General features: G+C 41.0%; 3 protein-coding genes across 10 annotated transcripts; 2 read left to right on the forward strand and 1 right to left on the reverse strand.

Annotated features, from left to right (window-relative positions):
• Nucleotides 1-10,714: 10,714 nt before the first annotated feature.
• Nucleotides 10,715-24,398, forward strand: SCRG1 (stimulator of chondrogenesis 1). Of its 7 annotated transcripts, none has more exons than XM_089525465.1 (5): nucleotides 10,715-10,926; nucleotides 13,005-13,175; nucleotides 15,869-15,958; nucleotides 19,714-19,978; nucleotides 21,624-24,398. In XM_089525465.1, exons 4-5 carry the CDS (start codon nucleotides 19,743-19,745, stop codon nucleotides 21,676-21,678), a joined length of 291 nt encoding a protein of 96 aa, XP_089381591.1. In that variant the 5' UTR covers nucleotides 10,715-10,926; nucleotides 13,005-13,175; nucleotides 15,869-15,958; nucleotides 19,714-19,742; the 3' UTR covers nucleotides 21,679-24,398. The 7 variants fall into 7 exon arrangements, with proteins under 7 accessions (XP_089381591.1, XP_089381590.1, XP_089381592.1 ...); XM_089525464.1 differs by having other exon boundaries at nucleotides 19,717-19,978; XM_089525466.1 differs by having other exon boundaries at nucleotides 15,873-15,958; nucleotides 19,717-19,978.
• A 3,166-nt stretch (nucleotides 24,399-27,564) lies between these two features.
• On the reverse strand, nucleotides 27,565-37,682 carry LOC149312834 (histone deacetylase complex subunit SAP30-like). Of its 2 annotated transcripts, none has more exons than XM_089525462.1 (4): nucleotides 36,433-37,670; nucleotides 32,139-32,261; nucleotides 30,317-30,415; nucleotides 27,565-27,857 (listed from the first exon to the last, which is right to left on the reverse strand). In XM_089525462.1, exons 1-4 carry the CDS (start codon nucleotides 36,967-36,969, stop codon nucleotides 27,735-27,737), a joined length of 882 nt encoding a protein of 293 aa, XP_089381588.1. In that variant the 5' UTR covers nucleotides 36,970-37,670; the 3' UTR covers nucleotides 27,565-27,734. The 2 variants fall into 2 exon arrangements, with proteins under 2 accessions (XP_089381588.1, XP_089381589.1); XM_089525463.1 differs by having other exon boundaries at nucleotides 27,837-27,907; nucleotides 36,433-37,682.
• A 13,958-nt stretch (nucleotides 37,683-51,640) lies between these two features.
• HMGB2 (high mobility group box 2) lies at nucleotides 51,641-56,834 on the forward strand. Its single transcript, XM_089525472.1, has 5 exons — nucleotides 51,641-51,778; nucleotides 52,174-52,329; nucleotides 55,414-55,556; nucleotides 55,708-55,882; nucleotides 56,309-56,834. The coding sequence occupies exons 2-5, from the start codon at nucleotides 52,180-52,182 to the stop codon at nucleotides 56,471-56,473; spliced, it is 633 nt and encodes a 210-aa protein (XP_089381598.1). The 5' UTR covers nucleotides 51,641-51,778; nucleotides 52,174-52,179; the 3' UTR covers nucleotides 56,474-56,834.
• The last annotated feature ends 4,163 nt before the right edge of the window (nucleotides 56,835-60,997 follow it).

Below are 60,997 nucleotides of genomic sequence, written 5' to 3' on the forward strand. Positions count from 1 at the left end.
GATAGAATTCTGGGATTTTTAGTTTTGTAAAAAAATTTAACCTTCTTTTTCAGAGAGCTCTGGTGCCACAACGAAATATAAATCCCAGGATTCCATAGCATTGAGCGATGACAGTTAAAGTAGTGTCAAACTACATTATTTCTGCAGCACTGATTAGACTGGAGGAAATAACTGAAAGAGTATTTTGGTGAACAAATTGATCCAGCCACAATCACCATTTCAGCTCTGTAATTGGCCTGATAACATTTAGCCATAATACTTTGAGAATATATAATAGATTATATATCTGGATTAGGCACTTCCTTTTTGTCTGACATACAATGATGGCAAAGGAGAAATTCAATAGAAAAATATGCAATCTTTTTGTTTTCTTTAATTTTTTTCTTTCTGATTCATATATCTGAAAAATATACTTGGAACATACCTCGTATTCTAAATAATGCACTTAAAGGAAGAGTGAATAACTGCCAGCCCATGGGACAGATGGGGCCCCTGATGTGGTGCCAAATTTTGGTCAAGGCATAAGAAAATGATCTGAATATTTGTTTCTCAGGTATATTATGATTTTGGTGATTATGAATACATACCAAATGTGCACTGTATGTCATCATGTATTGTATAACTTTCTAACTAATATTATTGCATGCTGTTCCTTTGATTCTGTGACAAATGTTCCATCACCATGAAATACAGATTTAGTATTATAGTGTGAAATGTTTTTCACCATTTAATAAAGACTTTTTTTTCCTTTTTGTTTCTATGAGGCTGGAATTATATTTATGATTTCATCATACCACGTCAAATGCAGTATGGCTGTTGCTTCCTTAAATTCTTCTGTTTTTCTTATTAGTATTTCCAATCAAGAATTTGAGTAAGTAGCTCCAGAAATATAGTATTTTGCACTAGAGTGATTAAATTAAGCAGGGGCAGGCCTGGTTAGTATTTGGGTGAGAGACTACCATGGAATGCCAAGTGCTATGGCTATATTTCAGATGAAGGAACTTGTTTAAGAAAACCCTATGGGGTTGCTTTAAGTCTGCAGATGACTTCAAGTTACATACATACAATGTGGCCTTGTTCTATTTCTCTTCCCAGCCCCTGGACTCCCAAGAACAATGCCACATAGTGCACTTAGCCCTACCTTTTGAACACAAATTGTCCAAGAGCATGCTTAAATACTTATATGTATACAGGCATTTGAATTGTTCCACTGATTCATAATGATAACTAGATCATTAAGTGCTTTTCTGGATTGGGGCCTATCAGTCAGTTTCTCAAAATGCTCAGCCTGAAATCTGTTTCCACCAAGGACAGTGAAAATTTTACCATGGACTTCTGCAGCAGTACAACCAGGCCAATGTTACTCTGTGTGTGCGTGTGTGTTTCACATTTCCCCTCTGGGGTTACACTGAATGTTTAATGTTGCAATCCATTTCCATTAGTTACTTTTGCTGCTGCCATACTAAGGCTGAAAACCTTAATTTAGACTGTTAGTCTGATGCCTTTGGGATGATGTCATCTGTTTTACTATTCCCAGTGAAATGTAATTCACATATTGGTAGCCAATTCTGCAATCAAATTTATGCCAGTGGAACTGAAAGTGACCTGGGCATAGAATCATAGAATCGTAAAGATGGAAGAGACCACAAGAGCCATCCAGTCTAACCCCCTGCCATGCTGGAACTCTCCATCAAAGCATCCCCGACAGATGGTCATCCAGCTTCTGTTTAAAGACCTCCAAGGAAGGAGACTCCACTACACTCCGAGGGAGTTTGTTCCACTGTCGAACCGCCCTTACTGTCAGGAAGTTCCTCCTAATGTTGAGGTGGAATCTCTTTTCCTGAAGCTTGCATCCATTGTCAGATCTACCATTCAATCCAATACTAGCCATGGTGGTGCTGTGAGATTCATGATGTATAATGGTATAGAGGAATGGATAAGAGAAGCTTCTACAACATAGCACTATAATAATGTATAACTCCCCCCATTCCTTCCTCTTCTTTGAAGTTTATTTCAGTGGTCAATTATGCACTTGCAATGAATTCTGTGTCTGCTGAAACTTTTATCACTCGTTAGCTTGGCTTCCTCCCTACCCCCTTTCTGAGCCATACACTTGGAATAATCTCCCAAATATCTGTAGATCTGTTCCTTTAATTACTGGCTGGCATCCTGTTTGTGACTTACACAGGCACAAATCTAATTTATACCAGCGTAAATGATTTTTGGGGTTGGTTATTGCAGATATTGGAATTCTCTACTGACTTTGTGCATCAGCCAAACTGCCCCAGAAGATCACTTTTTATTTCTGCCTCTCCCCCTCCAATATGCCCAATGGAGAGCAGGCGGTGGTGGTGAAGAAGCCCCCAGCTATGTTCCTATAGCTCAGTGGTTCCCAAACTTTCATCTTCCCAGTGATTTGGACTTCACCTCCCAGAATCCCTGATTGTCAACTAAACTGGCTAGGATTTCTGGGAGTTAAAGTCCAAAACACCTGGATGCCCAAAGTTTGGGAAACACTTCCCTGAACACCCAGCAGTGATATCATCCCCCAGGACCTGCAGAGGACCCCCAGGAGGTCTAAGAGGACACCTATCCAGTTATAAGAACATAACTGGACACTCTATTTGTTAGAGTATAGCAGAGTATTTGACGAATCTTTGAAGCGTGTTCACAGCAGAAGGATGTCTTCCAGAAATGATGGAATGCAGGTCACCGGGAACTGTCCAGCTTTCACTGCCAGGCTTCCTACTGATTAACGACCAGACAAGCCAAGCTCCCGAAAGTGCTTATCTTTATTTACAAAGTACAAACCAAATAACCAACACGACTTTTACTATACAGAACTCACAATCCACTCCTCTCTCAAAAACCCACAACAATTACCGGAAGTCCCTGAGTTTATATAGACACAATGCCATGTGGTCCTACAAACTCAGCCTCTTCCTATCCCACACAGAAAACTGTCCCCTTGTCTAAACAGACACATGTTCATTTTCAGGCTTCCTGCACGCAGGCAGTAGAATGACTTTGTTGCTATGATCAGCAGCTGTAGCTCATCAGCTTCTTCCTCGGGGTGCTGATCGCTCATGGTCACCACGCATCTGAACATTTCATGTTAGTTGGCTTTTAACCCTTAACACTATCGCCACCATGTGCTCTCCAATGGCCAGAAAAAGCCATACTGGGGTACAGGTGCAGCAGCTAAAAGGTGGAGTTTTGTCAAGAAGAGGAGATCTGGCATAGAACTGCCTGGCTGAACTATACATTGAGTCCCTGATCCAGAATCTTGGCCACAGTTGCTAAATCTCTGTTAAAAGCTTTTCCCCCATACAGATCCTGGAATGTAAATTTAATTTTATGCTAACAGTTTAGATTGTCTGTATCTGAAGTACTTGTCTCTTTTGTTTGAATTAGTCCCTTTTTCCCTTATATTCATAGATTCTCTTTTTTAAATAAGTGTTTGGGAATAATGTCTTTTTATTATTATATTTGCCCGTAGCAGTATGTCTATTGATGGGGCTTTCCCCCCATACATTTGAGAGGTGAAGTAGAAAGATATGCATGATGTATTTTACATAGTTGGCACAAATGTTTCTGAAAAATAAAATAAAATAACAAGCCATTTGCTGCCTTTTTGTGGCCCTCCAAATCTGCTGACTGAGGTTGCCACCCTATTCTGTCTTGCACTACATGAATGGAGTTACTCTTAGCATCAATGAGAGTGAGAAAATCTAACTGGTGTGTGTGTGTGTGTAGTGTGTGCCTTCAAGTCATTTCCAACTTAAGGCGACCTTAAGGTGAACCTATTCTGGGATTTTCTTGGCAAGATTTGTTCAGAGGAGGTTTACCATTGCCTTCCCCTGAGGCTGAGAGCATGTAACTTGCCCAGTGTCATCCAGTGGGTTTCATGGCTGAATGGGAATTGAAACCTGGTCTCCAACACTCAAACCAGGGGCAAAAGACTCAGGTGTTTATCAAACGGGAGGAATTTCTCTTAAGTTCGAATGAAAAGAAAGTGGGGCCAGAACGCATTCACTTAAAGTCGCTAGTTTAGTGAAATTACGTGAATGTGCATTGCGTTTGAACTGGCTTCCCATTGCCCGAAAATAGCATGCCATTGCCTGAATTTGCGTGTGGCAGTCTATCACGCAATAACGTTAAACCCCATGATTGCGTTCAGATTGCCATTGGATTATACTTCCAATTTCCCTTGTCTGATAAACTCCTCAGTGTTCATCAGGTAGCAAATCCCTAAATGTATAATGACACCACCAAAGACCATTTGCTAGTGTGTGAGAATGCATCTTTCTCTGAAGATGCCAGCCACAGATGCTGGTGAAACATCAGGAACAAACTCTTCTAGAACATGGCCACATAGCCCGAAAAACCCACAAAAAACTAGTGTCTATATACATTACCCAAACGTTTGAATCCAGTAGTTCTGATCCACAGCATGATACTTATACTCTAGGAAGTTGGGGATATCTTAGGAAAGGAAATCCATGTAGCAAAAAAGTCTATACGTTAACTTTATGAAGCCTTTGTATTGTGTACTTGAATGGGGGGGGGGGGGGCAGAAAGAATAAAACATCTATGAACACAGAAAGTAATTGGCATTTCTTCAATAATTTTATCTCTTACCATCTTTCGTCATACCTTAGAGCTTGAAAAGGGGAGCTGTTTTTTAAAATAAATGTCCATAATGCCCCCACTTGGATGGCTAATACATTTCATCCCACACCTCCCCATTTTGTTTGGCTCAACAATCAAACACAAAACGCAAGTGGCATAGGATTTACTGGGCATGTTTTATTGGGCTGTTAATACACACCACAAGTGTCTTGAAGAACAAAGCTTTCCTTAACGGCTTACTTGCATGTTTACTGCTAATGCCTTCAAGTAACATTTAGTAACAGTTACATTGCTGAGAATATAAAAAGAATATTCAATGAATAAAAAGAGATGTCTTGCCTTTCACTGTGATTAATTTAATGACAAAATAGAAAAGCACTGGTATTTCTAGGCAGGAAATTCTAGAAATCATTTGGAACATATGTATTTACTGTTGTTTCCCCTTGAGCACTGTCTGAACAATATACTGAGAATTAGTTTTCAAAGCCAATGTGGTATAGTGGTTTGAGTGCTGGACTATTACCCTAAAAACCAGGGTTTGATTCTCAGTTTAGCCATTAAACTCATTGAGTGACCTTGGGCAAGTCACACTCTCTCCACCTTGGGGACAAGCAATGGCAATGTTGCCATGATAGGGTTCCTTTAGGGTTGTCATAGGCCAGAAACAACTTTGAAGGCACACAACAGCAACAGTTCATATATCTATTTCAGACTATGGCAAAATGTACTCAGCAATTGTACCAGTTGCCGTAATCTCCATATGGGGTGGGATATGGAGCCTTTACCTACAGCACACATGACACATGGGAATCCCCCCCCCCCCCAGGCCCTGCACTATTTCTGTGGCTTGTAGAAGGCTCCCTGTCATCCCATGGCCATGCTGCCAGGCACTGCTGCTGCCAGGGCTTTTACAACTAGAAGACTTGTGAATCACAACACTGTCCCAAAGGGCAAGATGTGTCCTAGTGCAGGTAACCTCTGTTGCCATTTCTCACCCCTTGCTCCGGTCTTTGTGGTGCACTGACCTTGTGCAAACACAACACACATGTAAACACATGAGGCCCAGCACCATCTGAGAATGGGTTGAAATGAATTAATATTAAGAAAGTGTTGTTGTCATAGCCTTTAAACCACAGTTGATATGACTTCGTTTGTGGGTGATTGATTCTTTACTAGGGTCTCTAGGGTTAGCATGGGGGGGGGGGCACTCTAACTACTATAGCTTCATTTGCACCCTTCCACGGGTAGGCTTTGAAAATGTTTCCAGGTGGGGCATGGGTAGTCTACAAGTCCCAGAATGCTCCAACTCAGTATGGATACTGAGCATTTTGGCTAGAGAATTTGGGGCAAAAAGTAAACAATCCAAGCTGTTCTCCACAGTGTCCACCAAACATGCACCATATTTTGATTTGCAAAATAACCAACCATTCTGAATACTGTTAGGTAACTACTGTCTCTGGTCTCTTACAACTACCGGTATACGATTCTATGATTCTAAATCCAACTGAGTCACCTGTGGAAGTAGGGCTTATCATGTATTGTTCTTTTAATTTTGTGAGCCACTCTGGGTCCCAGTTCTGGGAAAAGAGTGGGATACAAATAAATATAATAATAGCAACAACAACAACAACAACCTGCAATGTTGTGCAGTGCACCTTCTTATATAACAAAAAAGGGCCACACACTGGTAGAGAGAAATGTTTGTTCTCCAAATGGAAACAACAATGGGCACAAATCATGATGAGGGGCTGTATTGCAGTGGGTTTCAATGGCACTGAAGTCAGTGGATTTTCCAAGTGAATACTTTTAGTTTGGGGCCAGGAACAATGATGGTGGTATTTAGAGAGTTCATTTGTGACCTCTGCTGGTTGTGATGGTGAATGACAACACAGATCTAGCAAGACTCTATTATAGATTGAGCCCTTATTTTAGGGCCTTTTCATACCACACCGTTATAGCACTAATTATAATTCCACTTTAGCTGCCATGGCAGCATCCTATGAACTCCTAGGATTCATGGTTTAAGAAGAAGTACGTAGAATTCTAAGCCAGAGAGATCTAGTACCTCACCAAACCACAAACCCCTGATTCCATGGAATAGAGCCATGTTATTTAAAGTGGAATCATAGCGCTATAACTGTGTAGTTTAAAAACATCCTAAGTAATTAAAACTCAACGATGGTTTAAAGGCTGTGATAACATCATTTTCGTGATATTAAGTCATCTGTACCCATTCTCAGATGACACTGGGTCTCACTGGCTCAGTGAAAACACGTTTGCATGTGTGTTGTGTATGTACAAAGAAAGCACACACTTTATCAAGCTCAGAGACTAGTCAAAGTAACAGAGATAGCCTGCAAAAGATTTTTAGGGATGAGGGTGGAACAAGATTTTCAAAGTAACATAACAAGCCAGAGCAAAATTACAAAGATAGTATAAACAGTAGTTTTCTAGTTACCTTTAAACATTTTAAAGGACGTTTTAGAAGCACTTTGAGAGGAATTTCCCCCATATTTTCTGACATTCTATCATATTCCATGGTGCTTGGGGCTGAATGAACAGCAGATATGTTGTCAGAGATCAGTGGAATATCTTAACAAAAAATATGATTGTACAAGTTGTACATGATAGCATGTTAACGATCATGCTTTAGGACAGCCTTTCTCAACTTTGCATTTTTCAGATGTCTTAATAAATCTAAACAACTGCATCCAACAACGGGAGTGTGAGGTTTGCACACGTCTTGGAAGTACCATCCCAATTTTTCCAAACAGCACTATTGAAGGAACCAAAAACCAAAGTGGCACTTGTAGACAGAAATGTCAACTAATGTTACATTCTGTCTGCTAATCCTATTGGGTGACATCTTGTTAGTGATTTATACCATAGTAACTCACTTTTATGGTCACTGCATAACTCAGAATTCTGTTGCAAACACACAACAACCAAAAGACCTATCCTCCGAACCCCCTCTTTGAATACCATACAGGCCCTGCTTCTACAATATGACCATAGTGTGGGGATCAGCAGTAATGTGTCCAACTGTTTTCTTGTAGCAAGGTTGTCATCTGCACAGACATCCCAGGGACCCCTGGAAGTCCTGACCAGTGATTGTTGCAATGTGTCCAGCCAAAAATGATTCCCCCTACTCTCAAACCCCCCACCCCCCCACCCACCCCACCCCCCAAAATGGCCCTGTTTGGGGGACTGAATGGCTAACAAGTTGAATTTTAGGCATGGTAGCATGCGAAGATGTTGCTGTGGCTACGTAAATACATTAGAAAGGTTTGTCTTCCAGTGCAGAATCTTAACATGAACACTACCATTAATACAATGGCAATGTAACTTCTTAAAAAGAAACCTACCTAAAGGTAATTTAAATGGTCTCTATTCCTTCATGATCTTTAATTTTTAATGAAATACATTAAGCTTTCTCTGTAGTGTTCCAAAGTCACACTTGCTGCAGTTTCAGCGGGATCCCAGGTAATTTTGTCCCAGTGATACAAAACAGGATTTGCCACCCTCTCTCTACTTTCTGTGGGTCTTACACATTTTCACTTACCTAAAGCATTCAGCTTTTTATAATCAATGGTCCTATGTTTTGGAGAGTGTTCTCAGCTCCAGTGATTCCTGTTGAAAGCCCCTGAAGAAGGCTCTTCTTATTGAGAGTGATATGTGTTTGGCTTTTTTAAAGACTCAAAGAAACAGTTGGTCATCTCAGAAGATGTGGGGCTTGTCTCCTTACTGTTTTCTGCTTTTAATATGCTTTTCAGTACTCTCTTTGCCACTTTAAAACTTGGGAATGTATCGGATTTTCCTGTCTGGAAACTTGACAGAAAAGAATGGGCTTCTGTTGTTGTTGTTTCCTACTAAGAGTAAACAAAAAGCTGATAAGAAATATATAGGGGTGTAGGAATATTTTCAAGTGCATAACTTTAAAATTGTGTGCTGTTATGAAATAATATCAGCCAAGACTGTGAAATAATCAGTGGTGAAACGATATTTTATTTACAAAATTCTAACCTATCTCAAGGGCTTTACACTAGCCCAAGAGGAGAAACCAGTGACCTTCCAGATGCTGGATTACAACTTCCATCATCCCTGATCACTGGCCATGCTTCAAAGGTTGTTAGGAGATGCAGTTCAAAAAATCAAAGGGGCCACAGGTTCTTACCCTTCCTTACAAATAGAAAAGTCAGATACAAATACCTTCAGGCAGGTATTTTTCTGCCTGAAGGGGACCCCGAATCCACCACTACTCTAGCTGGGTGCCTAGGGCCAACATTTTAAAAACTCTTGCAGTAGTACTCGGACATCAGTTTATGGCCTGAAGTACTCCCCTGACACATTCAAAGTACTGTGTGAAGCAGGATGCTTCAGCCTTCTTCATGGCAAGCCAGTGCTGGTTAGTAACGGTTTCTAAATCTAACTGGTAATGCTCTCTTGGCAGCGTCCTTCAATAAAATAAAAATTTTAAAATGTGCTAATAAATCCCAGTAGCAAATGACATTTTTCTGTTTCTGTTGGCAGAAATGTTTTGTCTAATCTAGCTGTTTTCAATTTTACACAGCAATAATTAGTCATCATGGAGCTTGAGTGCAAAAAGAAAACAAAAGTCTATGTTCTCTTGTACCACCAGGTGGAGCCCAACAACCTTGAATTCATGATTTTCTAACTGCGCCACAATGAGACTAACACATAGCCAAAGATAAGCACAGACCAGGACTAGCCTTAGGCATTGTGCGGCTCCAAATGAGTTTAACAGTACTCCAGGGTGTTTTACAGTGTTGCAGACAATGCTGGGCATTATTCTTCAGTCACATCTGTTTGTTATGTATGCCCCACCTTTCCAGTCTAATGCTCAGGCCAACTAACACATTTAACTTTCTGAAGTGATTCCCCAATTTCTTCTGTGAGATTACAAGGACTTTGGCATTGTACATTGCATAAATGATGCTTCAGTGCCCATTCTAAGAAATAATACCTCACCCCCTTTTATATACAACTACAGCGTCTGCCGATACATACAGAAATTTTAATATTTTAACGTATATATGTTTTCAGAGGGATGCAGTGGCTCCAATGGTTAAGACACTGACTCTGTTGATTGCAAAATTAGAAGGTTGGCAGTTCGAGGCCCAGGTGCTGCATGGCAGAGTGAGCTCCCATCACTAGTCCCAGCTTCTGCCAATCTAGCAGTTGAAAGCATACAAATGCAAGTAGATAAATAGGGACCACTTTGGTAGGAAGGTAAACAGTGTTCTGTGCAGACATGCTGACCACATGACCCACAGAGTAGTCTTTGACAACACTGGCTCTTCGGTTTAGTAATGGGGATGATCACCACCCCCTATGGTCAGACATGACTTGACAACCTTGTCAAAGGGGAATACCTTTACCTTTACCAATGTTTTAAACAGAAGTATGCATGGCGTTGTGTTTAACAGTTTCTGTTTTAGACAATGTGTGTGAAAGTGTGAAGCTCATCACTTTGTCTTCTTTATGATCATCTCTTGTGTCTAATGAATGTGTGCTATGTAGTTTGGCACTTCTACCATTGTGCATTTTTCAAACAGCAGGCCAACATATTTTTAATTGTTGTTTAATTTTGTAACAATAAATTTGTATCAATAAGTAGAACTAAATCAATCAAGAATTTTAAATTCAAGTAGAGTCTACATGGTTGTCAAGATAGTTTATCATCATTTCAGTGGAAGATGTATCATACATTGCTTTCCATAGACTTCTACGCAATTGTGCTGGGACTTTCACATGGTGAGTCTTACTGAATCATTTTCTAGCAGGATCATATAGTAGGTAAGAAAAAAACCCTGTTCGCTGACAATGCCTTCACCATGGTGTGATCAGCTCTTTAGTCAAAGTAATTTTGCAGTCTGAATTGTACCTCAACAGACATGATGAGGTCTGAGTTAAGACTTCTAGTTTTCCACTATCATGTGCTGTGCGGTTGCCATTTAAATATGGGAGATGACGAAATGAAACTCTTTCAGTCCGAGAGCCAATTTTAATTCCAGAAAAGTTCTCAGGTTGCATTCCTGTGGTGGGCAAGGCAAAAGGCTGGCATGAGATATGTTTAAAAGTGTCGCTGTCAGTAACTAAGCTTTAGGAGACGTGTTTCAAGTTTCAGAAGAAAAAGCTGTACAAAAGCTGGGAATCCAGCAAATGAAAGTATCACCAGGAAGGAGGTGTGGCCATCTAAAGAAGCCCAGAGAGATGGACAGAGATTCCAGGAGGTTTGGCGCAGGGCCTGAAGTTCACCAACCCTGCCTTATGGTAAAGTTATATTCTCACTTCAAATATATTTTCTATTTGTAGCTTTATTGCTAAAGGCCTTCCATACCCTGAGCAAGGCATCTTAACCAGTTATCTGTAATCAAGTCCATCCCCGTTTCCACCCACATTTTTTGAAAAAGTATGAACCAACATAGACAAATTGCTAACTGCCAAGACAGGAACATTAGGATCCGACCCTCAGGAAATTCAAAATTTGTTGTACAATTACTGCTTGACCTCCTGAAGAACATGCCAGAACTTCCAGTCAATCCCACTGGCAAAATTATCACCATCTTGGGAAAATTGTGGCCATTATGCCAATATGAAAAATGGCTATAGTCTAAATTCCATAGCTCCTTTGCCATGATATGGTATCTTTTATACTTTTTTCATATTAGTCATGACATATAAAAAAGAATGCAGACAAATCTTCTGAAATAGCAAAACCACATATCATAGACTGCTTCAAGACTTTAATGTTATCAAATTTGAAACAGATGGTGATCTGGTGTATTGAAATGTATAAGTCAAGGCTTTCTTTCATATTTTTCCCAAACTTTACTTGCCATTTCTTACTAATTTTATAGCTTGCAGAAGTATATTTATGAGAAAACAACCTTTTGCTTCAACCAGAAAACCCCAAAACTCATATAAGATTATGAAATTTCTTTTTTATAACAGTGCCTGGATGGAGGTATGTCATCATCTCATTTCTTTTAGTTGAAAATTTTAGCCCCCGATAGTTCTTTCTGAAAGTTATTGTTATTACATATCATCTAGAAATTTATATTAGAAATGTTGTTGAGTCGATTTCCTCATTGTTTATCTTCTCCTCTATATTGTGCACTATAACCATGGTCCCCATTTTAATCTGTTTTAGTATGTATTTTATATGTTGTATTCAGTATGTATTTTACCCTGTATACTATTTTATTAGATCTTTTCTTATTTAATGTTATGCGTGTTTTATTTGATTTTTAGGTGTTTAACTTCCTAGTTAATTTTTATGAGTTCAAGGAGTGACTCAGTTTTGTCTTTGTATGTATCTTGATCTATTGTATGGCGGGATACAAACCGCCGCTTTGCGGCGCTTCCCCGCCACCGCCGTTTGCTCCGCGCGGGAGCTGCAGCAGTCAAACCGCGCGGCTCCCGCGCAGAGCAAAAAAGAAGCTCCATTTCGGAGCTTCTTTTTGCGGCGCCTCTATGACGTCACGAGGCGCCTGGCGTGGACTCGCGATGTCATAGGCGCCGCGACATGTCTGGACGCTATGCATCCAGTACGTAAAGATGGCGGCGCCCATGTAGAAGGGGCACCGCCATCTTGTACGTATAGGATACGTACTAGGGTTAGGGGGGTGCGGAAGCACCGCCCCTTCCTAACCCTAGTACGTATCCTATACATACTATATGGCGGTTTGTATCCCGCCTCTGTTACTGTTGATATGGTCAGTTGACTAATCAATAAAACTCACTGTTGTTACAGGGATGTAGCCAGGATTTTAGGAAGGGGGGGTCCAGACTAAGTGCCACCATTATAATGGGGTTTGGGCACGGCGGCAGAGCAGCACGCACCATTCATTTTTCTAATGGAAGGGGGGGGTCTGGACCCCAAGAACGCCCCCCCCCCCCCTTGGCTACATCCCTGGTTGTTATAACCATGGCCAGAAAAAAAGCTGCACAATGTACAGTGGTATAGTGGTGAATTTTGAAGTGGTACTAAATACCCTAAAGGCACAAGCTAAGCAGGGCCAATCCTGATTAGTACTTGGATGGGAGAGCAGCAGGACTGACCATTCACAACATTTTTCATCCCCACCAGGAACTGGGAAATCCAATGGGTCTTAATTGCTCATTCAATTCCAAACCACCCCATTATACTTTTGCATTATGCTGTCTCACAACAGTATATTGTTGTTAGGAAAATGTCCTCTGCTTCTGTGAGGCTTGTGGTTATGTTCAAGAGGGAACTCTGAAGGGGGTGGCATTGTCCCTCCTAGTCAAAAGCCTTTTAACCCCATGAACCCTGGTTTCATTACATTGCTGATTGTCTATAACAGCATTCTCATTTGCACTCACAGGCACCTTCACGGCTTGATTTCCAAGAGATGGTGTGAAATCATGAAATCTCCACACCTGTGATGATGAATGGTGGTAAAAGAGTGAAAGCACTTCAACTTTCAAACCATTTCTGTAGCTGCCAGGATAATATCACATCACTGCTGGACCGGAAAGAAAATTCTGAAAATATGGTGCCTTGCAGCAATCATTTTCACAATTATAAAATGAATGGCCATTTCTTGTTTGGATGAATGCCATGTCTAGGCCTAAAAGGCTTTTGGGGTGCTATTGAATATTCTGGGGATGAAACAAGAAAGTTACCTAGGAGAATGACTTGCTCCATTACAGCCCTGTCTGTCCACTGCAATCCTCCTAGGGCTGTTGCTACACGGCAGAATTAATGCAGTTTGACATCACTTTAACTGCTATGCCCATGGCATTCTGGGATTTCTCTATGCCAGAGATGGCTAAATATTTCACAAAACTACAAATCCCAGAATTCCAAAGCACTGAGCCATGGCAGTTAAAGCGGCATCAAACTACATTAATTTTGCAGTACAGATGCAGCCTAAGTGACACTTTCAGTGGGACAACACAGGGCTGGGCTTACCATTAGGTAAGATGGGAGATTTTGGATGCCATGTAAAAATAGCATATTGTTAGTTATTTATTACATTTGTATTTTTACTGAAAGGAAAAAGATATTCATGAAATCTCTCTACCTCAGGCACCAAAATGATTTATCTAGCTTGAAGTGCTACATGACTTTGAGGAAACCGATGTCCATTAGCCAAAATGACTGGGTCTCTCTCTTGCACATGATCCCTGGTTCACCTGCTGTCCCCCTCCAACTCCCATCTCAGAATTGTAGCTTTGCAGCACCTGCCCAGTGAAATTTGATGAGATCCCTATAAATACTGGGCAAACACCTGCAAGTATGGGTTGAGACAGTTCAATAAAACTCATTTTTTTCCTCACAGGATTTGCCCGACAGATAACGCCATCTCTTACCCTGTTCCTGCTCCAGTAGTGATTTATTTGTATTTTATATTGTAATTTTTATGTTCCCTGTCACTTTTATTTTTACAAAATAAAATACCTAAAATAAATTAAGTATTAATATCAAATACAAAATATATTAATACCTAATATTTAATACTTAATATTAAATATGAAAATGAAATAAATATGTAAAAATAAATATGCATTTTTATAAAATGGGATATAAATTGGTGCAAATAAAAATAAAGATTATCTTTAACCCTCCCCTCAGGTTATTTGGAGATCTGTTCATTTTTGACACTCCTACATGATGCAGAGGTTCTTATCTTAATGCAGTACAGTATAATGCAAGGCACTGCCCTCAGATCAAAGCTTGGAAAAGTTACTGATTGTGTTACAGCTATCAGAATCCCTAAGCAAGCACCGCTAATATCTGTGCTTGGTAGTGTTTTCACTTGACAGGAAGCAAGGCTTAGGCACTTGCACAATAATGCAATATGCACTCAAGAGCCTGTAACATTTACTTTTGTGAATTACAACTCCCAGAATTACCCAACCATCAAAGCCAGGGGGATTTGAGGAGCTATAGTTTTAAAAAGTTTTTTTTCCAAGTTATATATTTAACAAAGTTATGTATTCAAGTTTTGTATTTAACAAAAATATTAATGAACCTAGCATGTGTTTCTCATACTGTGTGAAGGCCAGGCCGATTGAATACTATAGAACCTCTTCATGGTAATTTTAAAGAAGATTTCTCAAGCACTGCCATAAATTTTTGAATACTGCAGCTAGATGGCATGCAACACAATGCAACAGATAATCAAACTAGTTGTACAAGAGGGTTTATGAGATAGCAAACATGATCCCTTCCAGTATAGCAATGGAGGACACTTTGGATTGTTTCCCCATTGATTCCTCATTAAAAAGTTGTCCATGGGTGCTAGTTCAAAGTGGTGATATAATGGCAGTCTTCTCTTTCCTGGCCAGACAGCCAATAGTTAGAGTTAATGGGAGTTGTAGTACAATCCCTGGAACATGATAGGCTGCCAACAACTATTATTTATTTTATTTTTAATTGGATTTATATCCCCCCTTTCTCCCAAAATGTGATTCAAGTTGGCTAGTAATCAGGACTGGGAAAAGACCCTGTGTCATTCACAGGGACATTGCTGCGTTGTTGGGCCAAAATTCTTAGTCCAGAGGCCAATTCTGAGGGATATTTGGGTTTGCAGTCCAACAACATCTAAGAACATTCTAGTTCCTAGAATCCCAAGGCCAATGTTGAGGGATATTTGGGTCTGCAGCAACCTCTGGAGGAAATTCTTGCTCCTGGTGCACATTTTCTGGGTAGAAATTTGCTGCACAAGCTTGATCTATCTGTTCAAGAGTACTACTAGTGTTCTGTAGTTACCACCCATATATACACAGCTTCATTTATTTTTAATTATTTATTGGATTTGTATAACACCTATCTCCCAAAATGGGATTCAAGGCTGCTGTCACGTTGTACATAGTTTTCCTCTTGATTTTGCATGAAATTATGTAAAGTGCTCATTTTCTGCTGAGAAAGGAATTCTTCATTTCACTCTCCTTAGCTCAGGATGTTAACCTACAAGGTATTTTCTTGCAGTACCTCTCCTTAGCCCCTGGCTAGACAGAGGAGACAGTCTACCACTGAGAGTTAAGAGAAACAAAAGAGCATTTCTCCACATCCTCTTAGCCCTCCCTTCCCACATCTCCCTTTTGCCCAAATCTCTGCTTGCTTGAGCATTAGAAGAGACACAACTACCAAGGAAGTGAAAAAAAAGAAGCAAGAAAATAAGGTAAGTGTCTTATCTGCCCTTTCCCAGCAAGCTATTCTAATTAAATATTTCTCTCTCAGCTAGTAATGAGAGCAAAACCCGGAGCCAGGTGCTAAATAGAGGTAGCAGAAAACACTCAGACCAGCTGATAGTATCTTGTGCTTCATAAGGTAAGGGATAAGATGAGGAAAAATAATTTGTTTAACAGCCTTGATAAACCAGTGAAGAAAAAAAAATGTTTTCCTTCATATTAAAAAAAAATGAAATAGAATTTAAGTATCATCTGCAATGCCACAAAGCTGCACTGAAAATTAAAGACCAAAGGATGAGTATGAAGAAAAGGAATTAAATGTATATGTGTGTGAAAGTGTCAGAAAATTATAGGTTTTAAACGGGGTTTAATTTTTCTTTTAAATTCTAGCTCCTGTAAAGAATTGCAGTATTGATGGCCTTCACAAAGAGTCAATTCATACAGTCCCGTCCTTAGTGGATTAGCCTCTGTCCTTGCCATTACACATAATGTACTAGCTTGTCTTGGCAAAATGAAAGGGGAGGCTGATACGTTTCATTTTCAGATATTTGAGTTCCATGAATTTATTTACTGTTGAATATATTCATCAGAACAGTGTTAAAGATATAAAAATACATATAAAGAGATATGTTACAGTGTACATCCCAATGGGACTGCACTGCCTGCCTTGTTTAATCATAGGGCATAGTGTCCATACCTTTTACCATTTCTCTCTCCAGCTTGTTCACATCCTTCCTGAATTGTGGTGCCCAGAACTGGACACAATATTTCAGGTGAAGTCTGACTAAAGCAGAATAGTGTGGTACTATTACAGCCCTCAGTCTAAACACTATACTCCTATTGATGTTGATTAGAATTGCATTGGCTTTCTTAGCTGCTGCATCATGCTATTGGTTCATGTTCAACTTGTGTTCTATTAAGACTTTCAGATCCCTTTCTCATGTATAGTTGTCAAGTCAGGTGTCACCCATCCTATATCTGTGCATTTTGGTTTTACTGCCCAAGGTAGTATCCTATATTTCTCCCTGCTGAAATCATTTTGTTAAATTTTGGCCCAGCTTTTTAATCTGTTACAGTGCGCCCACGTCATACCCGGGCATGCAGCTTTCAGCATACACAGGGAGAAAGGGGTGGCGTGTCCCATAGGGTCTAATGAGGCGTGCACCAGTGGCCCGCGCATGCCACCACTTGCACAAGCCCAATTCATTTAAATGGGGCTCGAGCATAGGCAGTATTTGCTTTACGTAGGGGAGTCCGGAACGGATCCCTCACGTAAAGCAAGGGTGCACTGTATTTTGAATTCTGATCCTGTCTGCTGGGGTGTTAGTAACCCCTCCCAATTTAGTGCCATCTGCAATTTTGATATGCATACCCTCTATTCCATTATCCAAGTCACTGATAAATACATATGTTGAATAGTACTGGGCCCAGGACAAAACCCTTTGACACCCTGCTGGTCATTTCTCTCTAGGTTGAGGAGGAGCCATTGTTGAGCACCCTTTGGATTCAGTTGGTCAAACAATTACAAATCACATTGTTTAACTCACATTTTACTAGCTTGTTTGTAAGAATATCATGGAGAACCTTATCAAAGGCCTTACTGAAATCAAGATATGCTACATCCACAGCTTCCCATCATCTACCAAACTTGTGACTCTATCAAAAAAAGAGATCAGAGTAGTCTCCTGTGACTTGTTTTTGAGAAACCTATGCTAATTTTTAGTGATCATGTCATTCCTTTCTAAGGGCTTACAGACTATCTGTCTAATGTATCTTTCCTAGTATCATTGTCAGGCTGACCAGCTGATAATTATTTGGGTCCTCTTTTTTTTCCCCTTTTTGAAAATTTGCCATCTTCCAATCTGCTGGACCTCTCCTGTTCTCCAGGAATTCTCAATGATTATTGACAGTGGTTCTGAAATTACTTCTGCCTGTTCTTTTAATGCCATTGGATGTAATTAATCTGACCCCAAAGGCTTGAATTCATTTAGAATAGCCATTTATTCCTGTACTACGTCTACACCTATTCTGTGTTGCAATTTCCCCAGGTTGAGCACACTTCTCCTTTTCAGAGACTGAGGCAAAGAAGGCATTGAGTAGCTCTACCTTTTCTCTGTTCCCTGTTAGCATTTTGCCATCTTCTCAACACAGTGGCCCTACTATTTCCTAGCTCTTCCTTTTGCTACGGACATCGCCAAAAACAAACAAACAAAAAACAACAACACCCCTTTTTATTGTTTTTAACTACTCTAGCAAGTTTGAGCTCATTTTGTGTTTAGCTTTTCTGACTTTCTCCCTACACAAGCTGGCTATTTGTTTGAATTCTTCTTTGATGATTCCCTCCTTTTTTCCATTTCTTGTACATGTTACTTTTAAATCTTAGCTCAGTTGAAAATGTTTTAGACATCTATCCTGGTTTATCCTCAATTTTTCCTCCTCATATGGTAGGAAATTACACACCTACCATGTGATATACCAGATAATGGGCAATGAGTAGAAGAAGGTCCACTTAATGAACAGCTAGTACAGTGTTCTCACAGATTACAGGTTACAAAACAGGCATAGGATGTTGATCAGTTTGCACCAATGGAAGAGGTGGTGCAATAGCTGCCAACACTTGGGGGATGACTCTGTCACAAAGATTCCTAGCATAGCCTCACAAGGCAATGGGCAGGTGCAGCCTACCATTGTTCAGTCACTTCAGGGAGCAGATTTTGACTGAAAAGAAAGGGTAACAAATTGTTCTTCATTTTGCCAGTATTGTATTTGTACTGCAAATTTGTACTGCAACAGAGAGGTGTTTGTAGGATTTTCTGCCTGCTTTGTACCAAAATAACTTGGCTACTTTCAAGATTGCCATTTGTTATTCTGGCTCAGGCAGAAAGACACCTTAGATTGTCCATTGTCAGGAGTGTTACTGGGGATGTCTGGAAAGGTGGACCACACCAGGTGACAGCTCAGAGGTGTTTTCCATCTCAACCTAGGTACCCCCATGCCCATCCCTGCCACCTTCCAGGGCACCTCTGCAGAAGGGGTGAGGATGCCACCATTGCAGAGCATTGCCTTGCCTTCCCACAGGTCTGCGTGGGTGGGTGGGTGGGCCCAGCAGCAGGAGGGAAGGTCACGAAGGGCATTCCACTGCCTCATCCAGTCGCCCATGTTTTCAGCATCTGGCGAAGTGGGTAAGCAGGGGGGCAATCCTCCGCCACCCCATACAAGGTGACACCAACTCTAGTGACATCACTCTTCATTGTCCTATAAGTCCTTGAGAAAAAACTATGACTGTTAAACCAGTTTTGATCCAGGTTCACATCACTGACACAAATGGGTGAAAAAATGACAGTCACCTGAGAAGGAAGGAACTGAGGGGAAAGGGGCAGACTCATGAGTACTGGATTTCATGCAATCTATGTTTTCTCCCCTCCCCTCCTCTGAATGGCTTACAGAGCCCTGCTACTATAACCATTGAGCTTTTTAAAAACTGCTTTGTCTTTTTAACAGGTGTGAAAATTTGTAGCAGATCTAGTCTCTGGAAAGTTCTCAAATAGTGATTCACAGCTGAACAAGCAACACATTTTTCAATTAGATCTTCTTTTCATTCCAGTTGGAGAACATTGTTTTTCTGTTTACAGTTTGTTGCAACTGTTTCTCCAGTTTAACACATTTACTTAATTCAACTAGACCTTTACTGATTTTAATCTACAGAAACCTAAATTTATGAGACCTTTACAAAAATTATGGAATTACTATTTCTTGCGTTTGAAATACATACTTTCCATGGAGTAAAGTACAGCAAATAAATGTTGAGCAAAAGCAGGGGTAAAGAAATAAATTCAAGAAGTATCCAGATGGATTTCATGCAGTCACTTAACTAACTAGTTTCTCTTTCCACAGCAGCACAAAATCTTGGAAAGATTAAAAATATGAAGATGCTCTCTCCTCTTCTCTTTCTGAGCCTGGTACTTGGAACCAACATGACACCTTCAGTCCGGCTTTCCTGTTACAGGAAAATATTAAAAGATCACAACTGTCATAACATCCCAACAGGAGTAGCCAGTCTCCGGCCAATTGATGGCCATCTTCAAGATCACTTTTGGGAAGGGAAAGGCTGTGAGATGATCTGTTACTGCAATTTTAATGAATTACTCTGCTGCCCAAAGTAAGGAGCTTTTTTGGTTCTGTTTTCATTGCCTTGGCAGAGGGAGGTGTTTTCAGACAGATGGCTGCTACCCCATCAAAGGGGATTTCATCTGATGCAGAGGGAGAACAGGGGAAGGTTGCAAATGGAAGACAACAATGTCCATATCCCAGCTAAAATCCCATGAATGAGACTGGGTTGCACAATAAAAACACTGTCTGGAAGCACCTTCAGTCACAGTTCAGCACATGCTAATGCATAACAATCCACTGTACGCAAAAGCAGAAGTGATATTGCTGTCTTTTATTATCTAAACACTTCAAATGAAAAAAAAAAGCAGGGGGGAACTGAACTCATTTGTTAAATTTCAGTACCAAAGCATGACTGGCTAGAATGTACAACGAAGGCTAGTCTAAGGACTGTTTTTACTCTACAAATTCTATCATGTCTGGCCAATATAATCAGTGGTGCAGGATTATGGGAGTTGTAGGCCAAATACATATGGTGGGCCACAGTTAAACACTCCTGGCCTGAAAACAAATAAGATAGCAATCTCGTTGCTGCTTAGTGTCAGTTGTATTAGCATCTGGTTGGGTTCCACCATAAGCATTTTTAAAAATATCAAGTTTTATTTCAGATTTGCTTCCTAGTTTGGACCATTCTTTTTCAAATTACCTAATCAATATTCAAGTATTAAAGTACCAGGCCAAGTATGTAGTTTTAACTTACTCCTTGGTAGAAAACATGAACTATAGAATATACTGTATACAGTGCTGTGACCATTGATACAAAATTGTTTGTTCTGAAGACAACTTTAGTTGTTACGTGCAGCAATAGTGAGCACAGTACATCAAAAATGGAGAAAAGAAGATCTGAAGCCAATTTGAAAGAGATAGGTAAAAGTGGTAATGTGAACAAACCTGGTTCCACGAAAGCAACTTGTATGGATCAAGAGCAATGGGACACTCAGAAGAAACACAATATTGTCTTCTCTAATAGTTTCACAGGATATGTGAAAGAATGGAACCTGGATATGATTTTTAGATCTTACTAGTCCACATCCTCCTTCAGTTCTCAGCAAAAGCAGAGCTTGGAAAATTACGTACTACTGTACGTAACCTCCAATGGAGTTAATTGTTATTTTAAGTACATTTAAAAAAATTTTGCTTTCCCCTTGCACAAGTGCTTGCACGATAAAAATCTTTACTTGCAAGCACCTTAAATATCAAAATGGGTTAGAGCCATATTACTTCTTGGACTGCCTATTACCACATGAAGCTGTCTTTGATCAGAATTCCACTGTTATAGGCATTTAAATGGATAAGAACACAAAAAAAGATTTTTCCCCCCAGTGGTGACATCATAACTGTGGAACAGATTCCCAGTGGAGACCCATATAAACCATTCTCTTTCAATATTTAGACACTTGCTGAAGAATTAAAAATTGTATCTGCTATTTGATTATAGCCTCCCAGTTGGTACTGCCTGTATTTAATATGGTTGCTGGCTTTATAAACTATTTGTCTTGTTCTTTGGTAGCATACATTTCATTTTATTTAACATATTTTCTTAATCATTCTTGTCAGTCACTTTGGGTCAGTAACAGTACTATAGAGTCGTCTCCATTCTACACTTCCCAATTTAAATTTCTGCCAATTTCTTTCAGAGATATCTTTTTTGGACCAAAGATCTCATTTGTCATCCCTTGTAACAGCTCCTAAGGAATACATCATATTTTTAAAAGGAAGATAAATACTGGACTCTGATGCTGAAGATGGTAACAAATGATGTAATTTTTATATGCTGCAACACTTCTTGCAAAAGAAGAGTTTAAGATGCACACTATTTCTATGCAACTGCTGTAGTTTTCTCTAACCAAGACTTACAAATATTAACCATGCCTACCCCAAAGTAAATACCCTTGGTGTGAGTAGCATTAGTGGTATTACTCTTAAATCAGCCATAACCCAAAGTTAATATAACCCCAGTTATAATGACAGCCATCTAATCTAATGGAGTAGATAATATTAATGTTCGTTTACCAGATTTAATAAGTAGCACAAAAAAATGTCCACCTCTCCGTATGTCTGCTGACATAAGGTGGTCTTAGCCAATTTGTCTCATATGACTACAACACTCACAGCTAAATTCAGTCCTACTTAGAACTTAAACTTACTAAAATGAATTGGATTTGTTAATCACAAATAGTTTAAGTCACACTGATTTTGATGTATCTATACTGGATTTCACCTATAATTTCCTTAGTGCTGTTGTTTAAGTATTTGTAAGCCTCCACCACCAGAATCCATTTGTGAACTATTAAAGCAGGATAAAATTGTTAACATAAAAACTTCAACAATTCTTAGCCAATAAACTAGATACACACACACACCAATACACACACACACACACACACACACTATGGCTTGAATCCAGATTTCAGTACGTTGCTTGGCTAGCAGAAGCCACAGCTCCCCCAAGGCAGCCCCCACATCTCTCCCAATGGTACGAGATAGGAAGACACCACTGAGTGGGTTGAGCTGTGACAGGGAGTAGTACTGGGAACACCTGAAAATCAGAGAACAGTATTTTCTGTGAGTAGAGTTCACTTTTTCCTATACAAAGCAGAGGATCTTGTACCAGTGTCTGTCTGCAGTGAGTTTCCAGCAAAGGAAGAAACAATTGTAGACACAAATGTGTTCCCAGTCCCTGACACATTGGGAAATATAACCTGCTAATGCACCACAGGCAGGTAGAGAAGCACTGTTCTAGGTGACATGGCTCTATTACAATGAGGCAGTTTAGAGAAAATACATGTTAGGGTGCCTAATTACAGGTTTGGGATGTCCTGGAGGGAAAAAGGAGGTACAGGGATATTTGGAAGTGTTGGTGGGATGAGAGTTAAGCATTCTTAATCATTCTTTCCTACCATCTCAAATTTCTCCTTCTGAAGTCACTCTTATTTTCTAAGAAAACAGACATCAATACTCAGCCCCCTTACATTAAGAAGTTAGCATATAGCCTTTTCACCTTTCACAGCCCCTTGTAGAATGCATTCTTCTGGACATTCAAAATATGATATATGAACTAACTATGCACGGAAGTATTTGAGTCTGTAAAACACAACATGTCAGTAATCTTGGCATGTCAGTCACCTTTCTCTTTCCAAATACAGAACAAAAAATGAAGAACTTCTATGCAACTCTTGGAGCATTTACAAGCACATTTTCCCTTATATGACAATTAAACATTGCCAATAAAAACATTTGAAATAAAAGTGAAGAAAACATGCATGTGGCAATAGAAAATTTAAAAGATTTTATGAAATTGATTTTTTAAACTGTGAAAGCTTCCAAAAAGATCTCTACTAAAAGAACCGAAAACAAATATAAGCTGAGCTATAGGATATTAAGAGGAATAGTTTACGTTTGAGCCTTGGAGTATGACTCTGGAGACCGGGGTTTGAATCTCAGCTCAGCCATGTAAAACTACTGGGTGGCCATGGGCAAGTCATACTCTCTCAGCCTCAGATGATGGCAAACCTTCTCTGAACAAAACTTGCCAAGATCACCCTATGATAGCTTTGCCTTAGGGTCGCCATAAGTTTGAAACTCGAAGGCACACAACAATAAGCTTACATTATCTCTGAAGACACTGTAAGCCAATATTATTCAAAATAGTGGTGCCAGCTAACAAGCTATTGGTTTCTGGTCTGTGTTGGGCTTCCAGCAAAGAAATAGTTGTAGCCAATGGACACAAACGTGATACCAGTGCCTAGCACACTTGGTGGGGAAGTCCTCTTGGTCTTCTACATCACATAACTGTAGTTAGAACTGCTCTAAGCAATGTAGAACCTTCCAGTTGCTAGAGTCTTGGTCATTAGCCAGTTCCTGGTCACTAGTTCTCTTAATGATTTGTTGTTATATATTTTATTCTTGCATTACCATAGAAAAAAAGTGAAGCAATTTGTCTTTTTATCAGCCCTTAAATATTTGATTTTGATTGTGCTTAATTATTCAATATGTCGTCAATAAAGAACAAATGACTGACAAGGGCAAATTACTGATAGTGTACGTGCATATATATTAAATACATCAGAGACAATGCAGTATCTGTGCTTAAGCTTGCAATTCTATCCATACTTATTTGGGAATGATTCCCACTGGCCACATCAGTACAGTACTTCCTTCTCAGGAGACATGTAGAACTTGCATCGTATCAGTAGGATTGGTCGGCAGTACTTTTACAACCCTCCAAACTGTTCACAGCTCACTAACACAAGCCATGATTTTGTGACCCAGCAAGGCTTTAGTAGATCTCATATGAAAGCAGGCTGATGAAATTGGTATTTTTTAGTCTGGAGAAAAGATACTTGGTGTGGAAATGGACAAAAATGTATTATCAAAGTTTTCATATATTTAAAAGGTATCTGTTTAGAACAATTGCTTAATCCTCTTCCTATAGCTGGAGTAACAAATTAGCATACCACAAAGTTAGACCGAATACTACAAAAGCACCCAAGTTTAAGCAAAAGAAAGAAATTGCCTGCAGCTGATACAGATCCTCTATCTTTGGCAGCCATGATGGGGAACATTTTGTCCCCCAAATGTTTGGGACCGCAAATCCCACAGGATCCAGCCAGCATGGTCAATAGGGAGCATGGGAATTGTCTTCCAAAACATTGGGAGGGCTGAGGGGGTCCTCACTCCCTGCTTGAATTTTCAGTGAAAAGCTTTCTTAGGACATTGCTGCATATGGCTTTTTAACCACAAGTACATTGGGAAAGAAGCAGCATTGGTGATACTCATCACACAACAATGCCTACAACCCACAGCTGCCCAGTCCTTTTTCATTCACGGGGAAACCGTGAAAGACCTGGCAGTCATGCATGTCCATAAATGTGAAATGTTACTCCTGGGGCAGTAGTGCAATTGCAGACACATGATTTCAGTGCCCCCTCCTTCCCCTTGTCCCCACTTCTCCTCACTATTCCAATGTGTCCTTATTACTTTTATTTTCCCTTATCCATTTATTACTTCTTAAAACATCAATTGGGGCAGCAGAGTTCCAGAAATACACTGGGAAAAATAAAAACAAAAACAAACCCTGAAAGAAATGCTGGGTAGGGTATAAAGCAGGGAGGCAGGATTGAGAGGTCAGAATGAGAGCGTGATGGGAGCAGCAGCCCTGGTTGTGCAAATGAGAGGTGCAGTGATCGCTTCCTGGAAAGGGGTATGCTACCATTTTGTTTTCACTTGCATTTTTCCTTGCATGACTGCTGTGAAAACAAGACTTGTGAGGAAGAGTCCTTAGAGAAGAAATGGGATTTCACCTCACCATATCATCTCTTTAGCTATTTCCTCAATCTGTCTCTCTTGTTTTGCATTTATCTTCATTCCTGGCAAAGTCTCACCAGTGCTGAACAGTGTGGTACTATATTACTTCTACAAAGAATGTTTCTGTCAGTAAATTAGGAAGAGTGTTTGTTGGTGCTTTGTATCACTGCATCACAATAATACAAATTCAGATTAGCATGTAATTAATGTTAACATGGCTTTCATACTAACTCATATTAGCAGGTTGGTATGAATATCACTGAGAAACTATATCACATTCTTTGAGCATTTAGAAAAGGGAGCATCTAAAGCCCCTTTTTCTAAGAAATTGTTTTATGTTCCAAAATTCTGGCACCAATCCATTACTGTAGTTGTAGGTCCCTTGAAATGTTTCATCTATTCATTCTACAACTGACCAAATGTTTCCGCCATCTATGCAGTTGCTTTCTACATTTTCTCCTTGTGAGGCTGTTAGAAGTATTTTTTTTTTTTTGTAAAGTCCTTTAGTATAAAAATCACCAACCACCCAAAAATCGCACTATTTAAAAGGCTACTGTTAGTGTAATCCTCTGTATGTTTATCCCGAAGCAAGTTCCCTGGAATTCAGTCAGCTTTACTGACAGGTTATGAAACAGGTTAGGATCAAACTGCCTCACAAAGGTTGTTGGGCTGCAAGCTCTGCATTGCTCATCACTGGCTATGCTGCGAGGAATGGTGTGAGCTGCAGCCCCACAATATGAAGGGTCACATTATTCCCACCCATGGCATATTGAACTGTAACGTAAGCTTAGTAGCAAAGCTTTGTTCATGTTGGCAATGCTTTGCTTCTAGTCTGTCTGTGGTCCAATGCCATTTGAAGAGTGGGAGGGGGGGGATCTACATGGATTTGTCTTGTAAGTATTCCATTTAGCACTTGAAATTTTTTTAAGATAAAGATGTCCACTGATGATGAACACCACACAACCCTTTTATACTTTAAAAAGAAAAGAAAATGTGAGGGGGATTTCTGAATTGAAAACCAGAGAGTAATCCACCTACAAGACAGATGCACAATTCACCAAAAGACTTACCGTACATGATTTTTCATTATATATTTCAGTTGGACTTAGAAGAAAGCTGACTGACAATTGCTGCCTTTCATTAAAAAAATATATTATTGTATTAATATATTAATACAATAGCCCTGGTGGCGCAGTGGTTAAATGCCTGTACTGCAGCCATTCACTCGAAACCACAAGGTTGCGAGTTCAAGACCAGCAAAAGGGCCCAAGCTCGACTCAGGCTTGCATCCTTCCGAGGTCGCTAAAATGAGTACCCAGACTGTTGGGGGCAAATTAGCTTACTTGCTAATTAGCTGACTTGCTGTTCACCGCTATGATCTTTGGAATAGCGGTATATAAATAAAACAAATTATTATTATTATTATTAAATATTTCTATTCTTGATCTACTGTTGGAAGGTTAGCAATCCAAATCCTAAACAACTGAGTATCTATGCCAACCAAAAAAAAGGAAGTGCCATGGAATTTAAGGGGACTTACTATAATATACACATCTAAGGCTACAATCCTATGGTCATGTCCCTGATAATAAGACCCATTTGGAAGTGGAACAGGCATACAACACATTTAAAAATTTACTAGATTTTCAATTATAAACTTACCCTTCACTGGTTATATCAAGGAGGTTACTGCACTACACTCTTATAGTGCTGCTATTCCACTTTTACTACTCTTGCTACTTCTCGTTGCATTTTCCGGTTTGTAGTTCAGTGAGGCCTAAGAGGTCTTCCTTCCCAATCCACCATGAATCAGAGCAATGACCACAACTGTAGTTTATCAATTCAAACACCATCCAGAACTAGTTAGGACAAAACATGTTTTCTGTATGGTTTGCAATACTCTTATAACCAACTGTTTGTCAATTCAGGCATCAGGCCAGTCTCTAGGAAGTTCTCTTAACTGTGGCACAGCATATTGCTCCAAAGGAACTGAAGAGGGCATTAAGGAAATTATGTTAAGAGTTCTGCTATGGGAAGGCCATTCGAAAACCCAATTCAACCAGTTACTACTATTTGCAATTTAAATACTAGTTAGTTCTATTAAGTAAGATGCCTGTGACACCATTAATTCATCCCTCTACATGCACAAGGGAGAAATTTACCAAAATAAATATACATGAGAACATTTCAACTTGCTTTCATAACTGAAAAATAGGCTGAACTTGAGTAGTCTCACACATTAGTGCCAGACATCACAACATGAAGGCACAGGAACATCAACAGTATTTATTTAAAATATTTTTTACCATGGAAATTTCATTTTTGAGCAGTATTTTCCCCAAGAAAATAACATCAGAATTCTCCATCTGAATACCAGTTACAAAGAAAGCTTCAGTCATTCCAAAACAGTCTTTAGGTCTGAAAGTCTCAAGTTTGCTTATTTAGTGAACACCACTATCCATTTTTAGGTCTGATTTGTTCTTGTCATTCTTCACAGAGTAGATGAAATAGGTTAAGGTGTCTTTTTCATTCACTGGAATAGTCCGAAAATGACATCCAATTATCTGCAAAAAAAAAAAAAAAAGTGGAGTTTTCATGAACATCAATTGGTATTCTGCAAAGAAATGAGGGGAGGGATGAGGTGCTTAGCACACATGGTATTGCAGTCTTGTTCCAAAGAATAGAGAGGTTTCCCTTATGTAATATACTCAGTATTATAATAGCACAAAAGATTAAACTAGCTCAATCCAGGGATTTTGCTAAAATGCCCAAATACAAGGGGCAAGACAATACTGTAACTATTTCTAAGTGAGGTTTCAACTCACTTGACTAAGCACTTCCTGGTCTCTAAGAAAAGGAGGAATTTTTTTCTACCTAATAATAGAAGTTTGTAAAATATATACATGTATGTTATGTGCCTTCAAGTCATTTCCAACCTATGGTGATCCTAAGGTTAACCTATCACAGAGTTTTCTGGGGCTGAGAGTGGGTGACTCACCCAAAGTCACCCACTGGGTTTCCATAGCCAAGCAGGGAATTGAACCCTGATCTCAAGAGTCATAGCCAAACCGGTACACTATGCTAGGACATATTTCTTATACAGATGTGTTCACGTGAATTGTATATCTACAATTATGCTGTCATCAAGTCTGGAGCAAAAAAAGAGATGGGCCAATGCCATCAGGCCTATCCTTAAGATACAGAGCCCTCCATCTGTCCATCTGCCTTGGTCCAGGCCTCAGAGGGAGAGAAGAATGCTGGACCTGATCCTCTTCCCCACAACCATTCCATTCTCCTTTTGTGTCGTGTCTTCTTAGAGTGTAAGCCTGAAGGCAGGGAACCATCTAATTAAAAGATTTTATGTACAGTGCTGTGTAAATTTACAGCGCTATATAAATAAAGCTTAATAATAATAAATAATAGGATTCCCTTTTCTGTCCTCTCTTTTAAGTTTACTCACACTTGACAGAGGGCTTAAATATCCTAAAGGCACCAGAGCCTGCCTAATCTTGGAAATTAAGCAGAGTCAGCTTTGCTTAGCACTTGTGTGGGAGGCCACCAATGAACACAAGGTACAGTAAATTATATTTCAGAGGAAACAACTGACAAAACCACTTCTGAGTGGCCTAAGAAAACCCCAATGAAATTTCTTGGAGTCACCATATGTTGACAGGTGACTTGAAGGCACATACACTCTTGACAGAATATACATGGAATTCTCTACTTAACTTTTAAATTTAGGTTGACAAAAATAAGAAAAGGGCATTAGCGGTAAGTAGTATTCACCTAAGAGTTCTTAAAAATAAAATATTAAACTGTCAATCTTTTTGAGAAAGACTAAGACTCTGAAAACAGCTCCATTACATTTGCTGGCCTTCCAATGCTTCGGTAACATCTATTTTGGAAATTAAATAACCGCCAGGATTTAGCTGTCACCCAAGTTTTACATGGTGTAATACACTGCCAAACAGTGCTATAAGCTAGAGTTGCCAGACATACAGAAATACAAGCTATGCTGCAGGAGTGAGAGAGCCACATTTGCATACTGGTGAGGATACTGAGGTGCCAAATAAAGAAATCAATTCCTAAGATTCATCCAAACATCTGAAGTGACATTGGGACATTCAAACATAGACCTTGACTCAACAGCCAACCTGTTGCTTGTCCATTGCATCTGGCAATCATTTTGTGGCCATGAATCCTTGGAGTTCTAGTGCATGGAGAACCAGTTATCATTTGAAATTCTAAAGCAATTTCAGATTAATTTTAGTGAAAATAATAATTCTGGTTCATCCCCCCCCCCTCTACAAATAAGATAGATAAAACTGTAATTTAGCCCCTCCTTATCTCTGCCTCAGTTGTCTAGACTCACTATAATTTATACTATCAGAGACAAGACAATCAGTGAAACAGGCTACAAATTGTATGTACAGCATTTTGATACCTAGTTTTATTTTCCAATCATTCCCTCTTAATTGCTAGCACTGGATTTGCTTTTCCATTATTTCAAAATACTGAGATGACATTTTCCATTAGTTTTCCACTACATTTCCTGGTTAAACACAATTCAGAACCCACCAACCAGTATTTGAAGTTTGCACTACTTGCTTGTTACACTGACTATCAACTGTCATTTTGTTGTTCACTTATTTGAATGTGGACATATTCTCTGAAGGTTCCTGTCTGCCTAGCATATCAGCACCCCAAACCATGTTTCATCTGTAATCCTGTAGCATATATTTACTTAGATGTCCCTCTTTGGTAACTTGGATTTATTCCCATGTAAGTAATCACAAGAGTGAAACCTAACCTTATTGGAAAGCTGCACTGCCATCAACATAAAAGAGTAGAAAGGCATTAGGCCAGGAATCTGGTAATGAACTGCCAGAAAAAGAGGGAAGCAGAAGTCAACAGACAAAAAGAAGGGAGTCCTCACCACGCCAAAGTTTGCACTTCAGGAAAGGTACAGCATATAGTACATCTTTTTTTAAAGGTGAAATAAAGTAAGTGGCATTACACATACTTCAACAAGCTGTGCTTTGTTAAGTCCTGGTCTTGTCTGTAACTTGAAGTGCCTTTTGTATCTTCTTAGTGTGTTTACTTGCAACTGAAATAAATCAACCTGGAAAGAAAATAAAACAATTGTTTTAACCTGACCACCAACCTGCACCTTAATTTATTGTGCAAATGTTACCTGAACCTTTGTGTAATTTCCCCTCTTATTGTAATGTGCAGTACATGGCTTTCAGATTGCAAGGAATTTCTAACCCAGCACCAGCTACCACCACCTCTGACAGACTTATTTTTTTGCAAGGCTATGGTTCTAGTTTCAGTCCCTACAAGCTCCAGTAGAAATCTTACAACTGACAGAAGCTGCAAAAAGCCTACCTCAGATCTTTGTAAAATGCTAACAGAATACACAACACTCGCCTAGATAAGTCAATATTTATGACTCAGTATAAGTTTCGTATCTAATGACTTACACCATCCAATATGGCAACAGCAGAAGACACTATGGCTCCATCCGCACTGCAGAAATAATCCGTCTGACACCACTTTAACTACCATGGCTCAATGCTTTTGAATTATCGGAACTGTAGTATGTTGTAGCACCAGCTTTGCTCTGGTGCCACAAGAAACTACAAATGTCAAACTGGATTATTTCTGCAGTGTGGATGCAGCCTATATAAAGATAGTTGTAAATGTGCCCCACATAATAGAATAAATATATATGGCAGCACTAGTAACAATCTTTAGAGAAATATTTGCAAAAATCTCATGTATACAACTCTTCAACAAATGTTTCCTGTTGCTGGGAATCACTCCTATTATGGGAATAAACTATTCCCATAAATAATTATTTATACTTTCATATCACCAAATACTCCTATTAAGAGAGAATAAAACCTAAGTTAAATAAATGGATCCAAGAACAAAACAAGCCTGAAGTCTCATTAGAATCCAAAATAACTAAACTGAGATTATTTCACTGTGGGCAAACCATAAAATCACATTATTCATTAGAAAAGACAGCAACACTAAGTAAAGTTGAAGACTATAAGAAAAAAGAAAAGCCATAACACAGGTGAATTGACTCTGTAAGGGAAACTATGCATCTCAGTTTGCAAGACTTAAGCAGGGCTGTTAATAACATGGTGTCTCAAACGTTCCTCCTTCATAGGGTCGCCCCAAATCAAAGCCAAACGATGGCTAACAATAAATGAAATCATATGAACTCCCTCCCCCACATAGTAAATGTAGGCTGACATCTTGTTAGTTACTCCCAATTAGAGTAGACGCATTCAATCAATTGTTGAATGGTAACACACAGGTAAATCCCACTGATTTAATAGGCCTACACTAGTCAAGACTAACAACAGAATTTAAGGTATACAGCCCTATGCAGTTTATCAAATGGGAGGAATTTCTCTTAAATTCGAATGAAAAGAAAGTGGGGCCAGAATACATTCACTTAAATTCGCTGGTTTCACGCAATTACATGAATACACATTGCATTTGAACTGGCTCCCCATTGCCCGAAAATAGCATTCCATTGCCCGAATTTGCATGTGGCAGTCTATCACACAATAACATGAAACCCCATGATTGCGTTCGGACTGACTTCCCATTGCCCGAATTTGTGTGTAGTGGCTTATCACACAATAATGTTAAACCCCATGATTGCGTTCAGATTGCCATCGGATTATACTTCCAATTCCCCTTGTTTGATAAACTCCAAAGTGAGAGTCAACCATTAAAGCCCCATTATCCAGTTTTGAATAAGACATCTTCTCCTAAGTTCTGCAGAAAATGTGCATCTATTCAGAGATGAACTATTAATTTACCTCTGGAGTGTCAACGTCTTGTACTGGTGAATCACCATCATCGTCGCTACCTTTTCTCTTTCTTCTGTTCCGGACACTTTGAATTAAGTTTTTGTGGAAATCGCAAATATAAAGATGCCTCGCCTAAAGGTTTAAAAAGAAAAGTTAACAATGAGCAAAATGTTTGGACATGATAATTCACATGCTATCCCAAATGATAATCAACAACATACAGCAAGAAAACCCACTGGCAAATACATCTGACTGCATCCAAACCAGCCAGAGAAAATTTGCTATGTTGACTAGTTACAGAGGTGCAGCCACCCTGATTCAGTAAATGCCCTTTTTATGGTTATCTGACTCCCACTGGCCAAGTAAACTCTACCAGTGTTTTATTTTATTTTAACTTACACAAAGCCTTTTTATACAGGAAAGCAGGGTTCATGATAATGGAATAGAAAAAATCAAGCAGCATTTTTCTAAAGGAAGATTTTCAGTTATCTCAGATCTTAGTAGTTTCAAAAGGTCAAAAGCAGCATTTCCAACTTCTCAGACTATTATGTCTTTTTGGATAAAAAAAATCTGGTATCTAATGATCCACTGTGACTATGCTGTGAGCTGCAGTTCCCATTCTGACAAGATTCATGAATGTGGAGATAATGTAATGCATGCATATGCAAAACTGGGATTGTTATTTTAACTACCAAAAACAAAAACAAGAACCAATGCCCAGCCAGAACACATTAACAGGACACATCTAACCATATTTATTTGTTCCACTACATTCATCAGGGATAATTACACAGAATGTATTTAAAACAGCATATCAAAATTCCAATCCCAAACCCATTTGCTAAAGGACAAGTCTCAACTGAACTCTGCCAAAGGTAGGCGTAAAAATTCACAAGATAGGATGTACATCATGTGCTGTAAGTCTGTTGTTATTGTTAACTGCCCTTGAGTAGACTTCAATGCATGGAAACCCTGTGGATGAATTCAAGCTTGATCTGTTCTAGTTGTAAGTCTTACTAACATCAAAGAAACACAGGAGGGTCTAGGCCTGTTACAGGCCTGTTACAGACTGCCAAAATAAAGCTGCTTGGGGTCTCTTTGGAGGTATGCTATTTAAATGATGCATGGGTCCAAAGAGTCTGGAGGTTGTGCCAAAGCCACACTCCATTCCTAAGCACTGGAGTGCAGCTTTGGTGCAGCTTCCAGATTCTTAGGGTGCATGCATCATTTAAATAGCATACCTCCAAAGAGACCCCAAGCAGCTTTATTTTGGCAGTCTGTAACAGGCCAATGTCTAACAGACTAGGGGAAAACCACATAGGTACCAAATACAAAAAAATGAACAAAAAATAACTGGAGAACATAGAGTAACTACAAAATGGCTGTAAATCGACCACACCAAAAAAACAGAATGCATAGTCATGACTAAAACACTAGACAAGCAACACTAAGGCTGCAACTGCACTGCAGAAATAATCCAGTTTGACACAACTTTAAATGCCATGGCTTAATGATGCAGAATTCTGAGATTTGTAGTTTTGTGAGAGGTTTAGCTTTCTGTGTCAGAGGACTCCGGTGCCACAACAAACTACAAACTCCAGGAGTCCAGAGCCGTGAGCCACAGCAGTTAAAATGGTGCCAAAGTGGATTATTTCTGCAGTGCGGGTGCAGCCTAAGTAATGAGTCACCCCACCCTGCCGCTGGTGAGCCAAAGCTGATCCTGCTTCACATGCTCTTTCGAGGAGTGATCAGCAACCTCCATCTGCTGCCAAAATTTAACGACGCACTTTTAAACTGCGTCAGTACAATAAAGCGAGGCAATCCAAAGACTTGTTTGTTCCGGTTTAGAAAGCACACAAGTATTCACTCTGCATTAGGGAGCCATAAGCCGGCAGAGATGTACTCCGCAGGTTAACGTGCTCTGACTTTAGGAATGTCTGTTGCATTACAAAGAGTGTTTTTCTCTCTCTAAACATGAAGCACTGGGAGGGAGGGATGCCCTGCCTTAGTTGTGTGTGGCTTAAAAGGGGTCTGGAAGTGCCTGATGGCTGCCAAGGGGAAAGAAGACGACACAGCAGGCGAGGTGGGACGTGCAACACTGCAGCACGAGGCGGAGGAGCAGGCAACACACTCATGGCTCCTTCTCCGGAGAAACAGAAGCACTCCATGAAACACACACGACACACACTATGCTGAAAAGAGGATGTCTTGCGCAGAGACGTTTGACACGATTGCTCTGTCCTAAAAAACAAACAGGCTGATTGCTCTGTCCTAAAAAAAAACAAGCACATACTGCGACCTGGAGGAAAAGAAAATGGAGGGGGGGAGAGGCAAGAGCAATAACAAGGCAAATAACCAGGAGTGGGAATGAGAGAGAGAGAGAGAAAGAGAGGGAAAGAAAGAAGGAAAGAAAGCGAGCAGCTGCTTCCAGCTACTCACAAAGCCCAGCAATGCTGCTTTTGCAACGTCAGCCAACTTGGCATGCAAACAAAACAGAAAGAAAGAGAAAGAGAAAGAGAGAGAGACAGATCAAAGGAAGAGAAGTGCAACACTACACACACTAAACACACCTTTGATAACATTGTTGCCTCCCTAACAAGGTACAATAGCTTCCCCAATCCACAAAACAGTGATACTTTTATGGGGTCACCCCAAATGCAAAAAATACATGTCGCAATCTGTTTTGCAGATTGGGGATGCCATTGTTCTTGGATATCTCCTAGATCTGATCCCTAAAAAGGGATACATTTAACTGACACCCCCCCCCCCCATAAGGGAAGGTGAGTCCTGTCCCTTCCTTTCCATCTATGCATTTTCCAGTGATGGAAACACAGGTCAGGTCCTCTCCAAATGGACAAGGGAGAGAAAGGAAGGAACATTTTCCTTGGCTTTCCCAGGAAAAGCATCTTGTCTTTCTCTCTTTTTATCTTTCTCATTCCTTCCTTTCTTCTGCCAGGCTTGCTTTTATTCCCTTTTGTTTTCCTGCCTCTGTGATCTGTTGTGTACCTCAAAAAGTGGGTTAGGGAGAAAGAGAGGTTGCCAAACTACAATGCTCCCCATCCCTAGGGGTGTGGGTGTGTGTGTGTTGTGTACCTTTCAAGTCCTTTCTGACTTCTGGAGACCCCAAGGTGACCCTATCATGGGTTGCTGTTGTTGTTGTTTATCAGATTGGTTCAGAGGAGGTTTGCCCTTGACTTTGCCTGAAGCTGAGAGTGTGTGAAAGGGAGGGAAAAACAAATCCCATCCATGAGAGGAAGGTAGCCAAGAGACAGCACAACACACAACACACACAAGGTGACCCAGAGGCCCACCTTTGCCAGGACATAACCCTACATTTCCATCTTCTGTCCAGGAGGGATGCCAAAATGTCCTCCATCTTGAGCATGACTAAGAAGCATGGATTTATATTTCTATGAGTGTTTTTATAGCTTTTATTCGGTCATGTCCTCCATTTTCCCCTTGAATGTCCTATATTTTGTGGTGCCTGACCCTCCTTTGTGGTTAGGACAGACTCACACTGAGCAGGCACACAGACACACACACAAAACAACAACATCATCAGACACAACATACACACAACAACATGCACAATACACAGAACCACATACAAATATTTCTATGGGCGTTTTTATAGCTTTTCCCTTTGGTCATGTCTTCCTTTCTTTCCTTGAACGTCCTACGTTTTGTGGTGCCTGGCTCTCCTTTGCGCACAACAACAACAACAACATACACAACTACACACACAAATATTTCTATGGGTGTTTTTTATAGCCTTTCCCTTTGGTTGTGTCCTCCATTTTTTCCCCTTGAAGGTCCTACATTTGTGGTGCCTAGTCCTCCTTTGTGGCTGACATCTGATCACCCTGAACACACGTGCGCGCGCACACGCACACACAACAGCATACACCACCACATCCACAGCCACACACCCATCATACACAACCACACACACACATCCATCATACACAACAGCCACAGCCACACACCCATCATACACAACCACACACACACATCCATCATACACAACAGCCACAGCCACACACCCATCATACACAACCACACACACACATCCATCATACACAACAGCCACAGCCACACACCCATCATACACAACCACACACACACATCCATGATACACAACAGCCACAGCCACACACCCATCATACACAACCACACACACACATCCATCATACACAACAGCCACAGCCACACACCCATCATACACAACCACACACACACAGAGAGAGAGCAGCCATTCCCAAGCTCCACAGCCAGACAGAGTCCCTGGGGGGGGGGCACTTACGCTCTTGTCGAGCTCGATCTTGACCTTCTTCTGGGAGATGCTCTTCTGGATCCTCTTGCTGAAGCTGGCGTTCCCCGCCGCCCGCCCGCACCGCTCGCCCTCCTCCCGCAGGCAGCACACCTGGCCCGCCCCGGGACCCACGGCGCCCAGCGGAGCAGACCCCGCAGGAGCAGGAGCCGGAACCGGCGGAGGAGGAGGAGGAGGAAGCGGGGGCGCAGAGCAGGGGAGCCCGACGGCGGAGGAGGAGGAGGAGGAGGAGGGAGCCAGCCCTAGCCCCAGCCCCAAGCCCAGCCCCAGCCCGGCCGGCGGCTGCAGAGGGAGCGAAGGAGGAGGAGGAGGAGGAGGAGGAGGGAGAGGGGGCAGAGGCAGAGGCGGCGGTGGCAGGACCTCCACCGCCCCAGGGCCCGGCAGCACCGAGGCCGGCAGAGCACCGGAGGAGGAGGAGGAGGAGGAGGAGGCTTCCCCTGCCCCTGCCCCTGCCCCTCCTCCTCCACCTCCTCCTCCTCGGGTGACTTCTTCGGGGCCGAAGCCGTTCATGGCCCGATGGGGCTCTGCTTTTGTTTTTGGTGGCGCCTCCAAAGTAAAGTCCCTTCAACTGGGCGGCTCTCTAGTCCCTCTCCCTCTCTCTCTCTCTCCCTCGGCCCTCCCCTCCTTCCCTCTCTGGCTCCCGCCCCCAGACACAGGCGCCGCCTCCTTCGCTCCGGAGAGGAAGAAAGAGGGAGGGAAGGGGAATAAAGGCAGACGAAAAGAAAGGGAAAGAAGAAAAGGGAAGAACGAAGGAAGCAACGAAAGAAAGAAAGAAAGAAGCAACAAAGAGTGAAGGGAGTGAGGGAAAGAAACAAGGAAAGGAGAGAAGGGAAAAACAAGCAAGGAAGGAGAGAATGGAAGAAGGAAGGAAGGAAGGAAGGAAGGGGTAAAGGAAGGTAAGGAATGGAAAGAAATAAGCAGAGAGGGAAGGAAAGAAAGAATGAATGAATGAATGGAAAGAAGGAAGGAAGGAAGGAAGGAAGGGGCTCTGGGGCAAAGCTAGAGGGAGGAGGAGGAGGAGGCGGAGAAGGCGAGGGCTGAAGGAGGGGCTCCTGTCTCAAGTCCCTTCAGGCGTCACTAAGAAGAGAAGAGTATTTGTTTCAAGATGTGCTCCTTCAAGCGGAGGAAGCCCCTCAGCGCCTCCTCTGCGCAGGGAGCCCCGTCGGAGCCCCCCAGCCTCCTCCTCCTCCTCAGCCAAAGAGGGCAGCCCCTCCGCTGGCTCGGTCCCCACTTGCCCCCTCTGCCCCCATGGCTCAGGCACCAAAGCCGCCAACCTGCCCCAGCCACTACTAGAACCAGCAGCTCTGTTTTCGACTCTCCTCCCTTCGCGGCGCCTTCATGGGAATTGTAGTTCTCTGTCCCCGCCCGGGCTGAAGGGACGCGCTGGCGCTGAGACTACAAGTCACAAGATGCACCGCGAAAGCAAGCTAAAATGAGCACTCCCGGTGGGAGGTGTATTTACAAAGAGGCAAACGCTGGCGGGGGGGCGGGCCAGTTCACTGGTTGCTCCCGGCTGTGAGGGAGCAGAGAGGGGGGGGGTTTCCAAATACACGTGACAAGGGTTCCCACTTTCCCACGTTCCCGTGTTAAGAAAAAGGGAAATGGCAGAAATAACCCAGTTTGATAGCGCTTTAAGCTGCCACGGCGCCATGCTCCGGAATTCCAAAGGTGCCACAACAAACGACCATTCCCAGAATTCCAGAGCATGGCGCCGTGGCAGCTTAAAGCGCTATCAAACCGCATTATCTCTCCAGTGCAGATGCAACCCTAACGGCCCAGAATGTGTCTCTTCCCTCGCCTCCTCTTTCCCTCCAAAATGACTTCGTTTCAGCCGTTGGTGTTTGAAATCCAAGTTGACAGTTGAGAAAATGGAGCCTCTGCCTCAGGCTGCTTCTCCTCCACACGACAGAAAACCTCATTCCCTTTCTTCCTCGTCGTCCCCTGCTGTGTCAAACCCTAAAAACAACCGGCCTTTCTAGTGTTACAGATTATTGCTTATTATTTTAAAACCAGAATTTTAACCAGAAATCATTAGGGAGACCAAGGAGCTCGAAAGGAAACATGTTTATTTTCAGCTGCAGCATTGCTCCCCAGAGGAAATCCATATTCCAAATTCTAGGGCATTCTAAAATGAACCAAGTTTTTATAGTATTTTGAACGAAGGAAACTACAAATCACATCTTCACTGGTTACACTGAATTAAACATTTACACCCCTGTGCATTCATTGGATGTCCTAAAATACGTCTCTATCTCACTTGGGTTAGCCATCCATCAACCCTTTATCTTTCACTGTCCCTAAACTGTCTCTTCTTGCAGTACTTCCTTTTATTTGGGCTGGCAGCTTGAAATCTGGAGCCATTTCCAAATTGTTTACATTCCAAAGCAGAGAATTTGACATGACCTGAGCCTTTCATCCTGACAAACTTTGCCCTCCATTCATTTCAGTACTATCATTTTCAGCTCCTGAACATAAGTAAAATTCTGAATTTTAACCACTCTGCCACAGAAGGCCTAACCCGCCTTTATTTATTTGGGAGCGTCCTTCATTTTCCAGAGCCTACAATCAACCAACACTCACTCAGGGCGCACCTACACTGTAGAAACACACAGGTCCAAAACACACTGCAGAAATAACCCACTTTGAGACTGCTTTAACTGCCCTGGCTCAGTGCTAGGGAATCCTGGGCATTGTGGTTTGTTGTGGCACCAGCACTCTGACAGAGAAGGCTGAATGTCTCACAAAACTACAGTCCCCAGGATTTCCCTACCATTGAGCCAGGGCAGTTAAAGTGGCCTCAAACTGGATTATTTCTGCAGTGTGTTTTGGACCACAATGCGGTTTTGACAGCACTATGAAGTGCCTGAGCGCCATCCTATGGAATCCTGGGATTTGTAGTTTGTTTGTTTGTTTGTTTAAAATAAAGTCTTTAGCCTTCCTTGCCAGAGTGCTGGTGATGTTGTCATTATTGTGGGCCTTAAAGTCATTTATGGAGGGGTTTATCACACTGGGGCTAATTTCAGCATTATAGAGAGTTTAAAGCACATTTAAATCACCCCGTAAATAAAGTGAAAATGGCGAGTAATTGCACAAATAATTATCACACGCAATTATGGAAATAAAGTGATATTGGAAATGCATTGTTGCAGAAATCCCAGAAGTAAAAAGATGTGCGTTGATGGTTCTTTGGAGTTTATCATACTAGGGAGAACCCAAAGAAAAACGGGATTTAAAAGAGATTTAGATTTAAGGAAAACTTGCAAATGCAGGAAGTGTATTACACAAAATGACCCCCAAAGTGAAATAACGCAAAGTTAAACTGAACGTAAAGCGGAGAAAACCGGCAGCTTTTTACTTTCAGGAAGTTCAAAAATTTAAAAGCTGCCAGTTTTCTCCACTTTACATTCAATTTAACTTTGCGTTTTTTCACTTTAACAGCAACGTCTGATAAACTTCAGAACCACTTTAATGGCGGCTTTTGTGCAACATTGTGTAAAATCGTTTTGCGTAATTATGTCAACTTTTTGGCGACAGTCACGGGATAAATTCCCAATCTCCTTCATGTGACAAACTCCTTAAGGTGACCTTATCATGGGTTTTTCTTGGCAAGATTTGTTCAGAGGAGGAAGCCCTGCCGACTTCCCTGTAACCTAAAAGTACTTCAGTCCTTCCCAAATGTTACAGAACAGTGATTCCCAAAATTTTGTGGACCCCTCATATATTGTCAATACTCATTTCGGTACCAGAGACAATACCATCATCCACATTCATTACAAGTGATTCCCAAACTTTAGTCCTCCAGATGTTTTTGACTACATCTCCCAGAATTCCTGACAGCCAAGCTGGCTGGGGCTTCTGGGAGTTGAAGTCCAAAACACCCGGAAGACCAAAGTTTGGGAACCACTGTAGAACAAAAATTATTATTTTATTTTCTCATATCCTGCCTTTCTCTCAACATAGGGACTCAGAAGAGGAACCATCGGAAGGCAAGAGGAAAAAAGGAATTACAAACTGGGCTCATTTTAGTTACATGAAAGAGCCCTCTTATGATATTCTCATTCTTGAACAGAGTTGCTGCCTTTGTGGTATTGATTTGCCCTTCTGGGATTGCTTCTATGCCTTTAGCTGCAGCTACACATGAAGGCTACCAGGCCTTTGATTGCTTTATGCTGGTTGTACTGAAAATGATGATCTGTGAACTGGTGCAGACCATGAGACGTCAGCTGCTGGTCTCTAGCAAGTTTCCAGGACAGACAGAAACAATTGTAGCTAATGGGCACAAATAAATCACACTACAGGTTCCCTACACTTAAGCAGCACTGCTTGACACTACAGTGGATATGCCCTTTGTATTCGCTGATTCTGCCCCCAAGGATTCAGCCATCCACAGCGTGAAAATATATACAGTCAGCCTTGTGTATCTACGGATTCTTTATCCACTAATTTAAACACCCATGGCTTGCAAATTTTTAAAAAAATATATTCCAGAAAGCAAAGCTTTATTTTGCCATTTTATATAAGGGACACCATTTTACTTTGTCCTTGTATTTAATGGGACTTGATTATTCAACGTGAGTCTTGGAACCAAACCCCAACAGATACCAAGGGCCTACTGTATATAGTTTAATTTCCAAAAAGGATACAATTTTACTGCTGCATTACATATCATTCTATATCATGGGACTTGAGCATCCATGGATTTTGGTATCCACGGGGGGCTCCTGGAACAAAATTTCAGCAGATACCAAGGGCCCACTATATCTTCCTAATACACACACACCTAAATACCGTTGCTAACTAAAGTATACTACTGAATCAATTGCGGAATTATAAACGTACATGCATGTAATTGCCATTTATTTAATAGGACTACTCTATTTGGGACTAACAACTAGATTTATGCCATGGAATAGTAAGATAATGATCATATCGTTTTCAAAACACATTACTCCCTCTTCCCACCTTTTGCTGCATCTTGCCTGATAGAAGATTCTGGTGCTCTTGAAAGCTTACACAATATTGTGCTTTTTTGGTTGATCTTATAAAGGTATCAATAAAGGTATTCAATAATATGTTGCAGTATCTGCAGTTTGACCTTCCACGTGTTTGGAAGCAAAAGGGGAACTTATTCAAGAGAAAGTGTGCATAAAACATAGCACTCTTGGATTCCAGCAAGCATTACAGTTAGAAGCTGCATATAATTGTTTGCCTTCATTCACCAAGATATGAGGCATATCACTTACAGTTTAATAATCACAGTATCCAATAAGTATAGAACCACTTTCTTTTTTTTAACAAGTGTACATTACCACAAAGTTAATTGGAAAACTGACCATTTTTGCTTTTGTGCTAATGTAATTATGGTGTCTATCAGCTCTGCAGTATATTTAATGTTCACATTTTTTATATGTGATGAAGCCATACTTAAAATTCCTCCAGCTATATTGTCTATCAAAGACTATTAGTGCCAGCAGCTAAAACTGCTATTTTCATTGGCCATATACTTGTGATTATCAGCTGCTGGAGACATTAGGAGTTATATCATACACTCTTGTAATGTCTTTTGCAGCTTATCTTCCACATGATAGTCACTATGTATTAAGAACAGACATTACTTTTAGTTCTCAGTTCACCTCAAATTAAAAAATATGTAATTTTCACATGAATATAGGAGTGCATTTTTCCTTCTTTTTTGCTTATTCATTCCCATCCCTGTACACATTAGGTGCCAATGTTTATATTTAACTTGGATCTTAATCCATCAAAGATATCCCATTTGTCTCTAGATTGTTTGGTCTTAAACAGCTTAAAACCAACTCACTTTTGAAACTCTCTGCCTACATATGGACTTGCATAACTTAGGACATGTCTCTGAGGCCTTCACTCTGCCTTACTTTCATGGGAAATTGTGCAGGTAGATCTGAGAGACAGGGCCTTCTTAATGGTGCCATTATTGTGGACCCCCCTCAAAAAAATCATCAGAGGATCAACCAGGCTCCTTCCATTACAATATTTAGATTTCCTGTAGATACTTTGTAACCTGAGGTTTTTAAACAGAGGCTGGATGGCCATCTGTCAGGGGTGCTTTGATTGAGAGTTCCTGCATGGCAGAATGGGGTTGGACTGGATGGCCCTTGTGGTATCCTCCATGAATACTCAAATCTGCAAACGTGAAGGGATGAGTGCACATACTTCCAGTTGCCACTGCATAGTCTAACTGCTGGGTGACTAAGGGATGTTTTCTCTACTTTCTTTCTGGCTAGTAAAGTATTTATTAGGGACTTAATGTCAGCAAGGGGTTAAATTGGGAAAGAAAAACAAAGAGCCAAGGATATTATCTCTGTGTAGGAGACAAGCCTGAAATGTCCTTCAGAAGTTGCAAAAAGTGTCTGCAAATGCTTGTGCAGGGATTGTTTTTCCAGCTGGTCACCAAAAAGGGTAACAGAATCTCACAGGTGTAGAATCCTTCCTTGACAAGATCAGCTGTGGCAGCTAATGGCAAAACTTTATGGAAAAATCACTTTTTCTGTAAAAAACAACAACAGTGTTGCCCCTGTCATTAAGCAGAGCAGTGGGTGCTGGTCTGCCTTAGGCAAGATATTTTGGTGGTCATGAAAAAGGTAACAATTTTTAATTTAGTTGTTGCTACTGTATTTTTACTGCCATTACAGGGAGAAGTGCTTGCAGAATTTCTTGTTTTATGTACCAAAATAACCTTTGAATGCTGTAGATCATTCAAAGCACTGAAAGGGTCCAATTATTGTACAGAAGTGTTGAAAAAGTATAGAAAACATGGCTGAGTGCATAACTGTGGGTTAAACTGCTGGGATGCTGTAATGCAGTTTCTACCACCACCACCACCACCCCCACCACCACCACCCCCTGCAGTGTGGAGAGAACTACAATTAGCTATATTTCAGTCTGCAGCACAATTTTGTAATTATTTTAAGTTTAAAAAATATTTTGATATTTTCCATATCATTAAAAAAAGGAAAGAACTACAAATGCCTTGAATTGTCCTCCCCCCCCCCCCGCCCTCCATCTACTGGAGGGTGACAGTGGGAGGATACTTCCTTGCCAAGTCACAGGTGCACTGTATGTGTGTTGTGTGCCTTCAAGTCATTTCTGACTTACAGCAAACCTAAGACAAATCTATCATTGGTTTTCTTTGCTGAGAGCATGTGACTTTCCCAAGGCCACCCAGTGGGTTTCATGGCTGAGTTAGGAATTAAACTCTGGTCTCCAGAGTTCCATCCTAACATCCAAACCATTATGCCATTTTGACTCTTTCACAGACACACTACAATCCTGCATTTCTCTATTTTTCCCTGGTCTCTCATCTGGTTATTTACACCAAAGCAGTGCTTCTTAAGCCATCTGATGTGCTAGACTGGCAGTTCCCCAGCTCCAGTGTTTCAGGGACTGGCACCATATTTCTACCCATTAACAGCAACTGTTTCTTTCATGCCTGGAAACTTGCCATGAACTAGCAGAAATGGTTCCTGACCAGCACCAGTCCATGGACCACCATTTTGAATAGCACTGCAGTAAAATGTTAGAATTGTATTTAAGCTTTTGGATGAAGATGTTAAGACAAAACATCCCCTCCACCTTTTCTTCTTTCATGTGAACCTGTTAATGCAAGTTGTGGTATTATCTAATGCATTAAAGATATAGATTCCTAAAATTCATTTTCAGCAGCACCTCTTCTGTCACTTAAAGTTTACGCAGTTTATGTGGTCTTCCAAGATAAATCCTTCAGCTCTGCTGGATGGAGAATTTGGGAAATAACTTACGCTGACAGAAGAAGTTGGGACAAAAGGATTCAAACTGGAATAAAAGGATTTATCCCATACTTTCTTTTTGTAGTTGCGTTTATCTCCCAGCAACTAAAAATATGACAGCAAAAAGCAAGTAGGAAGCTCTGTCTCCAGAAAATTGAATTTTAAAGGCTTTAAAAAAGAGAGATTGAGATTGCCACTCTTTGAAATCTATCACTTTACTGAATTTCACATAAAAATGACTGAACAGTTATTCAGAGGGTGCCCTTGCTGGTATTTAAAGTAATGCTTTGATTGAAAGAAGTTTTCTGTGCACTATTCAGCATAGAAGAAACACTGTTTACAGAGACAGTTGCTTGGATACATTGAAAAGGGTCCCTCAGAAAGTAACATTCTTGGAAGACAAATGGGGGTGGGGGACACTAACACTTAACAAATGGCAAGTGCATGTAATTTCTCTGTCAAAAATTGAATTTCTCTAGATGTGGGCAAAATAACATTAAAGGCCAGAAAAGCCATACACTGTGCATTTCAAAATTCCCTCTCAGGCTAGGGCACCCATGTTCAAGGGTACCCTGTTGGTAATGTGTAGAGCTTTGAATTTTCAGGGTTCACTTGACCCACTCCTGATAAAAACTATTTAGTCCAACTGACATAAAAAGTATTGAAAATTTATTCCAGTGCTACCCCCGAAGTCCCATGAGCATAAAGGCTGCACAAACCTGTTCTGAACCCAGTTTTCAATACTTCTGTTCATAAAAATTACTCAACACACTACTTGATTTTCCTTGCCTCTTTACTTTGAGAAAGCTACCCTTTTAAAAAGGTTTAACACAAGCCAACAGTGCAATAAAAATACATCTTTATTTAGAAGTAAATTCTGCTTTGTTCAATAGGACAACATCCATAAATGTCTTCAAGTGGTCTGTTGACTTTTGGTGACCCGATAGCGTTTTCATAGCTCAGAAGTAACTCAGAGGTGGTTTTGCCAGTTCCTTCCGCAGAAATATAGCCTACAGTACCTGTATGTTGGTGGTCTCCCACTCAAGTAGTAACCAAAGCTGACCCTGCTTAGCTTTCAAGGTCAGATGGGATCTGATGCTTTTTGGGGCTCCAGTTCTACTGCTGACTGTGAGAAGAGAAGATGCTAGGCCCTACCAATGAAAGGGCAGGCATGCTTTGCTCTTCTACTATTTCCCACCAATAAAGTTTATGCTATAGCAGTAATGTGTTGTAATTTTGTAACTGTATTTAGTATTCTATTGATATGGTCAACTGACTAATCAATAAACTTGTTGTTGTTGTAGGAGTAATGTGTGTCAGTGTTCAGCACCAATTAACTTTTGGAGAGGTCTAGAACTACTGGATGTTCTGGGACAAAAGAATGGGATATTAACTAAATTAATACATTTAAAACAAAAACCTTTTCCAGGTATCTTACTCCTAGTATGTCATATCTTAGGTTTAGGTGGTAAAGTAGAGGGATGAATTATCATACTACCTCTACTCTCTGCTCTGGGAACTAAAAAGTTGGCTGTAAATATTTTACTAAATAACACCTGCGTCCTTGTTTTTGTCTGGCTGTGACATATAGTCTGTTGCTGAACTAACTGCTTATTCTTCTTTCTACCAAACTGCACTAGGTCAGACTGAACATGAATACTCCCTGCTTGATGCCGAATGGAAGTATGTTGGCAGATGTGTTAGCACACCCCTGCTCTTTCTCCAAAGCAAGGAAGAGGAAAATGCCATGGTTCCACAGACAAGCAGCAATGGCAAGGTCAATGCCTATTTGACAAGTCAGTGGTGTCATTAGGGGGTTGTAGGGGGTGAGGCCTGCACTGGGTGACACCTCAGAGGATTTAGAGACCATAGTCCCTCATGAGCCCTGGCTCCACTACATCATTAGCAGGGTACAAATATTTGAGTTAAATAAAACAAATGTTATTAGCAAGCCTTTTTGCTTTGATGCACCAGCTACTTGTTTCCTAAGCAGGTATCATTCTGAATAGATGGAGATTTGTTTGCTTTTTGGAGGGAAGGTAGGTCTCACATTAGCTCATGAGTATTTTCCAAATAATAATAAAAAATATCACTGCAAACTTTTAATTAGCAATTAAACATTTCCTATATCCTGATTGTTCTGTTACCATCAGAGCTACATGTTAGCCGTTGATACTGTAAAAGCAAGGCTTACCTGCTGAATTGTTTATTGTCTCCTCCCTCCCTTTATTTCAAGCTTTCCACTTATCACTTAAACTCTGCAGGGAAAGAAACAGTTTGAGCAAAGAATGTAGCTCTTTCCTTTAAGAAACACTTGGGCTTATTCTTTAATGCCAAGAATAAAGGGCAAACCTGTTTCTTTAATCATAGCTCAAGGGCTCTGGTGTTAAAGATGAACTTCATTTGGTGGAAATCCACTGTTTTATTTCTGTAAAATTACTGGGATTCCCAGCGATAAGCTCTATTAAATGCTACTTTTAATATTTAGCACTGAAGGAAATTGCAAATCCAAAGGCTTCTTCTGTTTGAGAAAACACCTGAAATGCAATCCCATTACCAGTTTACATATGCTGCATGCAGCTGTTTTTAAAGATTTTTTTCCTTTTTTAAAATATGTTTACACTTCCTTTAAAGCTAAGGAAACCCTTCTTAATCAGCAAATCAAGATTAAAATGCATCTTTAGAGAAGACCTACTAAATCAAAGGTAAATCAGCATTTAAGATTCAACTGATTCAGTGGATCTGCTTGAGACTAACAACTGGATTTTGGGCAAAGGAATTAAAGACATTTTATATACATTACACCAGAAATCCCATTGTGTTCACTTGGGCTTACTCCCATGTTCAGACCACCACAGACTGAAATCTGCCTTTATGCAAGGATACTGTATGTTAACAGCAAGTATTTGTCAGAATACTTGCTGTTAAGGGTTGGGTCAATTTAAAATTATGCCTCATAGTTTATTGAAAAAACGCTTGTGCAAAATGTTGCACGGCAGGTAGCACTACATTAAACTGCGCAGAGATTTTGGCTACAGTGGAAATGCCTCCTATCATGACCTTTTGGAAAGTGAGTGCTTTAAAATGCATTGTACACACACAGCACCAAAAATGATGGAAAGCAGAACTGTGTTAATCTAATGGATATCACAACTGAAATGGCAGTGATAAAGTGCTGAAATGATGTTATGTCTGAACTGAATAATATACAATATCTGAATTGATATTATGTCAAGTGTAAATAGTAGGCCTTGATGGTTTTGCTAATAATTAATCTGGTCACAATAACACTCCATTGGTTTATGGAATTTGCCGCCACACAATAAGGTTAGATGGGTTTAACATGGAATTAGATAGATCACAAGTTTTGTTTTGTTTTTTGAGACAAATTAGCCATAATAGCTAAAAGGAACTTTCAGGTTTAAAGGTGGAATTCATCTGAATAGTAATTTCTAAAAGGCAAAGAGACAAGGCTATTTCCTTCATGCCCCATTTGAGCTTTCCAGGAGCATTTGGCTGATAAGTGTTGGAAGCAGAATGCTAGACTACATTATGGATCTGTAGTCTGATCTAACAGGACTTTTGTTTTATTCTGTTATTTTCAAATGCTGCTAGCTTCTGCAGCTACAGACCCATGCATTCCTCCTTTAAGATGAAAGTCTTCTACCATTAATATGACCTATATTTGAAAGAGTCAGAGTGGCATAGTGATTTGAGTGCTGGAATACAACTCTGGAGACCAGGGTTCATATCCCAGATTGGCCGTAAAATAAAACCCCACTGGGTGACATTGGGCAAGTCACGTGCCCTCAGCCTCAGGGGAAGGCAATGACAAACCTCTTCTGAACAAATCTTGCCAACCCCCCCCAGGATAGGTTCACCGCCTTACGGTTGCCACCAGTCGGAAATGACTTGAGGGCACACAACAACCACAACAACAACCACATGGTGTCCTATGCTTATTAGTCAAATTTAAGAGCAGAAAAATAACTTCCTTGGCACAATATATTGTGCAAATTAATAATTCAAACACAAATTCATATTGCCAGGTCAAATGCATAGACTAAAGGGCTCTCAAATTCTCTAATATGTACATCACACTATTCTAGGTGGATAGATCTTTGTGTTACAGGAAACACACACACACAGAGAGAGAGAGAGAGAGAGAGAGAGATTATGCCATTGTGCATCAATTACAGAACTCTCTTATATAGGTCATCTCTGCCTGTACTGGGCCACTTGTTGTGTGCCTTCAATTTGTTTCTGACTTATATTAACACTATGACAGGGTTTGCTTGGCAAGCTTTGCTCAGAGGGGGCTTGCCTTTACCTTGTTTTGAGGCTGAGAGAGTGTGACTTGACCAAGGCCTCCTGAATCATACGCCAACGTTCAAACTACCCCACACTAGCTCTGTATTGGACTGCATCCTCATTTTAAAACTGCTAGAAGATATTTCATGGCACACTCATCCCTTCATATTCATATCTGATATTTGCTGATTTGATTATTCATGGATTTGATTAATATGTCCTCTCTAGGAATATCTAGGTCCTCCTCCAGTGCAACTCTATGGTCAACTTTAACTAAACGTTGCACTGAAAGACCTAGAGATACCTAGAGAGAATACTCTACTAGCTTTTGTAGCTCCTCCAGTGCAGTACTATGGTCAGTGTCTGTCGGACATTGACCTCAGAGTTGCACTGGAGGACCTAGAGATTCCTAGAGAAGTGTCTTCTCATGTAAAAACATGGTGTTTTTGTTATTTGCGGTTTTTCCACATTCACGGGGGTCCTGTGCCCCTAACCCTAGTGAATATGGAGGGACATGTGTGTGTTGTGGATGATTGAATCTGTGGGGAAAAAAACCCTACGCATACAGAGAGCCAACTGCATAGCACATGGATGGATACAAATAAGGCATTCTAGCCAGCATGGTGTAGTGGTTTGAGGGCTGGACTATGACTCTGGAGACCAGGGTTTGAATCCCGACCCAGCCATGGAAACCCACTGGGTGGCCTTGGGCAAGTCACACTCTCTCAGCATCAGGGGAAGGCAATGGCAAACATCCTCAAACAAATCCTGCCAAGAAAACCCCATGATAGGGTCGCCTTAGGGTTGCCATAAGTCAGAAATGACTTGAAGGCACACAACGACAACAACCAAATAAGGCGCAGGTATCTTGGCACACAGAAAAGCTGCCATACCCTCATATGAGATATGTTAAGTAGCACTGTGTCTCCCTGTATTTCCACAGCAGCTTGCAGTCTGCAGAGGTGTTTCTCTATTATTTCTTGTGGGAGCTGGACCAGGATGTGTCCTAAATGCAAAGGAGGAAAAGGCATCACAAAATGTAGGCCATTGCAGAAAAATAGAGGGCAGGACCAAATAAAAGCTTTTAAAAACCCCCAATACTTCACTTAGAAATAAAAATTCATGTTTTAGTCATGCTCAAAATGGAGGCCGTTTTCAAATTCTTCCTGGGCAGAAATATACTATGAATTTAATATGAAATGTTGGACTATAGTTCAAAAGGCACTGCAGAAATAATCCAGTCTGAGACAGCATTAACTGCCCTGGGGAATCCTGGGAACTGTAGTTTATTGTGGCACCAGAGCTCCCTGACAGAGAAGGATAAAGGTCTCAGAAAACTACAGTTCCCAGAATTCCCTAGCACTGAGCCAGGGCAGTTAAAGCGGTCTCAAACTGGGCTATTTCTGCAATGTGTTTTGGACCAAAGGAGGGCGACTAGTCACCCTTTCCTTCCCCAACCCTTACGACTTCCAGCATCTTTTAGGGCCCAAAGTAAAGGGGAGCAAAGGAAGGCTGCAACTTGGGAGAAAGAGGAAGGAAGAAAGAGGCCTTTCAAAGGCGGCGACAGCTGGAGAAACGACCTCCAGGCAGCAGGCGGAGGAGGAGGAGGAGAGAAGCAGCAACAGGTGGCCAGGGCCCCGAGCAAAAGCCCGCCCAAAGCGGCCTCCGGAGCCCAGGGGCTGCGCTGCGATCTCCGCCAAGGAAGGCGGCGGGAGAGGGGCCCTGAAGCAGAGTGTTGCGTCTTCTGCTGCATCCGCACTGGAGAAATAATCCAGTTTGGCCCCGCTTTAACCGCCACTGCGCTATAGGCTGTGCTAGTTTTGTGAGACTTCAGTTAGCCTCCTTTGACAGAGAGCTCTGGGTCACAAGAAACCATTCTCTCTCTCTCTCGATATATAGAATATATAACATAATACTGCATTCTATATATCTATATACTATTATTATATTCTATACATTGTATTTTTCTCTCTATATATATATATACACACACATACAAACACATATTCTGCATATATAGGTATACAATATATAATACTATTATTATATTCTATATTATACAATGTGTTTATACACACACACACACACACACATATATATAGAGAGAGCGAGAGAGAGCATATAATATATAGAATATATTATACAACATATATAATAGTGTGTGGAGATATATATATGAGAGAGAATATATAGCTATCTCGAGCAGTTTGTTGTGGACTTCAGCTCCCAGAATCCCAGAGTATGGGCCACCATAGCCGAGGCTTCTGGGAAGTGGAGTCCCAAAGAGGCCTCTGAAAGGGCAGTTTGGGGCCCCCGCTGCCTAACTCCAGAGGACGTCCTCCTCCTTTTCCTGCATTTCCAGGAAGATTTTCCAGTAACAGTGTCCTCCATTTTAAGCACGGCTAAGAAGCATGGGTTTATATTTCTGCAAGCGTTTCTCTTTACTCTCTCAGACGAGGGCCAGCGTGGAAGGCGTGCCTGGAGCAGGGCTCCATGATGCTTATTGAAATACACAAAAAGAAAGTTTCACTTAATTCACTCTTTGAAACAGGAAAGAGAGCCCTCAGGGAAGGCGCCCGCCCGCCCGACTTTCTTGGCTCCCTCCCGCTCCCAAACACAACAATAGTGTCGCCGCCTCCCGCATCTTTTTTTTAAAAACTCTCCTCTAGAAGAACTCTTTTTTGTTTTCCTCACTCTTTTTCTCCCCCCTCCCCTTTTTAGTATTTTTAAACCACGCTAGTTCGCCTTCCACTGACCAATCACAACTCAGGATTTTCCTTTCGGCCAATAGCAGCCGCCTCTGGGAGGGTACTTTTCCTCTCCTCCAATCAGAAGCGGGCTCTTAATCCCACTCGCTCAGCGCACTCCCTAACCGGTTTCAACGGGTATGAAGCGCAAGCTAACCCCACCTCTTCTTTTTTTCCCGCCCCTCTTTTTTCGCAACCGAACTTAGCAATATCCTCTCGCTGACGTCGACACCGCTCTTAGCCAATGGGAAGCTGGGAAACTTGAGGGGGTGTGAATTGGACAGGTTCAAATGGAGCCGGCAGCCAACCCGCTGTCTTCGGGGGCGGGCCGTAGAGAAGGAGAAGAAAAAGCGCTGTGCGGATCAAGTTGCTGTGGCGGGCAGGACTGTGGAAAACAAGAGGCTATCCAAGTGCGTTGGAAGCGACCCATTCGCGGCTGTGTTGAAGAGGGAAGAGAGCCAGCGTCGCCGCTATCAGGCAAGGAAGGGCAGGAGGAGGGGAGCTGGTGGGCCTGTAGGCGAAGGCTGCGTCCACACTGGAGAGATAACCCAGTTTGATACCGCTTTAACTCTTTGTCTGGTTCTTTGGTATGGAATTCTGGGAGTTGGAGTTTGTTGTGGGGCCATAGCTCCGCTCCGCCCTGGGCCCACAACAAACTCCAACTCCCAGAATTCCATACCAAAGAACCAGAGAGTTTAAAACGGTATCAAACTGGGTTATCTCTCCAGTGTGGCTTTGGATCACTTAGCGCCCCTAAGGCGGGAAATTGTGTGTGTGTAATACTTGTTATTATGGCTTATTCCCCTCTGTATTTATTCTTCGGCCCCTTCTTCCTCCTCTTCCCCCGCCTTGTGTCTTTTCTCCCTCCGCAGGAAGCCATGGGCAAAGGCGACCCCAACAAGCCTCGGGGCAAGATGTCCTCGTACGCCTACTTCGTCCAGACGTGCCGCGAGGAGCACAAGAAGAAGCACCCGGACTCTTCGGTCAACTTCGCCGAGTTCTCCAAGAAGTGCTCCGAGCGATGGCGGGTAAGAGAAGGGGGGAAAGAGACATTGGGAGAGGCCTCTAGGCGCGCGGGCGCCGCCGCCGCCAGGCCCCGCCCTCCCCAGTGGCGCGCGCGCCGGCGACAAGCCACGCCCCGCTCTCGGGCACGGACGCGCGCGCCGCTTCCTCCTCTGGCCCCGCCCCCTTTTTCCTCCGCGGCAGCGAGCGGGAAAAGTTGAGTGCGCGCGCATGCGCGGGCGGGGTTCGGTGCGCGCGCTGCTCCTTCCCAAGACGCCCAAGTACTTAAAAGGCGGGAACTGGCAGCACTCATCGGCCCTTCTTCGCAGGAAGCCCGCCCCGCTCTGGCTCTCCTTCCCTCCCAGCATTATCCTTTTGCTATTTTTTCTTTTATTTCCTCTTTTCTCCAGGCAGCGCCTGGCTTATTATTATTATTATTTCCCTTTATTTTTTTCCATTGCAGCCTCCCAGTTATAGTCACCGGCATGACTTTTTAGAAAAAGAAGGTTTATGAAAGTTTCCACTTAACATTAACATATATATATATATATATATATAAAACACATATATACAGCTTACATAGCATCTTGACCAACTAACAGATACTCATTTAATTTTATATTTTTTAGTTTTTCACATAACAGTAATATATATATATATATATACACACACACACACACACACACCCCTATATGCAATCTACTTACAACACAACCATCTTAACCAGCTAATAGATACTAATTTAATTAAATTATATGGTCATTGCTTTTTTTTAACTCACTATTTTATGATTGGGGGGTTTGGGGAGGGGATTTCTTATTAAAACAAGAATTTTTCTTTTATATTGTATTTCATTTTGTTCTGTAACCCGCCTTGATTCTCTCAGGAAAAGGCAGGATATTAATAATAATAATAATAATAATATTGCCAGAAGCGATGAATAGAGAATGGGGGAAAAAGGGGGAGAATGCCAGTCCGTGGCAGGCACAGTCATTCTTCATATCCACAGATTTTTTATCCACAGATTCAAGCATTCCTGACTAGAAAATATTTATAAAATACATATGTTTCAATAAAGAAACCTTGACTTTGCTGTTTTATACAAGGGACATCATTTTACTCTGCCATCGTATTTAATGGGAACTGAGCATCCATGAATTTTGTTATCCATGGAGGGGCCTGGAACCAAGCCTCAGCGGATAACAAGGGTCCACTGTACATTTCTATCCCGCTTATCAATGCACTTAAGCACTCCTTAAGTGGTTTACAATTTCCCCCAACAAGTTGAGTACTCATTTTAGCAAGCTGTGAAAGGGTTGTGGCTGCAGGACTGGCATTTCACCACTGTGCCACCAGAGCTCCCATAGAATACAATGTCCCATGGAATACAAAGACAGTAAAATAATGCCTTGTCTGTAAAATGGTAAAATCAAGGGTTTTTTTGGGGGGGTGGGATTTATGTGTTTTAAAAAGATTTTCAAGCTGTGGGTGCTTGAATCCATGGAGGAACACAGTCACATGCTGAGTACATTGTTTTGGGAGCACTTATTCACAAGAGTGGCAATCTTGTATCTTCTTCCAGGACTCGGTTCTGAGTGGAGTAAATGGAAGCCATGCTTTGTAAGGGTTGGCTTTGAGAACACCTCATAGTATTAGAAATGGGCTGATCTTCCCCAGTTGGGAATTTGCAAAATAGTTAAAATAGACCGTTAGTAAATTGTAAAATTAGTAAAATAGATCATACTGGCCTGTTACAGACAGCCAAAATAAAGCTGCTTCGAGTCACAGTGGAGGTATGGTGTTTCAATGATGCATGCATCCTAAGAGTCCAGAAGTCGCACCAAAGCCACGCTCCAGCCTGGAGTGTGGCTTCTGGACTCTTAGGACGCATGCATCATTGAAACACCATACCTCCACTGTGACTCGAAGCAGCTTTATTTTGGTTGTCTGTAACAGGCCTTAGTGAAAGAAAAATAATTGACAGTTATTGACTCCTGTGTGCATTGATCTTTCCAGCTCCTTGATGTTTTAAATCAACCGTGTTTCAATCACTTGAGGCATTTACTTTGCTTTTTAAAAAATTAGCTAAAATGAAATACAACACTACAGCATAAAAAGCTTGAACAACAGCAGTTAGTGTTGGGGTGTTTTCTTACATCTTGTCCTTGCTAGTTCCTCAGAAAGATTAATTCTGAGGAAGGTTTGGTACAAATAATTTCTTAGATTTAAGAAAGGACTGAGCGTTGTAAGAACTGGACTTCAAGTCCTTGGTATTAGTCCTTCATGGACTGGCCGGCAAGTGGGGAGGGATAAAACGGTGTGCGCTCAGGAGCACATGGCCATTCAAGCCAATAGGCCTTGAATAGGTGCGCATTTACATTTTCGTGGGGTGGTCCTGAACGGATCCCCTGCTAAAATGAAGGGACAGCTGTATAAGTAGCAAAAGATTATCTTGCTTGTCTCTGATCTTCTAATACATGGCCGGTTTTCTTTTGAGTTTGGTGGTAAACGGTTTTGCAACAGTTCCTTGATATCTAAGCCATTCTTGTAGTCATTGTTAGGAGGAAGTCACCATCTTTTCAGAGGCCCTCAAGTGAACAAATAATTTCAGATATCTAAACATCACTAATGAATTTAAAGTGCTATTTTTAGTAATTTAGTTGGGGGGAAGGGCAGAAAGGCTAAACTAATTGTAGGTGCTTGGTCTCCCCAAACTCAATTGCATCTTTGGCCTGTTACAGACTGCCGGAATAAAGCTGCTTTGGGTCTCTTTGGAGGTATGCTGTTTAAATGATGCATGCACCCTAAGAATCCGGAACCTGCACCAAAGCTGCACTCCGGTGCTTAGGAATGGAGTGTGGCTTTGGCACGACCTCCGGACTCTTAGGACCCATGCATCATTTAAATAGCATACCTCCAAAGTGACCCTAAACAGCTTTATTTTGGCAGTCTGTAACAGGCCGATGGCAAGGATAGTTTGCAGGCAGTATAACTAATGGGCAAACTGGAAAGTGCATGGACTTTCCCCTTCAAAAATCCAAAATGCTAAAATCATTGTGTCTGCTTTAAATGTGGTTTTAAGTATTCTGGTTTCCCCCCCTTTCCCATAGACAATGTCTGCAAAAGAAAAATCCAAGTTTGAAGACATGGCAAAAGGTGACAAAGCTCGATATGATAGAGAGATGAAAAACTATATTCCTCCTAAAGGAGAGAAGAAAAAGAAAAAGGACCCAAATGCCCCCAAAAGACCACCGTAAGTCCACCATATTTAGTTCTGGAGAGCACTGAGCTAGTTTTCATTTTTCCACCTGTAAATCAAAACCAGTGAAACGTAGACACGCTTTTGTACACTTGTGTGTCCTGGAGTTGGCATTGTCTGTGACATCTTTTTCTTCACTCTCTAGATCAGCTTTCTTCTTGTTCTGCTCTGAACATCGTCCAAAGATAAAGAGTGACCATCCAGGATTGTCTATTGGGGATACAGCAAAAAAATTAGGTGAAATGTGGTCTACGCAGACAGCAAAAGATAAACAACCCTTTGAGCAAAAGGCAGCAAAACTAAAGGAGAAATATGAGAAGGTAGAATCAAAGCAATTGCTCTTATTTATCAGCTATTTACTATACGATCATAGCATTTAGGATATTATCTTTTGCATTGCATACTCAGTGACTGGTCTAGTTTGGGAGAAAGACAGACAGCATATTAAATAAAACAAAGTTAGATGGCTGATCAAGATTCATTGTTTATTTTTCTTGGCCATTATTGTATCAAAATTATCTGGCCACATGATATAATTTTTATGGGTGACTCTAAATGATTGCTTGTATATTGCTTGTATTAGAAGACACCTTGAGAGGCAGTTGGTTGATCTTTGCAGGAAAAAAAAAGAGTGCAAATGGATTGTTGACAAAGCAAAGCTTTATTTGGTTATACCAAGTTGCCATTTTTAAGGATATTTAAAAACTAAAACTGTTTAAATTCTCATTCTTCTGTTGACCTTACAGGATATTGCAGCATATCGTGCCAAGGGTAAGAGTGATGTAGGGAAGAAGGGTCCAGGTAGGCCAACAGGTTCAAAGAAGAAAGAACCAGAGGAGGAGGAAGAGGACGAAGAAGAAGAGGAGGACGAAGAAGAGGAGGAGGATGAAGAGGAGGAGGATGAAGAGTAAAGTTTAACCTGGTGTAAAGATTTGTGCTCAAAAGTCCATGATTTTGCTAAGAATGTGAAGTCGAGTGCAGCTCATTGTTAGCTTCAGTATAAAAACTGTACAGAATTGTGTATAGGTAATATGATTCTCTGTAGGGAGATCTGTATTCTAATGTAAGTAGTAGCAAAAGGCCACTACTGATAGATTTTAAAGCTGATATTGGCAAATGTTCTGGCATATTTAATGGTTCTTTGAAATTCAGTGACTGCTTGATTTTGAGCAAAGTAAAACATTTGTAGTCAAATAGTCAACCTTGTCTTGCATACTATTGCATTGTATTACTTTTTTAAAAACAATTTTATAATAAAATGATGTACATTAATCTTGTTATACTGTAGAGTTAATTTACTCAGGTCTAAAACAGGCAGGTTGGATATTCCAAATACACAATTAAGGGTTTAAATAATTTAAAAGATCTGATTCATAAGAGACTTAATACAATCAATTTTCAGTGTTCGTGCTGAATATGCAGAACTTTGAATGTGCATCTACATGATCTCTTAAATTCTTCAGTGACAATCGCTTCCTAATGAAGTAATTTGTGTAGTTTAGGGCTAACTAGGAGAAACAAATCCTCCTAAGGTGTCACCTGCTTAGAAAGTAATTGGTTTATTGCAGTACACCACCACGAACCTAGCTAAGGCGAGTGGGAAGATGTCTGTCCTTGGAAAGCCAGACGTTGCTTGGTTAGAGCTTGGCCTTGATACAAGTAGTTAACTAGTGTTAAGAACAAGAAGAACCACGTTATTCTCTAGTGTCTGCTTTCTTTCTCTCCCCAAGCTATTCTGTGGTTGGCTTTATTTGCCTTCAGGACTACAGCTACTGCTTTAGAGAATATTGCATGTGGTTTGTAAGCCATTGTTTAGCAACCTTGTGATTCTTTCTCGGTATTAACTCTTCTCCAAAGCACAGACACGTAGAAAAGCAGACACTTGGGGGAAAAATAAATTGTTTTCGGATACATGGTTGTTTTTTTAAAAAAACAAGAGGCCTGAATTCAGTATTGTTCCTATAGTTACAGGCAGAGCTAAAATAAGTGTCAGTATTTTTATGGAGACAGCAGTTTAAATTAGGATATCCTCAGGTTACATGGGGTGTGCTTACAATAATTGGATAAACTTTCATAGGTGGCTGTTGTTCAAAGAGCCTATGATCAATTTATACTGTGATTAACCTTTATGTGGTGAAATTTACACTAGATCTATGCAATCAAAGAACCAGTAGAGATACCTACTTTGTCTCTGCAAAAACCTATCTTCTTCTGTATGAGTAGGTTTCCAGAGTTACTGATGATGTAAAACTACTGTACTGATTTGTGCCTACAAGCCACAAAAACAGTAAAGCAAAGTGACCTTAAGTGGGAAACATCAGTACAATCTGAGTTATGGGATGTTCTTAATTCCATGCTTAAAGAAGGAACATAACCACTCTCTTATCCATCTGTGATTTTATTGAGTTAAATGCCATCTTAGCATTAATAATGGATGTCAAAGAATTCTAGGTAAGTTTGTGCCTTGACTGAGTATCTGTTGATACTCAAGTGGTCAGGACCAAAACAAAGAATGTGATTTTGGTTTGGTTTGGGTATTACTACTGGGTTGACATATTGCTTATACTAGTTTTCAGTCTCATGCTTATAACTCGAGTCTTTTTAGTTGCCTAGTCTTGGGGCTTTTCAAAAAACTAAGTATCCATAGCAATTTAACTGTCTTTATTAAAAGAGATTAGAAAGTCAAAACTGAAACATTTTAATGGAATGCTAAGAGGATAGCAGCGGGAAAAGCTAGTTTTAGAGCTCCAAATGCTTCAGTTTCTCAATCATAAAATGGAACTGAGACTTACTTAAGGTTACACCAAGAGCTGCTAGGACAATAAAAGTGCCCCTCTGCATCTGGAAAATGCAGTTGAGCTCCATCTCTAGTGATTAGAAGAGCTGCTCACAATGGAGAAATACAGATGGCTTTATGATTATATTTAAGAGAACTACATGATCTCTGATGGAGTGAGAATCATGTAACCCTCCAAATTGTGGACTGTAACTCGGGCTAAACAGACTGCCCCTTTGGAGTGGTCTGCTACTGCCTCTTTTCAGCTCTGGAACAGGGCCATAGGAACTACATGCTGCGGCCCTGATCCAGCTTTTCCCCGACAGTAAAAGGAATGGCGAAATGCTGCTCCTTTCTATGCTAGGGAAGAGGCACCTTTGTCACTGGCGGCACTTTCCGGTTCTTGTGGCGCTGCCTCACCTAATGCAGCACCAAAGGAGTACTGTGACACTGCCTGCCATGTGGGCAGGTGCACGCTGTGATGGCAGCATCAGGGCGTGTGTTGTGTGGATGTCATGCCCCTACTCTGCCCCAAGGTTGGCATATAATGTTATTTATGTACAGTATCTATACCTCGCCCTAAAGGCTCTCGGAGTGGTTTACAACAGCCTCTTAATCTCACCATCATCTGCTACCTAGGACTGCTGGGATTTGGTGGACAGCCCTACTTTAATCTTACAGAGCAACAGATGCAGCCATGTTAGTCTGGAAAAAACATGCAAAAGGATCTTGTAGCATCCCAAAACACACTGCAGAAATAATCCCGTTTGATACCCCTTTAACTGCCTTAGCTCAATGTTATGAAATTCTGGGATTAGTTTTGTGAGACATTTAGCCTTCTCTATCAGGCCTGGTGCCACAAAAAAGCTGCAATTACCAGGATTCTCTAGCACTGGGTCAGAGCAGTTAAAGTGGTCTAAAACTGGATTGTTTCTGCAGTGTGTTTTGACCTATCTGAAAGAAACTGGTAGACTTGAGCTTACTTCCTTAGATGCATCTGAAAGCTCATGCTACCAGCTTCTTTCTTAAGTACCTTCTGTTTAAGTACTGGGTGAAATCTATAGAACCTAGTGATACTATCAAGGGAAACTACAAAAGAAAATGGGAACAAGATCATGGTAAAAGCTCTTTATGCTACTGGTTCAAAACTACTACAAATGTGGATGATGGCATTGTTTCTGTTACCAAAATGAGTATTGAAAATATATGAGGGGTCCACACCAGTTTTTGGCATGTTTTCTACATTTTTTTAAATGGGTGCATACAACCCTTGTAAAATGGTGGGGATGAGGTTACCCATTCACAAAACAGTTTCTAGTGATAAATACAGCCACTTGCAAAAGACAAATTTCCAGGTAAAATAATGAGGTTAGATGGAAAGTGATGTATCCGTAAAGCACTTTAAAAAGTGATTAATCTCAGGAACGCATAGATGTAATATACAATACAGCAAGTTTTACTATTTCTTGCCTTATTTTTAGGACACATTTGTTTGATATTGATTCATTTTCTGCATAAAATATTCCCTTGGTTCAGATTTATGAAATGTAGATGGAGAAGGGTATGTGTTGAAAGTCTCTTTCAGTACCTGTTAGAAAAGTGTGCACATCTTAAACATCAACAAATGGATGGGACAAGATAAAAAATAAAGGATAAATAACCAACCTATAAGCTTTTGTTCTAAATGTGCTTCCCATTAGCTTACAAAACAGTCCCCCCAAATCTCTCAAGTCACCCCTGAACCAAAAATAATTCATTAATATGAAATTTTAAGAGAAAAAATTGCATGACAGGGTTGCGTAAGTTAGTGTGTAAGTTGCTTGTGAAGTTACTGTGACTATCCATTTCAGAGGGTTTTCTTAGGCAAGGAATATTCAGAGGTGGTTTTCTTGGTTCCTTCCTCTGAAATATAGCCTACAGCACCTGGTATTGGTAGTCTCCCATCCATGTACTAACCAAGACTGCTTCATTTCCAAGAGCAGACAAGATCTGGTAACTTTACATGTTCAAGGAGGGTGGGTTTGGAAGTAAACTCAAAGCACTTTGACAGGGTATAAGCTTTGATGCACCACTTGGAAAACAGTACCAAATGCTGTGTTATCTTCATGTTGCCTCTTGACCATGTACACTACAGTGAAAGCGATGAACACACTGGTTATTCACACTACACTGTTAAGAGCAGTTTGATACTAATTTATGTGACATTTCTTGATACTGGAATCCTGGTATTTGTAATTTGGTGTGACACATAGGGTCTCCAAAGTTAAAATGTTAAGAATTCTTAGGTAACTTCTGAAAACCTCATAAAACTACACACCCCAGGATTTCACAGGATTTTGCCATGGCATATGAAGTGGTGCCAAATGGCTATAATTGTGCTGTACCGATAAAGAAAACCAAATTTAGACGAGGGAGTTTACTTGATAATTGATTTCTTTATCTAGTAACAGCATACAGGAACTTACAAAGGCTGTTTCATGCCCTGTATTAAAGGCTTGCTAGAGTAGAAACAAAGAGGAAGCTTTTTCCTCCCTCACACATTTGCCAGTTCAGTACTAATACAACGTCTAACAGTGGTCAGGGAAGGGATAACTGGATTCTCTTTCTCTTCCCAATATGTACACCCTCCAGGTGTCAGTTCTGATGTCAAAGGCTGGCC

The sequence above is a fragment of the Sceloporus occidentalis genome, unplaced genomic scaffold (genome assembly GCF_023333645.1).
Source record: "Sceloporus occidentalis isolate IW3139 unplaced genomic scaffold, rSceOcc1.0.p SCAF_5, whole genome shotgun sequence".
NCBI lineage: Eukaryota > Metazoa > Chordata > Lepidosauria > Squamata > Phrynosomatidae > Sceloporus > Sceloporus occidentalis.

What these genes read in the sequence shown, in the direction of transcription:
- SCRG1 (XM_089525465.1), top strand. Translation starts at nt 19,743, where the DNA reads ATGAAGATGCTCTCTCCTCTTCTCTTTCTGAGCCTGGTACTTGGAACC. An exon ending in GAATTACTCTGCTGCCCAAA is followed by an intron (nt 19,979 to 21,623) that starts GTAAGGAGCTTT and finishes AATTTCTTTCAG; the next exon opens with AGATATCTTTTTTGGACCAA.
- LOC149312834 (XM_089525462.1), bottom strand. Translation starts at nt 36,969, where the DNA reads ATGAACGGCTTCGGCCCCGAAGAAGTCACCCGAGGAGGAGGAGGTGGA. An exon ending in AGATCGAGCTCGACAAGAGC is followed by an intron (nt 32,262 to 36,432) that starts GTAAGTGCCCCC and finishes TTAAACCTTTAG; the next exon opens with GCGAGGCATCTTTATATTTG. An exon ending in AAGACGTTGACACTCCAGAG is followed by an intron (nt 30,416 to 32,138) that starts GTAAATTAATAG and finishes TTTTCTTTCCAG; the next exon opens with GTTGATTTATTTCAGTTGCA.
- HMGB2 (XM_089525472.1), top strand. Translation starts at nt 52,180, where the DNA reads ATGGGCAAAGGCGACCCCAACAAGCCTCGGGGCAAGATGTCCTCGTAC. An exon ending in AGTGCTCCGAGCGATGGCGG is followed by an intron (nt 52,330 to 55,413) that starts GTAAGAGAAGGG and finishes CCTTTCCCATAG; the next exon opens with ACAATGTCTGCAAAAGAAAA. An exon ending in AATGCCCCCAAAAGACCACC is followed by an intron (nt 55,557 to 55,707) that starts GTAAGTCCACCA and finishes TTCACTCTCTAG; the next exon opens with ATCAGCTTTCTTCTTGTTCT.